General features: G+C 44.3%; 1 protein-coding gene across 1 annotated transcript; it reads right to left on the bottom strand.

Moving 5' to 3' along the window:
* Positions 1-16,102: 16,102 nt before the first annotated feature.
* On the bottom strand, positions 16,103-37,317 carry LOC141073909 (uncharacterized). Its single transcript, XM_073561449.1, has 4 exons — positions 36,922-37,317; positions 36,741-36,838; positions 29,706-29,796; positions 16,103-17,871 (listed from the first exon to the last, which is right to left on the bottom strand). The coding sequence occupies exons 1-4, from the start codon at positions 37,052-37,054 to the stop codon at positions 16,613-16,615; spliced, it is 1,581 nt and encodes a 526-aa protein (XP_073417550.1). The 5' UTR covers positions 37,055-37,317; the 3' UTR covers positions 16,103-16,612.
* Positions 37,318-53,618: the final 16,301 nt, after the last annotated feature.

Here is a 53,618-nt window from a genome sequence, read left to right as displayed (position 1 = left end):
AACGAAAACAGACAATGTGATTTTCTGGATTTTTTTTTCTCAGTTTGTCTCCCATAGTTGAGGTCTATCTATGATGTAAATTACAGACGCCTCTCATCTTTTTAAGTGGTGGAACTTGCACTATTGCTGACTGACTAAATACTTTTTTGCCCCACTGTATATATATATATATACACTCACTGGCCACTTTATTAGGTACACCATGCTAGTAACGGGTTGGACCCCCTTTTGCCTTCAGAACTGCCTCAATTCTTCGTGGCAGAGATTCAACAAGGTGCTGGAAGCATTCCTCAGAGATTTTGGACCATATTGACATGATGGCATCACACAGTTGGCGCAGATTTGTCGGCTGCACATCCCTGATGCGAATCTCCTGTTCCACCACATCCCAAAGATGCTCTATTGGATTGAGATCTGGTGACTGAGGAGGCCATTTGAGTACAGTGAACTCATTGTCATGTTCAAGAAACCAATCTGAGATGATTCGAGCTTTATGACATGGCGCATTATCCTGCTGAAAGTAGCCATCAGATGTTGGGTACATTGTGGTCATAAAGGGATGGACATGGTCAGCAACAATACTCAGGTAGGCTGTGGCGTTGCAACAATGCTCAATTGGTACCAAGGGGCCCAAAGAGTGCCAAGAAAAAATTCCCCACACCATGACACCACCACCACCAGCCTGAACCGTTGATACAATGCAGGATGGATCCATGCTTTCATGTTGTTTACGCCAAATTCTGACCCTACCATCCGAATGTCGCAGCAGAAATCGAGACTCATCAGACCAGGCAACGTTTTTCCAATCTTCTACTGGCCAATTTCGATGAGCTTGTGCAAATTGTAGCCTCAGTTTCCTGTTCTTAGCTGAGAGGAGTGGTACCAAGTGTGGTCTTCTGCTGCTGTAGCCCATCTGCCTCAAAGTTCGACGCACTGTGCGTTCAGAGATGCTCTTCTGCCTACCTTGGTTGTAACGGGTGGCAATTTGAGTCACTGTTGCCTTTCTATCAGCTCGAACCAGTCTGCCCATTCTCCTCTGACCTCTGGCATCAACAAGGCATTTCCGGCCACAGAACTGCCGCTCACTGGATTTTTTTTCTTTTTCGGACCATTCTCTGTAAACCCTAGAGATGGTTGTGCGTGAAAATCCCAGTAGATCAGCAGTTTCTGAAATACTCAGACTAGCCCTTCTGGCACCAACAATCATGCCACATTCAAAGGCACTCAAATCACCTTTCTTCCCCATACTGATGCTCGGTTTGAACTGCAGGAGATTGTCTTGACCATGTCTACATGCCTAAATGCACTGAGTTGCCGCCATGTGATTGGCTGATTGGAAATTAAGTCTTAACACACAGTTGGACAGGTGTACCTAATAAAGTGGCCAGTGAGTGTATATATATATATATATACAATCACTCTCTGAGTCCCTTCTCCCTCTTACAGACATAGCTTTCCTTCATGACACAGATGGTGCTGCCACTTTTTATAACACCACAATAACAGCAACACTCGATTCGGCTGCCCCCCTCACGCAGAGCAAAACTCGAGCAATCAACAGGCAGCCCTGGCTGACCAGCCTGACCAAAGAACTGAGACGGGTTTCCAGGGCCGCTGAGCGGAGATGGAAGAGAACCCATTCTACTGAGCACTTCAACGCATACAAGCAGTCCCTTGTCAGCTTTAAGTCCATGCTCTCTGCCGCAAAACAAACTTACTTCGCATCTCTCATATCCTCCCTGTCTCACAACCCTAAACAGCTCTTCAACACTTTCAATTCTCTACTCCGTCCCCCAACTTTGCCTCCTTCTTTAATCAGAAGATCGACACGATCAGACAAAACTTTGGCCCGCAGCCCCCAATGCCCCTCTTAGCCGCTCAGCCCTGTTCTGCAAAAGCCAGCTTCTCCACCATGACAGAAGATCAGCTCTCCACCCTTCTGTCAAGATCACACCTCACCACTTGTTCCCTCGACCCACTCCCGTCTCACCTCATCCCTACCTTGGCCACAGTCCTCATCCCATCTCTAATACACCTTTTCAACCTTTCACTTACAAATGATGTCTTTCCCTCATCCTTCAAACATGCCTCAATCACACCCATCCTCAAAAAGTCCTCCCTTGACCAATCCTCTGTGTCTAACTATCGCCCAATATCTCTTCTCCCTTACGACTCATAACTACTGGAACAGCATGTATATCTTGAACTGTCCTCCCACCTCTCCTCCTGTTCCCTCTTTGACTGGTTACAATCTGGCTTCCAACCGCATCACTCAACTGAAACTGCCCTAACCAAAATCACTAACGACTTACTAACCGCCAAGAGCAAGCGACACTACTCTGTCCTCCTCCTGGACCTGTCCTCTGCCTTCGACACCGTAGACCATTCCCTCCTGCTACAGACTCTCTCATCTCTTGGCATCACAGACCTGGCCCTATCCTGGATCGCATCATACCTAACAGACCGAACTTTTAGTGTCTCCCTCACACACCACCTCCTCACCTCGCCCCCTGTCTGTCGGTGTTCCCCAAGGCTCTGTCCTAGGACCCCTACTATTCTCCATCTATACCTTCGGCTTGGGACAGCTCATAGAATCCCACGGTTTGCAGTATCACCTCTATGCCGATGACACACAGATCTACCTATCTGGACCCGTCCTTGCCTCCTTACTGACTGAAATCCCACAATGTCTGTCTGCTATCTCAGCCTTCTTCTCTGCTCACTTTCTCAAACTGATCATGGACAAAACAGAATTCATCATCTTTCCCCCTTCTCACTCTACCCCTCCACCAGACCTATCCATCAATGTCAACGGCTGCTCTCTTTCCCCAGTCCCGCACGCTCGGTGCCTTGGGGTGATCCTCGACTCTGCGCTCTCTTTCAAACAACATATCCAAGCCCTCGCCTCCTCCTGCCGCCTCAAGCTCAAAAATATTACCGGATCCGCTCATTCCTCAACCACGAAACCACAAAAAAAGTGCATGCTCTTATCATCTCCCTCCTCGACTACTGCAACCTCCTACTCTCTGGCCTCCCCTCTAGCACTCTTGCTCCGCTCGAGTCCATCCTACACTCTGCTGCCTGACTAATCCACTTGTCTCACCGCTATTCCCCAGCCTCCCCCCTATGCCAGGCCCTTCACTGGCTTCCTATTGCCCAGAGGCTACAATTCAAAATCCTAACCATGACATACAAAGCCATCCACATCCTGTATCCTCCATATATCTGTGACATGGTCTCTAGGTACCTACCCGCACGCAACCTTCGATCATCTCAAGATCTCCTTCTACTCCCCCCTTATCTCTTCTTCCCACCACCGCATACAAGACTTCTCCCGTGCTTCCCCCATACTCTGGAACTCCCTGCCGCAACACATCAGACTCTCACCATCAACGGAAACCTTCAAGAAGAACCTGAAGAACCACCTGTTCCAACAAGCCTACAGCCTGCAATTATCCTCGAACCACAGCAAGACCTGCTCTACCCTCTCCTACTGTATCGTCACCCATCCCTGTAGACTGTGAGCCCTTGTGGGCAGGGTCCCCTCTCCTTATGTACTTGTGTGTCCCTTGTCTTACACATGTTTATTATACTTGTCTATATTTCCCCTTTTCACATGTAAAGCGCCATGGAATAAATGGCGCTATATAAATGCATAATAATAATAATAATAATAATAATATATATAGCAAAAAAAAGAATCACCAACACAAGTTTCACACTTCATATATGACAAAAATATCTAAAATGTTGATGATATAACATGGTTAATGTAACATGTTCGGTAGCATACAAGAAAATTATCAGTTTTAATGAAATTACCGGACAAGAGAAAATTTAAGAGGATAACTGGTACCTAGATTTATGGAGATATGCATGAGCATGGAAAATCCATGAAAGGCAGCCACGAATAAGTAGCAATATTCTCTGCAGAAATGAATAAGAGTATTAATAAAAGAACGATCAGAAAAATGGAAAAAAAATTAAAGAAAAAATGAACGAAAAAAAATGAAAGAAAAAAAAGAAGAAAAAAATGAATTAAAAAAAATGAATAAAAGGAATGGAAAAAATGAAAAAAAAATGAAAAAATAAAGAAAAAAATAAAATACGAGGGAAAAAAAGGAGAAAAAATAAGAGAAAAACAGAAGAAAGGAAAGGAAAAGGGAAAAAAAGGAAACAAGTGAGAAGGAAAAAAATCAAACAAATATGAATTGCTTGCCAATAGCAGTGTGAGATATGCATAGCAATAAGAAGCAATGGATACTGGTGTATAAGCTTACCCTTTTTTAGGGGAATCAACGTCTTGGGGCAAAGGGAGAAAGTCCCTATAGAAAACAAGGTAATACCATCAAGAAATGCTCATTTAAAAAGATGAGTGGATAAGGAAAAAAGCAAAAATGGGGAGGTTGGAATTAGGTAGCTGTGGGTACATAATCAGGCTTGTGCACAGCGCTGGCAAAGGGGTTAGGGCGCCCCGTGGTTAAGCATCCTGTGAGGCATGTTGGCGCTCTAAATACCGGAGGTGGTTGCTACAAGTGACGTCACCCCGGAAATTTAATACTGCAAGTGACGTGACGGTGGAACGCAAATGACGTTCAAATGAACTGCAAGCTGGATTGGGAGCCAGAAGTGATGTCGCTGTATAGCACATCACTAAAGGATAAAATCAACGCCTACTTTTTGTGAGTGACGTGTGACCCAAAAGGGAGAAAACAGTAGAGAGAGGAGGGGAATAAAGGAACAACATGTTGCATTTTGTTGCGGATGTCGCAGCGTCAAAACGACGCATGCAGAGGCATCCACATACATCACCATGGCCTGCATACCCAGTGTTAAAGATATGTACCCAGGACGCATGCCGACGAAGGCGGAGCTGAATGGAAGAGGTGCAGCAGTGGGCAAGGCTTAACGGAGAAACTATGCAGCCCTCCGCAGCTATACCCTACGCAAGTTTGAAACCAGCCTAAGGGGGTGATTAGGTAAGTCACGTGCCTCCCCACCTTTATTGCTGTGTACATGTAATATGACTGTAATGCTAATGTAATGTGTGTTGTATACTGTGATGTCAAAATAACATATTGTTCTCCATTGTTCATATATTGTAATGTGGTTTATTTGATGGGCCTGGATTTAGGAATAGTATAGAATTTTGCATAGAATAATAGTGGGGTGATGTAGTGTTTGGGACACTAGAGGGCACTATAGAACTAGAAAGTAAGATGTTAGATTTAAATCTAGGGAGATGTAGATTGAGATAAGATAGTAATAGTTAAATGTTTAAACCAATAGAATAGTTGGTGGGAGGAGTTACTCAGAGGTAACAGTAGCTTTTCTGGGAAGTTCTACAGAGAGAAGTGTGAGGAGTTACAGTGGCTGGAGACAGAAAGAGTGCTAAGAAGGAAGGTCTGGGGAAGCTTGCTCTTGGAGCAGATGAGAAGCAAGGCAGCTTGAAAGAATTATTGACTAGTCTGAGAGTCACCTTCTGTGACATCCTATGGTCCGAACAGGCATTGCAAAAGGCAACCTGATATTTTCGCCCAGAATGGGGAATGTGGACGGGGAGCACCCAGTAACAGCTAGCTGGAAGATTCGGAGAGCCTCGGACTTGGATACCACAGTGCAGGAAGAAAAGCAGAAAGGCAGACCAGGTAAAGCACAGGAGATGGGATTCTCATGTATTGTGAAAATGGATGGACTGTAACTGTCATAAAGAAGTCTGAGTTCAGTAAAGGAAAAAGAAGGACTGTGAAGTCAGCTCACCACTGTGTAGACTCCTCGTTAGACAGCTGGCACTCAGCACAGTTCCATTGAAGCAAACATATGTAACAACAGGAGGGAAGGATCCAGCGAGAAAATAGCAGTATAAAAAATAACTTTTAATCCATTATTTAAAAACATGGACGGCACAAAGTTGTCAGGCAAAAAAACACATTGTTGTCAGATCAACGCGTTTCGACTTTGCAGTCTCCGGCAAGATCTGTCTACTAGATGAAACATACATAATTATATACAAGGAAGTTGAACATGATTGGTCAGACAATACACATAATTTGAATATCCTATTAAAACATAATACATGCAAAAAAACACAAACCAAAACAATTTTTTTAAAATATAAAAATTATATGATAAAAATCACACAAAAAAAAGAATATGGAGAGCCAAAAAGGTCCAAAAATTTTTTTTAAAATGACAAGAAAAACATAAGATGAACCAAATCAATTATAATATTTAATTAAATTGTCTATTGTTCAAGCCCAGCGGTACCCTTGTATTTAATGTGAAAATCCAAAAAGATTCCCTGCTTAATAACTTGCGTTTATAATTTCCACCTCGGTGTGGCTTGTGGACTTTTTCAATTGCATTGAATCTGAAGGAGTTAACCCTACCTTTATGATGACTAGCAAATTGTTTAGACACTGCAGATGGTGCAATTGCATTAGGGTTAACTGCATCAGCCAAATGTTTTCTGATGCAGACCTTAAGTGGACATGTAGTACATCCGATACATTGTAATTTGCAGGAAATACACTCCATCCGATAGACTACATAAGGTATATTACAATTTATGTAGTCATTAATGTAAAAAACGCTGGAATCTTGAGTTGAAAAAAATGTGTCAGTTTTTCTTGCATAATTGCATGCCTTACATCTGTTGGCTCCACACTTACTCGTATAAAAGCCTTTTAAATTAAGCCAATTTTTTCGGGAGAAAGAAGCATCTGAATCAATAAAAACGCTGGGTGAAAGTATAGAGCCCAAAGTGGGAGCTTTTCTGGGCACAAATCGCACAGGATTTTTTAAAACCTCTTTTAATTTTTTATCCTGATTCAAAAGGGGTAAATATTTCTTTATAATAGTTACTAGAGTTGAGCGAAATGGGTCGGTCATATTCAAAAGTCGGCGACTTTCGCTGAAGTCGGGTTTCATGAAATGAAACCCGACCATAGCGTGAGGTCGGTCACGAGGTTGGTGACCAGAGCGCCAAAGTCGCGTTTCAAATGATGCTTCCAGCGCCCTTTTTCAGCCAATGATGGAGGACGCACACTGTGGGCAATGCGATGACATGGGCATCGGTCACCACCATCTTTGAGAAGGGCATGCAAGTGATTGGCTTGCTTTGTGTGGCGTTACAGGGGCTATAAAAGGGCATGCACACCGACCGCCATCTTAATTCTTCCGATCTTAGCATAGGGAGAGCTGCTGCTGCTGATTCTGTAAGGAAAGCGTCAGGCAGGGAAGAACCGAAAAACTGCTTCTGCTGTTAGCGATTTCCACTTACAACACAACAGTTTGTGTGCAGTGACAGGGGAGGATATATTTTTGTGCATCAGCTCTATTGGTTATTAGGCTGCCTTATAAGGCTCCCTGATAGCTGCATTGCTGTTTGCACACTGCTGTGCAAACTGCTTTTTTAAAAGCAAAAATACTTTTCTTCCTCTTTTCTGCACAGTTACCAAGCGTTCATTTTTCCACCCTTTTGTGTGTGCAGCAGTACTGCTTATTAGGCTGCCTGCGTCCATACTTGGACTGAGAGCATCATTGTCAGCGTCCTCAAATCTCTAGTGAGATCCAAATTCTCACCAATCCTATAGACACCCTCCACCTTGTCATACACCATCCAATTTCAGCCTGTTACATTGAGGTGTAATCTCTACTGGGCCTGAGACAATATTTCAGTGTCCTCAAATCTCTAGTGAGATCCAAATTCTCCTCAATCCTATAGACACCCTCCACCTTGTCATACACCATCCAATTTCAGCCTGTTCAATTGAGGTGTAATCTCTCCTGTGCCTGAGACAATAGTTCAGCATCCTCAATCTCTAGTTAGATCCAAATTCTCACCAATCCTATAGACACCCTCCACCTTGTCATACACCATCCAATTTCAGCCTGTTACTTCGAGGTGTAATCTCTTCTGGGCCTGAGACAATAGTTCAGCGTCCTCAAATCTCTAGTGAGATCAAAATTCTCACCAATCCTATAGACACCCTCCACCTTGTCATACACCATCTAATTTCAGCCTGTTACATTGAGGTGTAATCTCTCCTGTGCCTGAGACAATAGTTCAGCGTCCTCAAATCTCTAGTGAGATCCAAATTCTCACCAATCCTATAGACACCCTCCACCTTGTCATACACCATGCAATTTCAGCTTGTTACATTGAGGTGTAATCTCTTCTGGGCCTGAGACAATAGTTCAGTGTCCTCAAATCTCTAGTGAGATCCAAATTCTCATCAATCCTATAGACACCCTCCACCTTGTCATACACCATCCAATTTCAGCCTGTTACATTGAGGTGTAATCTCTCCTGTGCCTGAGACAATAGTTCAGCGTCCTCAAATCTATAGTGAGATTCAAATTCTCACCAATCCTATAGACACCCTCCACCTTGTCATACACCATCCAATTTCAGCCTGTTACATTGAGGTGTAATCTCTCCTGTGCCTGAGACAATAGTTCAGCGTCCTCAAATCTATAGTGAGATTCAAATTCTCACCAATCCTATAGACACCCTCCACCTTGTCATACACCATCCAATTTCAGCCTGTTACATTGAGGTGTAATCTCTCCTGTGCCTGAGACAATAGTTCAGCATCCTCAGATCTCTAGTGAGATTCAAATTCTCACCAATCCTATAGACACCCTCCACCTTGTCATACACCATCCAATTTCAGCCTGTTACATTGAGGTGTAATCTCTTCTGGGCCTGAGACAATAGTTCAGCGTCCTCAAATCTCTAGTGAGATCAAAATTCTCGCCAATCCTATAGACACCCTGAACCTTGTCATATACCATCCAATTTCAGCCTGTTACATTGAGGTGTAATCTCTCCTGTGTCTGAGACAATAGTTCAGCGTCCTCAAATCTCTAGTGAGATCCAAATTCTCACCAATCCTAAAGACACCCTCCACCTTGTCATACACCATCCAATTTCAGCCTGTTACATTGAGGTGTAATCTCTCCTGGGCCTGAGACAATAGTTAAGCGTCCTCAAATCTCTAGTGAGATCCAAATTCTCACCAATCCTATAGACACCCTCCACCTTGTCATACACCATCCAATTTCAGCCTGTTACATTGAGGTGTAATCTCTCCTGGGCCTGAGACAATAGTTCTGCGTCCTGAAATCTATAGTGAGATTCAAATTCTCACCAATCCTATAGACACCCTCCACCTTGTCATACACCATCCAATTTCAGCCTGTTTCACTGAGGTGTAATCTCTCCTGGGCCTTAGACAATAGTTCAGCGTCCTCAAATCTATAGTGAGATTCAAATTCTCACCAATAGTAGATACATCTTCTACCTAGTTTAACAGTACCATATAGCTGGTGGTATTTTGGGTACATTTTCACAAAAATGAGGAAGTATGGTGGAAGATGCCATGGAAGTGGGCGGGGGTTGCCAGCTGGTCCCGATGGTGGTGGTGTTGCATCTGTTAGTAATGACAAAAGCACAATAGCACCTAAGGCAGGAGGTGTTGAGCCTGCATCATCATCTGGCTCCACAAGGCCTCAAAGGCTCTCTTTTCTGGGAGTAGGTAAACCACTTTTAAAGCCGGAGCTTCAGGAACAAGTTTTGGCTTACACTGCTGACACATCCTCCAGCTCTCTCGCCTCCTCTTCTGAAGTTTCAAAAAATAAAAGCACTGAGTCGTCAGTGGAGGCTCTTGGTCAGGAACAACACCTTTCCTTGTGTCCTTCACCCCTACCAAAAGTGAAGGATGTGGCAGGCCACACTACCGATTACTCCATGGAGCTCTTTTCACATACCATGCCTGGGTTTGCAAGTCAAATCGTGAATTCCCCAGTCCAATATGAATCTGACATGGAGTGCACTGATGCACAGCCACTGCTAGATTTTTCTGCTGATACATTCACTCAGAGCACTACATTGTCCTCTCAGTGTACTGAGGCAGAAGCAGACCCTGATGAAACTCAGGTGACCCTTCCTGCATACTATACCACCTTACACGGTGACACAGAGGAAGGTGCACATGAAATTGAAGAGGTGATGGATGACCCAGTTGTTGACCCAGATTGGCATCCATTGGGGGAAGAGGGTGCCGCTGCCAATAGCTGAGAAGAGGAGGATCTGCATCAGGCAACGACATCGCAACAGCTGTTATCTGGCCTGACCGTAGCAGTCCACGAGACTTCCCTGAGCAGACAATGGCTGACTGTCATCAAGGCTTCCCTCCTCTTCCTCCTCAGCTGCAGACGCCTGCTCCTTAATGTGTGTCAAAGTTTGCATGAGCAGACGCATAAGTGGGATGCTCATGCTTATGATGGCGTCGTCTGCGCTTACCAGCCGTGTGCATTCCTCCAAACACTGAAGGACTTTACAGAGGTCTTTTAGCTTCGACCACTGCACACTAGGGTGACTGCAAAAAATCGATGTCGGAATTTTGTCCGTCTGGACCCCAACAAAACGATTCCCCTTTCCAGATATTGAGAGAGCCAAAATTTGAGCTCGATCAAACGACGTTAACCCATGCCGCTCATAGCTCAAAGTTTGAAAAAATCCAAATTGAGGTATTTTAAGATTTAGGTATTTTGCATAGTCTGTTAGACTATAAAGAATGTGACAACAACATTGCAGAAATAGCCCTGACCAAATTTTCGAACCATTTGTGGTATTTGAATGCAGAGTTGGTGGGATTATCGTTTTTTGATCCCACCATTACAGACAATGAAAAGTTGTTAATGGCTAATAAATTGCTCAGTAGCACAGATGAACCATCAGAGCACGCTAGGGTTGTAAATCCAAAAGTTAGGAAAGAAAAATTAAAAGAGGTAGGAAGTAACCGACTTTAACGACCTTCTGACAAAAGATGAAGAACAAAAGCAATATGTCCTGCAAGTTGTAAGCAAATGCCGAGCATTATAGTCTGACGTTTCAAAAACTACTTTAACAAAAGCTCTAGAATAGATTAGATAACTATGTAAAATTATCAACTCATGTAGGTTAGCGTGCTCTGATGGTTCATCTGTACTACTGAGCAATTTATTAGCCAATAACAACTTTTCATTGTCTGTAATGGTGGGATCAAAAAACGATAATCCCACCAACTCTGCATTCAAATACCACAAATGGTTCGAAAATTTGGTCAGGGCTATTTCTGCAATGTTGTTGTCACATTCTTTATAGTCTAACAGACTATGCAAAATACCTAAATCTTAAAATACCTCAATTTGGATTTTTTCAAACTTTGAGCGACGAGCGGCACGTGTTAACGTCGCTTGATCGAGCTCAAATTTTGGCTCTCTCAATATCTGGAAAGGGGAATCGTTTTGTGGGGTCCAGACGAACAAGATTCTGACATTTTTTCCCCCCCATATGAGATCCGGTCACCCTACTGCACACCAGACAACTCGATGTCTGCCTGCAAACTGCCTGCCCATGAATCCTCCCACAAATGAATTACAGCCTGCCTCTGTTCGTACAGCCTCTGAACCATGTGCAGGGTGGAGTTCCACCTTGTTGCAACGTCGATAATTAGGCGGTGCTTGGGAAGGTGGAGCAATTGAAAGTGACAGGAGACAGCAGTTGTCAACTATGGTAACAAACTACTTCTCCCACATCGATGTTCTCCCTCACCGGTCATTCCCCTTTGACTATCGGGCCAGTAAACTTGACACCTGGCCTGAATTGGCACAATATGCCTTACAGGAGCTCGCTTGCCCTGCTGCTAGTGTGTTATCTGAACGAGTCTTCAGTGCTGCTGGATCAATCCTGACAGAAAAAAGGACCCGTCTGTCGACCTAAAATGTTGATGATCTAACCTTCATTAAAATGAACCATGCATGGGTTTCAATGGATTTTGTCCCACCCTCCCCTGCTGACACGTAGGTTGCCAGTAAAATGGCTTGCTTTTGTCCTCCTCTTCCGCGGACTTCTCCAATTACTCCATTTGCAGCTGCTGAATGTCCAACATCAACATATGCCATTTTTTCCACCTCCCTAACTGGGCTGCCTCCCCCCACAGGGCCGGGGTCACCACCTGGCGCATGCACCCGTGCGAGTGCCGTTGCCCTGGACAGGTGGGTGGGCACACTCGTTGGCAACGGCACTGGCACAAGGTCCCTCATAGTAGAATCAAGTGTCTCTGACGGTGGGGGTGCACACCCGCCGTCAGACACACTGGCGTACTATGAGGGGCCCTGTGCCAGTACCGCCGCCCACGAGTGGGCCCCCCCTGCTTGCTCAGGGCACCAGCACTTGCAATACTTACCTCTCCCTGCGCCACCACTGTGTAGTCTGGCCTGTTAAATACTTCACTGGGACTGCCAATACAAATTTGGTGAAATGATAGATGATGGTTGACATAGCTATGCCTTGTCCTGCTGGGATCTATCTTCAGATGATCAATGGCTTCCATTTGTTATGGACGTCAACTCACAATGAGATGCAGTGGTGGTTTATCATCAGCTTTCATGGTTTTCCAACTCACAGACGTGTGACATTCCTGCCCACATTTTTAAATGTGTCCTCTCATGTCAATCCAATAGAATTGCCTACGGCCTGTGGCTTGTGTCTTTTGCACTCCAAAGTTACCTGACAGATCATGATAGGCAGTGAGGACAATGTCTACATCTGTCCCTGTGATCACAATTTGATGAAGATGAGTAACGGTGATGGGTTCCACGGTACTGCGATACAGCAAACCTTTCTTCACAAGAACTGTTTTCGCTGTCTCCACAGACAAAGTAATTGAGGGTCAGCATCGCCTCTGATAATTCTCCCGGGAGTTTTTACTGTGATTAGTAATTCCAAAATTTCTGCAATCAGTCGACTTTCCGTCTGTACTTGTATCCATCTCGTTTCCTCTTGCGGAGAGTCTGGACTGTCTTACTGAGACTGAAATATATATGAAGATAGAAAAATACTCCAACAGTGTATACTGGTGTACGCTTCGAATACATAACCCTTTTTCTACTTTTTAGATTCTTGTCTAATCCATACTGAGGCTGTGAGTGTTTTTGTCGGACTCAGGAAATATACACGCAGATTTTTAATGTTTAAACTATGCTATATATACGTCCTGTCCAGTGATACTGTACCCTTTCTCAACTTTCTACAATCACTTTGAATCCATACTGGGCCTGAGACCGTCTGAGTCTGCCTCCTGATATATAGACATAGGTTTTTAATGTTTAAACTATGCTATACATACCTGTTATCCGGTGATACTGTACCCTTTCTCAACTTTGTACAATCACGTCAAATCCATACTGGGCCTGAGACAGTCTGAGTCTGCCTCCTGATATATAGACATAGGTTTTTAATGTTTAAACTATGCTATATATACCTGTTATCCGGTGATACTGTACCCTTTCTCAACTTTCTACAATCTTGTCGAATCCATACTGGGCCTGAGAACGTCTGAGTCTGCCTCCTGATTAGAGATGAGCGGTGTTCGAGTCAACCTGTTCGCCAAGTTAAAATTTCAGTTGTTTTGGGCGGTGTTCGAGCCGTTCGTCGAACTCGAACACTTTGTTTAAAATTCGGCTGTTCGAGAACGGTTCGTTCACCAAAAGCTTAACTTCATTTTCACATTAATAATGGTTTTCAATGTTAATAGACTGTTTCATGGCATAGTAGTGGTGTGTGGTAGCAAGCGGTGTAGTACACCTGTCAAGGAGCTACACCGTGTGTGTTTCTAATTATTTTTTATTGCATCTTGTCCAGAAAATCCTTTTGGGCCTTGTAGCACTGTCTGCTATTCAGCAGAGGAGCCCACCAGTGAACCTAGCTATGCCGCCTGTTTATGAAAGAACCAGTTTTTGACTGCATTTAGCACAGTTAATACTTTGGGACTAGTAACTGTCTGCTACTCATCAGAGGAGCCCACTCGTGAACCAAGCTGTGCCGCCTGTTTATGTAAGAACCATTTTTTAACTCCATTTAGCCCAGTGAATACTTTGGGACTAGTACCGGTGTCTACTGCTCAGCAGAGGAAAAACAAGTGAGGGGGCGCAGACATAGGGCTTCACCTGGTATAAATCAATGAAAAAAGTACTCTAAAGTACTCACCCTTTATGGGTTGTGTTCAGACACAACCACTCACAACATTTTTTGCAGTTGTATAGCTGCTGCAGAGCTCGTGCAGGTGGAAATGTCCACTAAGAATCACAAGTTGAGGATCAAAAAAAGCACTTCTGAGCAACCGCGCTGCTACAGTGACACGAATTCTTCAGAAATCCATATAAATCTTTCAAGTTCTTTATTAAATGTACTACATTGTACTGTAGCCTGAAGAGGTGCGGTTTGTCTCCTCGAAACGCGTAGTTTTTGTAGTACATTTAATAAAGAACTTGAAAGATTTATATGGATTTCTGAAGAATTCGTGTCACTGTAGCAGTGCGGTTGCTCAGAAGTGCTTCTTTTGATCATCGACTTGTGGTACTGCTCAGCAGAGGAGCCCACCTGTGAACCTAGCTATGCCGCCTGTTTATGTAAGCACTGTCTGCTACTCAGCAGAGTTGGCCACTCGTGAACCAAGCTATGCCGCCTGTTTATGTAAGAACTGCGTGCTACTCAGCATAGGAGCCCAGCTGTTAAGCAAGCTACAGCACCTGTGGTTTGGTCTCTACACCCCTACATGATTTCCCTGAGTGTAATTTGCAAAATTGAGTCACTTTTTGGAGATTTCTGCTGTTTCAGAAGAATAGGTCATCTGCAAATGGTGCCCACTCCAGGAAACTCTGCTCCCTAAAAGCCAAATGGATCTCTCTCTCATCTGAGCCCTACTGTATGCCTAAACAAAAGTATATGACCACATGTGTCATTGCTGCATTTAGAAGATATTACTTTGTAAATGTTTGTGTCCCCTTCCACTTATTATTTTTTGTGAGAATGAAATGTAATTTTATTAAATAATAAAATGTAATAATATTCTAAAATGGGGAGTTTCCACTGTTTAGGCACATCAGGGGCTCTGGAAATACGACATTGCATCCTGCAAACCATACAAACAAAATCTGATTCTCAAAATGGCACTCCTTTCTATTGAAAACTCTCCTGTGTGCCAGAACAGTTATTTTTCCTAACATATGGGGCATTGGTGTAGTCAGTAGATAGAACGCAACAAATTGGGTGGTCTATTTTCTCTTGTTACTCTTATGTAAATGATAAAACTGGAGCTAAAAGAACATTCTTGGGGAAAAAAGCATAATTTTTAATTTTCAAGGTCCAATGTTTTAAAATTCTGTGAAGCACCTGTGAGTTCAAGATGCTCATCACACCTCTAGATAAATTTCTTGAGTATAGTTTCCAAAGTGGGGTAACTTGTGGGGGTTTTCCAATATTTAAGGCACATCAAAGGCTCTTCAAACGCAAGATAACTCTTCAATTGCAACATGGCATCTATTCCACCAATTTTGTGCTCTAAAAGTGAATTGGTGCTCCTTCCCTTCCAAGCTCTGCCATGAGCCCAAAGTGAGTTTTCCACCACATATGGGGTATTGATGTACTCAGGAGAAATTGCACAAATTGTTTGGTCCATTTTCTCCTGTTACTCTTGTGAAATTAAAAATATGAGCCTAAAGGGTTAATAAATGATGTGGTCCCTAAAAAAATGTTAAATTTAGTTGAAAAAAATGAAAAATTGCTGATACATTTTTAACCCTTCTAGCTCCTTAACAAAAAAAATTATGTTTCAAAAATGATACATAGAAGACGTGTTGAAAATTTCAATTATTAACTATTTTGGGTGGTTTAGCTATCTGATTTAAGGGCATAAAAATTGAAAAATTGGAAATTTGCCAAATTTTAGATATTTTTTATAAATAAACAAATCATATCAACCAAAATTTACCATTAACACGAAGAGCAATATGTCTCGAAAATTAATCTTAGAATTACTGTGATACGCCGAAGCCTTACAGAGTTATTACTGGTCAGAATTGCAAAATTTGGCCTGGTCAGGAAGGTGAAAACAGCCTTTGAGGTGAAGGGGTTAAAAGTGGCTACCTCCTTGTAAAAATTTATTTGATAAGTAAAGATTTGAGTAGCTAATAAAGTGCCCATTCATTTTATAAGTGTGATATTTGGATTCTATTTGCTTTTTGATGATAGCGGTTTATTGTCAATTGCATATTTTTTTAATCATTATTTAGAGCTTTTATTTATTTTACTCGCTTAAAAAGTGCCATTAATTCCATTAAGTCATCAGCACTGTCCCTATTGGGGCTCACAATCTAAATTCCCTATCAGTATGTCTTTGAAGTGTGGGAGGAAACCGGAGAATCCAGAGGAAACCTACACAAACATAGGGAGAACATACAAACTTCTTACAGATGTCCTTGGTGGAATATGAACTCAAGACTCCGGTGCTGCAAAGCTGCACTGAGACAGCGTGCTGCTCAAATTTGTATCCCTTTCTGTTGTATGATGTAACTGCACTTTTACTGCACTGTACCATTTTTTTAATTCAATTGGTCAATTAAATGAACATGAATAATGTGAATTTTCTGATGTTTAGCAAAATCAGGGTTCTTAAAACAGCATTTCATATATTCTAAACATGAAGATTGCATTTCCTCTGTGTGAATTCTCAGATTTGGGGCAAAAAATTATCTGATTAAAATATTTTCCACTTTCTGCACATTAAAATTGATTTTTCTCCATGTGAACCTTCTGATGTCTACAAAGATTTGATTTATCCTTAAAACATTTCCCACATTCTGAACATGAAAATGGTTTCTCCCCTGTGTGAGTTCTCTGATGTGTAGCAAGATTTGATTTATCCTTAAAACATTTCCCACATTCTGAACATGAATATGGTTTATCCCCTGAATGAATTCTTTTATGTGAAACTAAACCTGATTTCTGCTTAAAACATTTCCCACATTCTGAACATGAAAATGGCTCCTCTCCTGTGTGAATTCTATGATGCCTAACAAGATTAGCTTTTAGATTAAAACATTTCCCACATTCTGAACATGAAAAGGACTTCTCTCCTGTGTGAAATCTCTGATGTCTAATAAGATTTGATTTATTGGTATAACATTTCCCACATTTTGAACATGAAAATGGCTTCTCCCCTGTGTGAATTATTTTATGTGTAACCAAGCCTGATTTCTGCTTAAAACATTTTCCACAGTCTGAACATGAAAAAGGCTCCTCTCCTGTGTGAACTCTGTGATGCCTAGCAAGATTTACTTTTAGGTTAAAACATTTCCCACATACTGAACATGAAAATAACTGTTCCCCTGTGTGAAATCGCTGATGCCTAATAAGATATGATCTATCTACATAACATTTCCCACATTCTGAACAAGCAAATGGCTTCTCCCCTGTGTGAAATCGCTGATGTGTAACAAGAAAGTATTTCAGTGTAAAACATTTCCCACATTCTGAACATGAATATGGTTTCTCCTTTCTGTGATTTTGCTTATGTGTAGCTAAAAGGGTCTGCTGCTTAAAATATTTCCCACATTTTGAACATGAAAATGGCTTCTCCCCTTTGTGAGTTCTCTGATGTATGACAAAATGTTTTTTCTGGGTAAAGCACTTCCCATATTCTGAACATGAAAACGATTTTTCCTCTGTGTGACTGCTCACATGTGATACCAGATTTGATTTTTTTGTAAAACATGTCCCGCATTTTGAACATTCATATGACTTCTTTCTTTTGTGAGCTCTTTGATGTTCACCATCCTTTCTGTTATTTTTGTTCTGCTGAACAGTCTGTGATGAAGGTAGGACTTGTTGAAAAGAATCAGATGATAGTCTTTTTCTGTGTATGGTTGTTATGTTATCTGAGATAATTGCATCCTCTTCGTATGAATCTGCTGTGATACCGTAATCATTAGCTCTAAAATCTGAAAGTATCCCATGTTTCTCTGAACTTCTGGTACAGTCATCTACCAAAAATGAAATCAATTTAATTATTTTTAAATAACTTAATAGAATAAATATACTTTCAATTATGTATTTTATAACATTTCTGTATAAAAAAAGCTTTTAACATTTCCAGTAAAATACATTTTTCATCTGATTAGTACACTGTTTGCAACAGATCATCTCATACTACTAATATTGATCATGATTTCCTCCTGACCTGCATTTTGCCTCTTTCCTTACGTAGACATCCAACTGCCTGAGTTTTGTGTATGACATAATTCAATGTTTAGTAATTATCAGGCAGAAAACAATATGTGAATAATAGCACCAGAGGAGCCAATATATACAAGAGATTTTATTGACATATTTCTGGAGCATGCCAATTTTCCTTGAGGTCATAATACAACAGTCATAAAACAGTCAACTGTCTTCTTAAAACACAAAACATACAAAAAAGTGCAAATCCCCAAATGCTAACTCCGCCTAAAACACAAATAAAATTTTATTCTAACATGCTAAAGTAATAATGATTCTGTAATGCATAAGTAATTATAAGCATTAGTCACAAGTCATGTAAACATAAAATAGGATAAAAAAGCAGAAATTCATAAACATATCAAGATATACCTTGATTGAAAAATACATTTTTCAATAGAAAATATTTAATATGTATAACACATACAGTACAGACCAAACGTTTGGACACACCTTCTCATTCAAAGAGTTTTCTTTATTTTCATGACTATGAAAATTGTAGATTCACTCTGAAGGCATCAAAACTATGAATTAATATCAGATCAAATTTACAAACTAGAAAATAAGCATAAACGTGATCTAGACCCCGCTACATTTTTCTATCGCCAGACAAAAAATGTTGGCTTTACTGGACCAGAAATCACGATGCTTTAGGGAACGGCTCAGGAACCGTTTCCATCAACTTGGAAATAAAAGCGGCAAGTTACTGTCCAGAGCTATACACCTGCGTGACTTAATCACTTATATACCCTTTATCAAAACAAGGGTGGGAAGGAAGGTACACAGTACCGGGGATATTCTTGTGGGCTTCAGTGACTATTATAAAACTTTATATAATATAGCTGGTCACTATAGCGATCTACCAGTACAGTCACTTCACAATAAAATTAACATGTACTTACAACAAAATAGTATTCCTCCCATATCGGAGGACAAACTGACAGACTTAGAAAAAGATTTCACATCGGAGATGTCTGAAACAATTAAAGAACTAAAACAGGGAAAGAGTCCTGGCCCGGATGGGTATACAGCTGGTTTTTATAAGTCATTCTCCGACTCGTTGAGCCCAATGCTTCTCACAATGTGTAATTCTATTTCCTCGGGAGGATCCTTTCCTTCCCAGGCTTTGACCGCTCACATCACGGTCTTACCTAAGCCAGTGAAAGACCCTTCTTACTGTAACAATTACGGCCAATATCCTTAATAAATCTAGATATAAAAATTTACGTAAAAATTATCGCAAAAATATTGGGACCCCTTCTTCCAAACATGATAAATCAAGATCAGGTGGGCTTTGCTCCAGGGCGGGAGGCGAGAGACAATACCATCCGGACTAAATCATTGATAGATAGGGCGGAGAGGGAGGGGGACCCCATGTGTATCCTGTCGATTGATGCTGAGAAAGCCTTCGACAGGGTACACTGGGATTTCATGTTTCAAGCTCTACAATGAATTGGCTTGAAAGGAATAATGCTCCAGAGGATCTCAGCTTTGTATACATGTCCTAGCGCACGAGTTAAGGTGAATGGTGCTCTCTCAGACGCATTCCCCATTAGGAACGGTACGAGTCAGGGATGTCCACTCTACCCCTTCTATATATATTAACAATGGAGTACCTTGCCACTGCAATACGAAATAACCCCTCAATTAAAGGAGTTAAATTGAGGTCAGAAGAACACAAATTGGCACTTTTCACAGATGATGTTCTCTTGTATGTCACCTCCCCCACAATTAGCTTACCAAACATTATTTCAGAGCTACATGAATTTGGCCTATTAAGTAATTTTAAAATTAACTCACATAAATCTTGAGATTCTGAATATATCATTACAACCCTCCGTGGTGGAAAAGTTGTGCACCTCCTTCCCCTTTAAATGGCGTTCTGACTCCATCACCTATTTGGGAATCAAAATAACACCTAGGGTGTCCAGGCTATATGACACCAATTTCAAGCCTGCCTTACATAAAGCAGAATCGGACCTAGAAAAATGGCACAAACTCCCGTTATCATGGTTTGGTAGAGCCAATGTAATTAAAATGGACTTATTGCCACGCCTTCTTTATTATTTCCAAACGATCCCCATATATTTACCTGCCTCCTTTTTTTCCTGCCTTAAAAAAGTGATTTCCCGGTTTGTGTGGTCCCATACACGGGCTCGAATATCATACCACCTATTAAGTTGTCCTAAAAGAATGGGTGGAGTTGGCCTACCGGACTTTCTAACTTATAGTCGTGGGTCATTGGGAACTTGTATTCTAGATTTATATCATAGCAGGGATAGTAAGAAATGGGTCAATTTGGAAAGTGATCTTAATGGTAGTGATCCTCAAATTATACTGTGGTCCATGGGGGGTGGGGGGAAGGGGGGAGCCACCTTGCCGTTCCTGACCAGGAACATGATCTTATTTACTAAACAGAGGCACAGGGCTCTTCAGACCTCAACATCTCCTGGGCCACTGACTCCTATTTATGATAACCCTAATTTCCCTGCCGGTTTTAATAGGAAATTTTATCTAGATAAGTGTAGGCGTTCACATCCTATTGTTTATGATTTCGTGGATTGATCTGATATAAGGTCATTAGATGAGATATTTCAGGGCGGAGTACCACCCACAGGTGCCTGGTTCTTTTATGAACAACTAAGAAGTTTTATAACTGCTATATCCAAACAAAATGATATCAGGAGACCTTTAACTCCCTTCGAGGAGCTCTGTGTCACGGGGGACCCTCCGGCCCACACGGTTTCCTTGCTGTACAATATTTTTCAAAAAAATCAGACTCTGACACATGACTTCCCATTATTTTTCACAAAGTGGGAGCATGACTTGGGGAGATCTCTATCTCAAGAGGAGAGCGGCATGGTGCTTCTATTTACATTTAGAACGTCGTTACACTCGGTATCACAGGAGAGGAGCTATAAGATTTTAACAAGGTGGTATCGGTGTCCCTCTATGGTACATTCTATGTTTCCAGTGATTCCAGACACATGTTGGAGATGCTTACAGGATAAAGGAACATATGTTCACATATGGTGGGACTGCCCGCCTATAAAGAAGTTGTGGTTGTCGATTTTTGATCTCTACAACAGGCTATCAATATGTCAAATTCAACCTACAGTGGAACTTGCACTTTTATCTTTATGTGATATGTCGATTTCCAGGTTTAAGAAGAATCTCCTCAGGCACTTTCTCACGGCTACTCGGAATCTGATCCTCCCGGTTTTGGAAGCAAGAGAAATACCCTTCTCACTCTGAATTTGTTGCAGAACTCAATGATATTTATAGAATGGAGTATTTGCTAATTCAAACCACAGGGAACCCTGACAGACTATATAACACTTGGGCCTCCTGGCTAGCATTCAGGGAAACCCCGGAATTAGATAGCTGGCTATCGGGACCTTGATTCATATATAGGATAGCATCAAAAATATTCTGTACACTTTAGATCTTGTTCACTTGGTTTGACCTGTTTGTCTTTGGCTCAAAATGGTCTTAACCAACTTATTATCTCCTCCGTATGAGACAGAGGACACAAAAGTGTTTGAGGGGGGGTCTGGATTACTTGACCCTCTACTTATAACTTTCTCCTTACCTCTACTTCCCCCTATTTTTTTCTCTCCCCCTCTCTTCCTTCCTCTCTTTCCTTTTTCTTTTCTTCCCTCTGACTTCCTTTTAATTTTTTTCCTGTTATTTTAATGTTGTTCATCAAACCTCTATTTTAATTTTCATGAGAATACACAACACAGAGGTTGTTTTGTGTATGACAATTTTCTGGACTGAATGGCATTAATAGTTGTTATTTCAATTAGAACATAATATTGGTGTTAAGTACACAACAATGGAATTAATATGCAATTTGTTTTTCATTTAAAAACCAGACATTATATTGTTGAAAGCAATGTTTTATTTTAATATTGTTAATTCAATGAACATGATTTACACAAAAACTATGAATTAACACATGTGGAATTATATAATTAACAAAAAAGTGTGAAACAACTGAAAATATGTCTTATATTCTAGGTTCTTCAAAGTAGCCACATTTTGCTTTGATTACTGCTTTGCACACTCTTGGCATTTTCTTGATGAGCTTCAAGAGGTAGTCACTGGAAATGGTTTTCACTTCACAGGTGTGCCCTGTCAGGTTTAATAAGTGGGATTTCTTGCCTTATAAATGGGGTTGGGACCATCAGGTGTGTTGTGCAGAAGTCTGGTGGATACACAGCTGATAGACCTACTGAATAAACTGTTAGAATTTGTATTATCGCAAGAAAAAAGCAGCTAAGTAAAGAAAAACGAGTGGCCATCATTAAGAAATGAAGGTCAGTCAGTCCGAAAAATTGGGAAAACTTTGAAAATGTCCCCAAGTGCAGTGGCAAAAACCATCAAGCGCTACAAAGAAACTGGCTTACATGAGGACCGCCCCAGAAAAGGAAGACCAAGAGTCACCTCTGCTGCGGAGGATAAGTTCATCCGAGTCACCAGCCTCAGAAATCGCAGGTTAACAGCAGCTCAGATTACATACCAGGTAAATGCCACACAGAGTTCTAGCAGCAGACACATCTCTACAACTGTTAAGAGGAGACTTTGTGCAGCAGGTCTTCATGGTAAAATAGCTGCTAGGAAACAACTGCTAAGGACAGGCAACAAGCAGAAGAGACTTGTTTGGGCTAAAGAACACAAGGAATGGAAATTAGACCAGTGGATATCTGTGCTTTGGTCTGATGAGTCCAAATTTGAGATTTTGGTTCCAACCACCGTGTCTTTGTGAGACACAGAAAAGGTGAACGGATGGACTCCACATGCCTGGTTCCCACCGTGAAGCATGGAGGAGCAGGTGTGATGGTGGGGGTGCTTTGCTGGTGACACTGTTGGGGATTTATTCAAAATTGAAGGCATACTGAACCAGCATGGCTACCACAGCATCTTGCAGTGGCATGCTATTCCATCCGGTTTGCGTTTAGTTGGACCATCATTTATTTTTCAACAGGACCATGACCCCACACACACCTCCAGGCTGTGTAAGGGCTATTTGACCAAGAAGGAGAGTGATGGGGTGCTACACCAGATGACCTGGCCTCCACAGTCACCAGACCTGAACCCAATCGAGATGGTTTGGGGTGAGCTGGACCGCAGAGTGAAGGCAAAAGGGCCAACAAGTGCTAAGCATCTCTGGGAACTCCTTCAAGACTGTTGGAAGACCATTTCCGGTGACTACCTCTTAAAGCTCATCAAGAGAATGCCAAGAGTGTGCAAAGCAGTAATCCAATCAAAAGGTGGCTACTTTGAAGAACCTAGAATACAACACATACTTTCAGTTGTTTCACACTTTTTTGTTAATTATATAATTCCACATGTGTTAATTCATAGTTTTGATGCCTTCAGAGTGAATCTACAATTTTCATAGTCATGAAAATAAAGAAAACTCTTTGAATGTGGTGTGTCCAAACTTTTGGTCTGTACTGTATAACACATCCAGAGTTAGATGATATATGTACAAAAAACTATACCTTAAAAGTATAAAAATAATATGACTCTGAATTCTATCACAAGGTTCATAAAATACTCCACAGAGTGTCTTTAGCACAAATGTACTAATACATAAGCAAAGTTGCGACAGAAGCCAAGAAGGTTCAGAAATCCTACATCTGTGAATGGTTTGCAAATACAAGATGAAGAATCTTTCCTATTTGTCAGGACAACAGAATATTTTTGATATAGGGGGTCTGACAAAGGTACACACTGAAACGCGTGTTGGGGTGGGTGCCACCCTCTCGGCAGGACCTCTTCCTACCCAGGTATGATTACACTATTCTCTCTAGAAATTATAGATTTATGCATTATATACCAACATTGGTGATGAGCTGTGCAATACTTCATATGGAGATGTGCAATATATAATGAAAAAAAAACATTTCCCAATTATCTACTACACGTTTTTACAGCGAAGATCCTTTGTTCAGAAGATAAGAGACAATATCCTTAGAAAGATGATATCAAACAAAATGGGACAATTAATTTGAGACTAAATGTTTTTCCTGATTATGATCTAAAGGGTAAAGTTTCTCCTTGTGGAGATTGACATGCTTAGCATGCCACTGTACGGAGGCTTACAAGTCATGCAATTCTCCTCTTGCAAATCAAATATGCAAATTGCCTCTTCAGAGAGAAAGATGACTTGAATTCTAGTGCCATCCATTGGGAGTAGCAATCCTACAAGTCAATATTGATCCTTTAACGAGCCTTGCCATATGACATAGGATAAATCCAAAGCAGACATGTCACACTCCACAAGGAAAAATTTTACCCCTTAGATCTGTTACAAGCCTCTTATACAGCCAAATTAGATATCATGCTTTGCACTGACAAGGGGCAACACCCCTCCTGATTAAGAGACACAGTTACGAGAGGGCTAAGTAAAAGCTTAAACAGGCCAGGATACATTTTCTGTACTACAGCATATCTGTCCGAACTGAGATTGATCTGATTTTTTAATTCCCCCTAAAAGATTTGCTCATGTTTAGACTCTAGAGGTTTTAGAAGGCCAATACCTAGAGGTTTTCTTTAATTTTACTCCTATTAGACTTCATCATCTGTATATCAATTATATAAGGTTATATAGGTTACAAACTGGCGAGAGACATTACTGGGTGGGGGAGATGATACTGTTATGGAGGGCTATAACTATGATAGTAGAGAAATGACGAATCAGTGTAGGGAAGGGTGGGTGGTGGAAAGTGACGGATGTGGGTGGACATCCTTCTGTGGGGTTTTATTTTCTCTTTCTCTACATTCTCCCCTCTTTAAGAATAAAATATGGATATAATGTGAAGATACAAAAATCTTGACATGGAATGTTGGGGGATCAAATAGTGCTTGTCATGATCCATGCTGAATTATGACAGATAAAAGCACTAGTAACCTGTCTTTTTCCTTAAGCTGGTGGTTTCAGTTCTAGTTTTGCCCCTGGTGGCCGTTAGGGTCATTGCACTTGATGTTTTCTTTGCTTTGCCTTTTGCCCCCGGTGGTCACTGGGATTATAGCAGCTTGCAGCTATTCAGGAGGAAAGCTGCATTCTGGTGCTGGACTCTGTTGCTGGGAGCAAGAGCAACAGAGCAGAGTTAAGTGCTGTAATCCCTGTTTGTATTTTTCCCTGGTGTGTATTAGTACAGCGGTGGGGCCAGTGCCTGCGTCACCCAGCTCCCTAGCAAGGGATAGGTGTAGGATGTGCTAGGGTGACAGGTTCCGGCTCGGCGACAGGAGAGGAGCCTGTATAGGGAAAGTTAGGAGTATGAGGGACACTGACTCAGGGGAGTGCAGGAGGTCTCCACGTCCCCGTTCTCTATCGCAGGGCCCACCATTGTAACTGTTTCCCCTTCCCCCGTGTCTTGTTTTAGTTACCGGCCTGCGGGTCGTGGCACACAGGACAGTTACACGTGCCAGTTTTGTTGTTTTAGTTACCGACCTGCGGGTCGTGTCACACAAGACGGGTCCACGTGACAGTGCTCTAATGTATTTGATCAGGTGAATAAGCTGGCCAGTGGGCATGGCCTCACTTCCATACACTTGTATAAAGCGAGCCTGTGCCCTCTAGTTGGCCACGCCCATTGCACTGCCACATTACTAGACGGGGTGCGGTCTTGCTCAATATTGGTGTATGCAGCGAGGGCACACCCACTAGAGGTACCTGGCTGGGAGTATGTATAACGCTGGTCCCAGGTCAGAAACACAGTGCGTGTGCCGGGGGAATACATAAGTCTGCAGGCACACAGAGAGACTGCAGACTTATCGATTTGGACCGGACAACCCCTTTAATGCATATCAAATAAAATTTATTTATTTTCAGGGGTTTTCTTTTTGGTAGTTTTTTTCTCATCTTCTATATATCCCTCTGTGGTTTGTTACTCCCAAGAGGCTAAGCTACAGGCTGGGCTTCATTGGAGGTGGCAAGTTACATTATATGCTGAAATCCTCTGGTTTTGCAGAGTATAATAAAAGTGATCAGACAATTGCCGGTTCAAGTATCCTAAGGGGACTGAAATGATGATGTAAAAAAAAAAAATGAATTCCTATTTTTCAAAACATTTAACATGGAAAAAAGGACCATTTCAGTTTTGGCCATCAAAAATTTGCAGCTAAAATGTGTTAATTAAAGCGAACCTGTCACCAGGTTTGGCCCATATGAGATGCGGCCACCACGTTTCAGGGCTGATATGGAGCATTCTAGAATGCTTTATATCTGCCCCCAACCAGACCTAGAAGAACTGAAAAATAACTTTTATTAAACTCACCTGCGGTGCAGTCCGGTCCGAGGGGTGCTGCTCTTCTTGGTCCGGTTCCTTCTTTCTTCTTGTGCTTCATGTGGATGACGCGTACCTGCATCATCCACATTGTTTGCTCAGCATCTCGCTCCTGCACAGGCGTACTTATCTGCCCTGTTGAGGGCAGAGCAAAGTCCTACGGTATGCAGGTGCTGGGCCTCTCTGAGCTTAACCGGCGCCTGCGCACTGCAGTACTTTGATCTGCCCTCAATAGGGCAGATAAGTACGCCTGCGTAGGTGCACAAAGCCAAGCAGACTGTGTTGATGATGCAGGGACGCGTCATCCACAAGGTCCAAGAAGGACGGCGATCGTAAGAAAATGGGAAGCGCCGAACCAAGAAGAGCGACACCCCTTGGACCGGTCCGCCCCACAGGTGAGTATAAAAAAAGTTATTTTTCAGTTCTTCTAGATCTGGTTGGCGTTTATCTACAGCAGTATAGAATACTGTATATCAGCCCTGAAAGGCGGTGGCTGTAACTCGTATTGGTCAAACCTGGTGACTTGTTCCCTGTAAAAAAAAAAGGGATACTTTTTTTCACATCAAATCTTTTTCAACAAATTCCACATCAAAATTCTGTGTAAGGCCTGTTTCACACTTGCTTTTTTTTGCAGCGCGTTTTTCCCGCAAAAAAAGCATTGAAAAACGCATACAAAAGCATACAACTGCTGCGTTTTTTTCAAGCATTTTTATGAGCATGCATGAAAAAAACGCAGCGTTTTTATGCGTTTGTATGCGTTTTTAGTGCGTTTTTACCGCGTTTGCGTTTTTTTCCAACATTAGGTGGCCCCTCACACTAACCCAAACCATGACTTTACTAACCCTAACCCTGACCCTAACCCTGACCCTAACCCTTAACCAAACCATACTTAACCCTAACCCTGACCCTAACCCTTAACCAAACCATACTTAACCCTAACCCAAACCCTAACTAACCTTAACCCTAACCCTAACCCTGACCCTAACCCTTAACCAAACCATACTTAACCCTAACCCTGACCCTAACCCTTAACCAAACCATACATAACCCTAACCCAAACCCTAACTAACCTTAACCCTAACCCTGACCCTAACCCTGACCCTAACCCTTAACCAAACCATACTTAACCCTAACCCTGACCCTAACCCTGACCCTAACCCTTAACCAAACCATACTTAACCCTAACCCTGACCCTAACCCTGACCCTAACCCTTAACCAAACCATACTTAACCCTAACCCTGACCCTAACCCTGACCCTAACCCTAACCCTGACCCTAACCCTTAACCAAACCATACTTAACCCTAACCCTGACCCTAACCAAACCATACTTAACCCTAACCCTGACCCTAACCCTAACCCTAACCCTAACCCTGACCCTAACCCTAAACCCCCTTAACTAACCCTAACTTTACCCAAACCCCTAAATTCCATTGTCTAAACTAATGGTAAAAAAAAAAACGCATGTGCAAAAAAACGCATACATAAGCATGCCAATGCGCACATATGCTCACCATAGACTTATAATGGGTGTCTTGCTGTAATAAAACGCATTGCGCGCGCATGCGTTTTTTTGAGGCAAATCGGACGCACAAAAAATGCAACAAGTTGCATTTTGTGCGCCCGAGCGCATACCGCAAAAAAACGCATGCGCGGTAAAACGCGTACAAACGCATGTGTATGCGCACATAAGCGCATCCCATGCAAAGTATAGGAAAAAAAAATGCATGCGCTATTTAGCGCTAAATTACCGCGAAAAAAAACGCAAATGTGAAACCAGCCTAAGATACCTAAAAAATCAACACATACAAGTGCATCTCACAAAATTAGAATATCATCAAAAAGTTCATTTACTTCAGTTCCTCAATACAAAAAGTGAAACTCATATATTATATAGAGTCATTACAAACAGAGTGATCTATTTCAAGTGTTTATTTCTGTTAATGTTGATGATTATGGCTTACAGCCAAAGAAAACCCAAAAGTCATTGTCTCAGTAAATTAGAATATTTTATAACACCAACTTGAAAACATGATTTTAAAATCCGAAATGTTGGCCTACTGAAATGTATGTTCAGTAAATGCACTCAATACTTGGTCGGGGCTCCTTTAGCATAAATTAATGCGGTGTGGCATGAAGGCGATCAGTCTGTGGCACTGCTGAGGTGTTATGGAAGCCCAGGTTGCTTTGATAGCAGCCTTCAGCTTGTCTGCATTGCTGGGTCTGGTGTCTCATATTCCTCTTGACAATACAACATAGATTTTCTATTGTGTTAAGGTCAGGAGAGTTTGCAGGACAATCAAGCACAGTGACACGGTTGTTTTTAAATCAGGTATTGGTACTTTTGGCAGTGTTGACAGGGGCGAAGTCCTGCTGGAGAATGAAATTTCCATCTCCAAAAAGCTTGTCGGCAGAGGGAAGCATGAAGTGCTCTAAAATTTCCTGGTAGACGGCAGCGCTGACTTTGGCCTTGATAAAACACAGTGGACCTGCACCAGCAGATGACATGGCTCCCCAAACCATCAATGATTGTGGGAACTTCACACTAGACCTCAAGCAGCTTGGATTATGGCCTCTCCACTCTTCCTCTAGACTCTGGGACCTTGATTTCCAACATACATTTCAGTAGGCCAAAATTTCGGATTTTAAAAACATGTTTTCAAGCTTGTGTTATAAAGTATTCTAATTTACTGAGATAATGACTTTTGGGTTTTCATTGGCTGTAAACCATAATCATCAACATTAACAGAAATAAACACGTGAAATAGATCACTCTGTCTGTAATGACTAATATTTGAAAACAACAGAAACAATACAGGGAAAAACGGAATGCCTCACCATGTCAATGTGCCTGGTAGCCTTGAATTTTTCAGCAGCGATCCAAAGAATTCCGTCTGATCGTCGGATCACAATGAGAGGAAGAAAAAAGTTGTCGGATCACACAGCTGAATAATCAAAAACAATTCTTCTTTATTTCACACCATCATAAAAATGTGTAGATATATCCACAAATAGATAAAAGCAGAGTCACATTCTACTCTGTTTTATCTATTTGTGGATATATCTACACATTTTTATGATGGTGTGAAATAAAGAAGAATTGCTTTTGATTATTCAGCTGTGTGATCCGACAACTTTTTTTCTTCCTATCTAATATTTGAGTTTCACTTATTATATTGAAGAACTTAAATAAATTAACTTTTTGATGATATTCTAATTTTGTGAGAAGCACCTGTAATTGCACCAGCCAGTGACTGAGTATAATCTATGACGTCTCTGCATTTAGTGGTCACTACTCACCTGTGCGGTTATCTGTAGGAATCTCCTCTTTACACCGCTCATCACCCCTCATATATGTCTCTGTAGCATCAATATGGGGCAGATCTTTACTCTGAAAGAAAGATTGGAAAAGTCACAGACAGATGGGAAAATGATTTTGAAGAATACAAAAGATTATAAATTAACATGAAAACCAAAAATGACAGCAGTAGTCATCACATAGCTGCAGGTCTCCTGTATAAATCCAACTTACCATATTTTTCAGATTATAAGACGCACCTTTTGTTCCCCCAGATTTCGGGGGAAAGTGGGGGGTGCGTCTTATAATCCGAATCTGTGTGCTGCTGTGCTATAGAGTGGGGGGGGGGCCTCTGGCATGGTGTCAGGGGGCTGGGGTGGGCTGGCTGCAGACACAGCGTGTGGTCAGTGCTCCCGCTCATTAGGCTCATGTAATATTCACTGCACCCGCTTTCCATCACCTCAGTGCTGAAGCCTCGCCAACAGGGGAGCGGCGCATATTGCATGTGCCTGCACTCTCCTCTACCCGCCCCGTCACTATATTCACCTTTCAATGATGGCTCCTGCTCCCAGCATCCCCTTTGCTCTTCCTGTGTCTGTGCTGACAGACCAATAGGACCTGCGGTCACGTGACTCCCAGCGCAGGTCCTATTGGTCACATGACGGAAGGTCCTGAAGCTACAAAGAAGTGCCTGAATGAGCAGCTGCTGCCGCGCGCCCTCGCAGGAGGATGTCAGCACAGACACAGGAAGAGCCACTGGGGAGCTGGGAGCAGGAGCCATCATCGGAAGGTGAGTTAAGTGTTTGTTATTTTATCATGTGCTTGCCAGCAGGGGGAGAATATAGGGGCGGGGGGGGCGTGTGCATGCCAGAAGGGGGAAATATAGGGACGGGGGCCCATGTGCATGCCAGCATGGGGGGGGAATATAGGGACGGGGGGCCGTGTGCATGACAGAAGGGGGGAATATAGGGACAGGGGGAGAAGTGTGCATGCCAGCAGGGGGGAATATAGGGACGGGGGGCCGTGTGCATGCCAGCAGGGGGAATATAGAGACGGGGGGCCCATGTGCATGCCAGCAGGGGGGAATATAGGGACGGGGGGGACCATGTGCATGACAGCAGGGGGGCATATAGAGAGAGGGGGCCATGTGAGTGCCAGCAGGGGGGCATATAGTGACCAGGCTATGTGCCAGCACAAGGGGGCAGTGTGCCAGGATGGGAGTTATACAGATACCAGGATGAGGGACATATATATGATTTGAAAGACGGACACTGGCATTCTAAGACAGACCCCCATTTAACATTAAAAAAAAGTTTTTCTCTTTTTCTTCACCAAATTTGGGGGTGCATCTTATAATCAGGTGCATCTTATAAAGCGAAAAATACGGTAATTATAACCATCAGTTACCATAAGAAGAAACTATGAGAAGATCCAGAAAACATCTAATTTATCTTGTCATCTCTACCAGGTATACAGTCGCATGTAAAAGTTTGGGCATCCCTGGTCAAAATTACTGTTATTGGCAACAGATAAGCAAGTTGAAGATTAAATGATCTTTAAAGGGCCTGAAGTGAAATATAACACATTTCCTTTGTATTTTAGGCAAAAATAAATATATTGTAATTTTTAAACATTTTACATAAAAACTACAAAATGGAAAATAGGCAGAAAAGCTTGGGGACCCCACATGGTTAGTACTTAGTAGCACCCCCTTTTGAAAGTATCACCGCTTGTAAACACTTTTTGTAACCAGCCAAGAGTCTTTCAATTCTTGTTTGAGGGTTTTTCATCCATTCTTCCTTGGAAAATTCTTCCAGTTCTGTGAGATTCCTGGGTCGTCTGGCATGCACTGCTATTTTGAGGTCTAGCCACAGATTTTCAATGATGTTCAGACAAGGGGACTGTGAGGGCCATTGTAAAACCTTCAGCTTGCTTCTTTTGAAGTAGTCTATTGTGGATTTTGACGTGTGTTTAGGATCATTATACATTTGTAGAAGCCATCCTCTTTTCAATTTCACCTTTTTAACAGATAGTGATGTGTTTGCATCAAGAATTTGTTGAAATTTCATTGAAACCTTTCTTCTCTCTACCCGTGAAATGTTCCCCGTGCCATTGGCTGCAACACAACCCAAAGCATGATGGATCCACCCCCATGATTAATGTTTGGCCAGATGTTCTTTTCCCGAAATTCTGTGCCCTTTTTTCTCCACACATACCTTAGATCATTGTGGCCAAAGAGTTCTACTTTAACCTCATCAGTCAACAGGACTTGTTTACGAAATTCATCAAGCTTATTTAGATGTTTATTTGCATACTTCTGACGCTGAATTTTATGGTGAGGACTCAGGAGAGATTTTCTTCTGATGATTGTTCCATGAAGGCCATATTTGTGCAGGTGTCTCTGAACAGTAGAACAATGTACCACAACTCCAAAGTCTGATAAATCTTTTTGAAGGTCTTTTGCAGTTAAGCAGAAGTTCTGCTTTGCATCTCTAGCAATCCTACGAGCAGCTCTCATGAAAATTTTGCTTGGTCTTCCAGACCTTATCTTGACCTCCACTGTTCCTGTTAGGCTGGTTTCAGACTAGCGCATTTTACATGCAGCGCACGGCGCCGCTAAGCCCCGCCCCGTCCGGTCATTTCCTCCTACTATCGCACACGGCTGCATGCGATCTGCGCACCCTATTTTTAGCATAGGGTGCGCAGACCGTGTGCTAGTTGGATTTTTGCGTGCGTTGCGCACTTTTGAAGGTGCGCCGGTGTGCGCCAAATGCACCATGTTGCATTTTGATGCACTCGGCGCACCATCAAAAGTGCGCAGCGCACTCAAAAATCCTACTAGCGCACGGCCAGCGCACGGTCTGCGCACCCTATGCTAAAGATAGGGTGCGCAGATCGCTTGCAGCCGTGTGCGATAGTAGGAGGAAATGACCGGACGGGGCAGGCAGTGGGCGGGGCTTAGCGGCTCCGTGCACTGCACGTAAAATGCGCTAGTCTGAAACAAGCCTTAACTACAATTTCCTAATTATATTTCGACCTTGAGAAAAGAGCAACTTGAAAACGCTTTGTTATCTTCTTATAGCCTTCTCTTGCTTTGTGGGCCTCCACCATTTTCAGAGTGCTAGGCAGCTGCTTAGAACAACCCAAGATTGCTGTTTTTTGGCAGAAAGTTAAAGGAGGCTGGGTTTTTATAAAGCTGGGAAGATTGCATAACCTGGCCTTTCCTAACGATGATAGTGAACAAGCCCTAATTCCAACAGGCTAAATAAGGTCTGTCACCTTGGTCAAAGTTATTTCAACACACAAATCGCCAAGAGTGCCCAAACTTTTGCATCGGCCCACTTTCCTCTTTGTAATTTCTAAAATGTAAAAAATTACTATATTATATATATATATACAGTGGGGCAAAAAAGTATTTAGTCAGTCAGCAATAGTGCAAGTTCCACCACTTAAAAAGATGAGAGGCGTCTGTAATTTACATCATAGGTAGACCTCAACTATGAGAGACAAACTGAGAAAATAAAATCCAGAAAATCACATTGTCTGTTTTTTTTTTCATTTTATTTGCATATTATGGTGGAAAATAAGTATTTGGTCAGAAACAAAATTTCATCTCAATACTTTGTGATATATCCTTTCTTGGCAATGACAGAGGTCAAACATTTTCTGTAAGTCTTCACAAGGTTGCCACACACTGTTGTTGGTATGTTGGCCCATTCCTCCATGCAGATCTCCTCTAGAGCAGTGATGTTTTTGGCTTTTCGCTTGGCAACACGGACTTTCAACTCCCTCCAAAGGTTTTCTATAGGGTTGAGATCTGGAGACTGGCTAGGCCACTCCAGGACCTTGAAATGCTTCTTACGAAGCCACTCCTTCGTTGCCCTGGCGGTGTGCTTTGGATCATTGTCATGTTGAAAGACCCAGCCACATTTCATCTTCAATGCCCTTGCTGATGGAAGGAGGTTTGCACTCAAAATCTCACGATACATGGCCCCATTCATTCTTTCATGTACCCGGATCAGTCGTCCTGGCCCCTTTGCAGAGAAACAGCCCCAAAGCATGATGTTTCCACCACCATGCTTTACAGTAGGTATGGTGTTTGATGGATGCAACTCAGTATTCTTTTTCCTCCAAACACGACAAGTTGTGTTTCTACCAAACAGTTCCAGTTTGGTTTCATCAGACCATAGGACATTCTCCCAAAACTCCTCTGGATCATCCAAATGCTCTCTAGCAAACTTCAGACGGGCCCGGACATGTACAGGCTTAAGCAGTGGGACACGTCTGGCACTGCAGGATCTGAGTCCATGGTGGCGTAGTGTGTTACTTATGGTAGGCCTTGTTACATTGGTCCCAGCTCTCTGCAGTTCATTCACTAGGTCCCCCCACGTGGTTCTGGGATTTTTGCTCACCGTTCTTGTGATCATTCTGACCCCACGGGGTGGGATTTTGCGTGGAGCACCAGATCGAGGGAGATTATCAGTGGTCTTGTATGTCTTCCATTTTCTAATTATTGCTCCCACAGTTGATTTCTTCACTCCAAGCTGGTTGGCTATTGCAGATTCAGTCTTCCCAGCCTGGTGCAGGGCTACAATTTTGTTTCTGGTGTCCTTTGACAGCTCTTTGGTCTTCACCATAGTGGAGTTTGGAGTCAGACGGTTTGAGGGTGTGCACAGGTGTCTTTTTATACTGATAACAAGTTTAAACAGGTGCCATTACTACAGGTAATGAGTGGAGGAAAGAGGAGACTCTTAAAGAAGAAGTTACAGGTCTGTGAGAGCCAGAAATCTTGATTGCTTGTTTCTGACCAAATACTTATTTTCCACCATAACATGCAAATAAAATGAAAAAAAAAACAGACAATGTGATTTTCTGGATTTTTTTTTCTCAGTTTGTCTCCCATAGTTGAGGTCTACCTATGATGTAAATTACAGACGCCTCTCATCTTTTTAAGTGGTGGAACTTGCACTATTGCTGACTGACTAAATACTTTTTTCCCCACTGTATATATATATATACACACACATATATATACATATATATATATAGCCTAAAATATAAAGGAAATGTGTCTTCTTTAGCTTTGAGTCTTTTAGAGATCATTTCATGTTCAACCTGCTGAACTGTTCACAATACCAGGGGTGCCCAAACTTTTACATGCCACTGTAAAACATACACCGAATGACCACTTTATCCATTCAGTGATGTGTTGGACTACGCCCTATAGGACCTCAGAAATTCATTATGCCATAGACTCCACTAGGTACTGATTGTTATGCAGTAATATTGACCCATGAAGACAAGAAAGCTAATTGCAGTTGCCACAAATTGGATGGAGGTCCGGGTAAGCTCTGAACAACCCAGAGATGCTTTATAGGACAAAGATCTTGGTAAGGTGAGGACTGAGATAGCAAGAAAAACCTCACTGCAATGTTTCTGGAAGCAATCCATGATTATACAACTATTGTGCCCTAGGCATTGTCTTTCTACTATAAACAGGTGTCATGGAGAGATTATCTTGGTTGACCACAAAACTTAGGTAAATCGCAGTGTCCAAACCTCAATCCACAGATATCAGAGGACCTAGGATGTGCCAAGAATACATTCCCCCCGCATTGTTACTCTACCTCTACCAGTCTGAAAGGAAAATTTGTTGACTCATGATACTGGTGCCAAATTTGGACACTCCTATCATGATGGTGCCACAGAAATCTGTATTCATCTGTCCATATAACATTTCTCCTCCAATCAGTGATACTATTGTTCTCTTTCATCCTTTGGATATGCTTTTATTTTTTCCCTTTAATAGCGATAGCACTGGAATTGGTCGTCATCTAGTATAGCCTATATGTGCTAATGACAATCAAGTTGTGCATTTGGGCTAGAGGTGAGCAACATTAGTAGGCTTCTCCATTATGCCAATCATGTGGGACTATGGACACTGGGTATGACCTATGGTCAGTAGGTATGAGGTCATTGGTGGTTCACAGTCACCATAAAAAGATGCTGCCATTTTACGAGAGAAGAGGACAGAACAGAGACATAGTGCACATTGTGAGGTGGATTACCTTCACAGACTTCTATCATCAATTAGTTGTAGAAGTGAGTGAATTCGATTCAAGGAGTATCAAAATCATCTTGAATTTTAAAAAAAACACCAAAATCCCAATTTTTATTCAATTTGATTCGGAAGAATACAGAATAAAAGACGCCAGTCCTCATTATTCTGGATTATACATGGCTAAAAATATGTTTTAAAAAATTATTATACTCACCTCTCCACATACCTGTCCCTGCACCTGATGTCCACTGATCAGCTCTTCTATCTTCCCTTCTGGCTGTGTAGTCCATTCACTAAACCCATGCCCATTATATAAAATGCGTCACATGACAATTACATGCATTTTTCACCATTTGATGACATGGGGCCTAGCGAATGGAAGATAGAAGAGGTGATCAGAGGTCCAGAGACTGCAAAATAGGTATGTGGAAGGCCGAGGAGAGGTGAGGAGAAGATTATATTTTTACCCCATCTTAACTGATTCAATTTCTTTACATATACAGTATATGATGCAAAACATCTTTTCGCCTGAATTAAACAAATCTACTGAGTATCGTAAGATTCACTTAACTCTAATGAAATGGCTTACATTCACAAAATTCCCTTTTATTGGATGTTTTTCCTAGATCACAACATTCCCAGTATACTTTTGATGTAATTGATTGAAAAAATTGATGAGGTTGGTATTTTTAAAAAATATTGGCCGCAACTAATATACACTGGGTCTTGATAGATGTCTTTCAGATTGTCTGATATTTTTATTTTAATTCAGATTTACTGAAACTGGACCATTTTACGCTGCACTGAGTGGTTAAAGGTTATATACATTGAAGCTCCAGTCAAGAAAGTGCCGCTGTCTCTAACAAATTGGCTATTTAGGGTATAATACTGGTGTTTTAAATTAGACTGAGCACAAGACCTTCGCAGCCGTCTACACATCACAGGGGAGATTTCATGACACCGTCTCTCCATCTACCTGATGATCCTGAGGAACATTGGGATCTTCTTGTTTACAGTCCTGTTGAAGAAGAGGACGGGGACATCTCTCTGGTGTTGTCCTCTCACTGGATAGATCTGGAGGAAACACATACAGGGACTGAATTCATTCCTTACATACAGATAATTATAGGCCGTGTGTATTTAGTCCTGTCTATTACCTGGTGATGTGAGGGGCTGGGGAACCTCCATCATGACGTCCTTGTACAGATCTTTGTGTCCTTCTAAATACTCCCACTCCTCCATGGAGAAATAGACGGTGACATCCTGACACCTTATAGGAACCTGACACATACAATGATACCGTCATCCCCCCGATCCCTCCATAGTGTTACTGTATAATGTCCCAGCAGTGTCACCTCTCCAGTCAGAAGCTCAGTCATCTTGTAGGTGAGTTCTAGGATCTTCTGGTCATTGATGTCCTCATGTATCAGGGGGTGAGGTGGAGGCCCCGTGATTGGGCTCAGGGATCTTCCCCATCCCTCAGACACAGGGTTCTGACAGCGCTCCCTAGAGGTCTTCACTACTGTGTAATCCTGGTTTTGGAGAGACACATTAATAAACCTCACTACAGACATTTCCAGAGTCCTCACCTCTCCAGTTCTGTCCATCTGTTATTCCCATAGATAAGAATGATGGAATGTGACGTCATCAGAATCTCTCACCTCTCCAGTAAGCCGGAAGAGGATCTCTAGGGTGAGGTGTAATATCCTCTCCGCCATCTTGTCCCTGTCCCTATCCATCCTTGTAGGGTCACTAAGGAGAATTCTCTTATACAGAAGATCTCCACTGAGAGGATCCGATATTGTAGGGACCTGAATGGGGAGAAGATGACGATGTAACATCATAAAGATCCCGTGTAAGAAATCTCCGGAGCTGATACCGGCTTCACATGATCACTACATCCAGTCCTTCCCCGTCCTGCCCCCGGTGTAACACACAGTCCCATTATAGTCACATACAGGCTCAGCACTGAGGGGGTTAATGTCCCTTGCGCCCAGTAATGGGGAATCTCCAGCACCTACCTCCACCTGCAGAGCCGCACACCACATATATGGCTGTTCTGTGCGCACAGGACCTGGGATGAGGTCACAGGAGGGGAGGAGTCAGCGGTCACATGATCAGGGGCCTCAGTGTGCAGGACTCTGCTGTTGGGTGTCATGGTGCTGGATGAGGGGAAGTTTGTGTGGGGTCAAGAGGGGTTTACAGTGTGGATATAGCAAATCCACAAGTGTGAGTGGTGTGTGTGTATGATGTGTACAGAGCCAGGCGTGTATGACGTTTACGGAGCGGAGCCGTGAGTGTGTACGAGGTGTATGGAGTGGAGCCGTGTGTTTACGAGATGTATGGAGAGGAGCCGTGTGTGTCTGACGTGTATGGAGAGGAGCCGTGTGTATACAGTGTACATGTAGCGGAGCGTGTGCGTACGGAGAGGAGCCATGTGTGTACTATGTGTCCTGAGGGGAGCCGTATGTATGATAAGTACGGAATATGGATGGCGTATGCACTGTTTATTTTCATTTGAGCCGGACAGGCAGTTTTTCTGTTACCATTTTGTTTTTTTGTTTATGAGGCAATAAACTACCGAGACTTTAACCACCTGTGTGCCTGAGTCTACCTCGAGGAGCAGCTAAGCCTGTCAACCCCTCACACGTGGTGTTTCGGATGAGGGCAACGCTCCAAGAACACGTGTAGCAGTGGTGTATAAGCCGTATGTCCTGGGTGAAGGCGGCTACAGGGATGGAACAGTGTTCAGACAAAATGGAGGAGCTACTCAAGCACCTGATCCTGAGCCAGCAGTAACAGCACCAAGTACAGCAGGAGACTAATAAGCTCCTAATACAGCTGCTGCAACAACAGCAAAGGCAGATGGAACTCCTGGCGGGAGATGTTTGAGGAAGAGAAACCACCCCTCCCTTACCTCAAGGTGATGACTCGTGCTTCCGGAAAGTGGCAAGACGAGCCATGCAAAAGATGACCCCAGAGGATGATATAGAGGCGATTTTTACTGTTTTTGAACAGGTTGCAGAGCGGGAGAGGCTGCCCCTGAGCAGTGTGCAGAGGTGTTGAGCCCCTATCTGACAGGTGAACCCCAGAAAGCTTATTTTGACTTGACGACCTTGCAGGATGCCTAGGAATATACCAAGTTAAAAACGGAGATATTGGCACACTCAGGGGTCACTATGTCTGTCAGAGCCCAAAGAGTTTATCACTGGGCGTATCGTGGTGACAAACCTCCCCACTCACAAATGTTTGACTTTTTGCATTTGGTCCAGAAATGGTTGCAAACGGAGACCTCCACTCCAGCCCAGATGATTGAGCAGGTTATCATGGACAGATTTGTTCACTCGCTCCCCAGGTTGGTGCAGACCTGGGTTGCAAAAGGAGACCCCCGGAATGCAGATGACCTGGTGGGCCTCGTAGAATGGCACCAGGTGGTCGTGAGGTCCCTGAGGAAGACAGAGGGTGGTACATCTCCATACTCCATCCAAAAGTAAAAAAACAAATTTAAATAATTGTAAAAATATATATAAACAAATCAATATATATTCATCTCTAAATAAATGCTTGAGAATGGTCCGTACCCCTTTTGGACCGAAACGTCGCACTGTATGGGCACATAGCCGGATGAGCTAATAAACATCAATCAATTTGAAGACTCCATGGGGTGCTGCTTTAATTTCTGATCGATAAATAAATATTTGAATGAAAAAAATATAAACAATAAAGGTACACATTTTTGGTATCTCGGACCCGACCTATAAAACTGTCCCACTAGTTAACTCCTTTAGTGAGCACCTTAAAAAAAATTAAGAAAACAATGCTTTCTCATCATACAGTTCAACAAAAAGTGGAATTTCATGCGATCAAAAAGACATATAAAATAGTTTTTATTGTATAAAAGCGCCAAAACATAAAAAAAGACATAAATGAGGTATCGCTGTAATTGTACTGACCTGAAGAATAAAACTGCCTTATCAATTTAACCTCCCCCCAAAAAAAATAAATCCAAGAATTGCTGGTTTTTGTTCATTCTGCCTCCTGAAAACCAGTATAGAAAGCAATCAAAAAATGTCATGTGCTCGAAAATGGTACCAATAAAATGTCAGTTTGTCCCGCAAAAAGCAAGACCTCACATGATTCTGTGGGCCAAAATATGGAAAAATTATAGCTCTCAAAATGTGGTGATGCAAAAACTATTTTTTGCAATAAAAAGCGTCTTCTAGTGTGTGACAGCTGCCAAACATAAAAACCAGCTATAAGGCCTCTTTCACACTTCCTGATATTTCCAGTACAGGAGATGTCAGTGTCCGTCTCTGTAATACTTGCAGCGCATCAATACCACACGGATGGGCACCAGGGAAGAAAAGTTACAGTAAGCGCTGTTCCCCGGCATCGGGTGCTGAATACGGCCCTCATCATTCTCTCCTGCTCTGCCAGCCATCAGCGCGAGCAGGGGAGAATGATTTAAGTAATAAAAGAGACAGCAGCTGGTGGCTGATGGGACTATTACTCCCAGTATTCATCAGCTGCCTGCGCTGTAAATAAATAAAAAAATCGGCATGGGTTCCCCTGTATTTTCTAGAACCAGCCAAGCAAAACTCACATTTGGGGGCTGCAATCCTCAGCTGTCTTTAGCAAGGCTGGTTATCAAGAATTGAGGGGTCCCCACGCTGTTTTTTTTAAAATTATTAAAGTTTAAAAAAAACGTTGTGGAGTCCCTCCATTTTTGACAACCAGCCTTGCTAAAGCTCACAGAAGGGGGCTGGTATTCTCAGGCTTGTGGGGCCATGGATATTGACCCCCCCAGCCTAAAAATAGCAGCCCTCAGCTACCCAGAAAAGGCACATCTATAAGATGTGCCAATTCATGCACTTTGCCCGGCTCTTCCCACTTGCCCTGTAGCGCTGTCAAGTGGGGTTCATATTTGTAGGGTTGATGTCACCTTTGTATTATCAGGTGACATCAATCCCCGAGGTTAGTAATGTAGAGGAGTCAATAAGACACTCCCATTACTATCCCCATAGTCACATTGTATAAAAACACACACACCAAGAATAAAGTCCTTTAACTGAAAAAATTACACAGACTTCTTTGTTAATCTTAATTAAACCATACTTACAACCTCGCCTAATTCTACCGAAGCCCTCGTTCTCCTGTAATAAAACTAAAGTAAAAAAAATATACCATACCTGTCTGTCGTTCTGTCCCATGCCGTAATCTACATCTGGGGTATTAATAGTTTTCAACATGGACGATGCAAAGATGCGACCATCCAGGCTGAGAACCACTGGTGAATGAGCTGCTGAGAATGCAGCGTAAGTGACCGAGGGAATGTCACTGACGCTGCATTCCCAGCCGGGCTAAACTGCGGTGACTTCGGTAAGATCCACGCTAGCACCAAGAACCGTGAGTGCTCACAGTGCTAGCGGGGATCTCACTGCAGCTCAGTCTGGCTGGAAACGGAGCCAGTGACCAGAGGTAACCTCTATGATGTCACCTCCAGTCACTGATTCCGCGCTCCCAGCAGTTCATTCACCAGTGGTTCCTAGCTTGCATGGTCGTATCTTGGCACCAGGGCTGCCATTAGAAATTTCAGTACCCCATACTGACAAAATTATCAGGGCCCTCTTTCTTGGAAAAACTCCACTTCTGCACCACATTCTCACCAATCACACATTTACAGTTCCCATCACCACATACATAACCAGCAGCTTATGTTTTGGCCAAAAGATTTTTTAATCCGCCACTATGACAATATAGACTCTTTTGGCCGGGCTCTGCTCTACTGCAACATACAAAACAATGGCTAAAATAACAAATACAATTCAGGTAGATTGTTATTTATTTTTCAATTTTTAAAATGACCAATAATATCACAAAGAACAAATACCACCACATCATGACCAGACCACATATTTCCACCATCTAGTGATCAATACCACATACAAGTAACAAAAACCGCCACACCATGACCAGGTGCGTCTTATAGTGGGAATGTACAGTACTTACACTTAGCGTGGTGACAGCAGGAGTCGGGCAGTTCTTCCAGTGGTCCTGGTCTGATGCTGCAGGGCAATGAAGGTGCGGCGGTGCTCCGTAGTGTCGGGGGCTCTGGCGACATTTTCTGCCGGAGGTGGTGCATGCGCACATTGAGATCTTGACTCCGATAACTCATCGCCCGAGATCTCGGGACAAGATCTCGTTGCCAAGATCTCAATCTGCGCATGCGCCGCCTACAGCGGCCATTTTCTCAGAGGCCACAGCATTGAGGCAATAGAAGTGTGGGGGCTCCAGGCTTTCAGAAAATTTCGCCGGAGCCCCCCACACCACCAAGCACTGCAGATCCTGCCACACCAGGCTGGGATGGGAGCGAGATCATCACTCTGCAATGTCGGCCCACCGGAAGAATCGCCCGACACCTGCTGCCACCAGTGCTGTCAATCCCCCCCGGGTAAACTGAATTGAGGACTGTAAGATGGACCCCCTTTTGACATATTCATTTTTTTCCCCATTTTCCTTCTGAAAATTTGGAGTGCGTCTTATGGTCCGGTGCGTCTTATAGTCCAAAAAGTACGGTACCGCCACACAATGACCAGATCACATATTACCACAACATAGTGACCGAATACTACAATACTGATCATTAATAAAAAACACAATACTATTATCACCATAAGTGCCATTATACACAGGAGTTCTGTACTTCGTATACAGTGTCCGTGTACACGTAATACAGTGATTGCCGGTGACATTATACATAGGAGCTCTGTATATAGTGTCAGTGTACAAGTAATACAGTGATCACCAGTGTCATACTGTCATGCCGCTCTCACCGCATTACCCCGTCCTTGGGCACAGCGCCCGACGTCCTCACTTCCGGTGTCTCGACCGCTCCGGTGATTCCATCAGGTGCGCACAGGCACCTCTCATGCTTGACTCTATGGCTGCATGGCTTCGCCGAGCGACCATGCGCTCACCCCATAGCGTGACCACAGCCGTGCCATCTCTGACGTCTTTATGGTCCTGGAGGACCTGACCCGGAAGTCCCTATATCAGGCTGCCTCTTCCTGTAGGCGGCACTGGACTATCATTTGGCTTCCTTGTTAGGCCTGCTTGGTCCCTGCTTGTCCACTCTCTGTACTCAGGTCCCTTACCCTGTACCCCTCTGTGCTTCCCAGCACGTGCTCTGCTTTGCCTTGTACCCGGGCATGCTTCCCAGCACGCGCTATGCTTTGCCTTGCACCCAGGCATGTCTTCCAGCGCGAGCTCTACTTTGCCTTGTACCCAGGCGTGCTTCCTGCATGCGCTGTTTTGCCTCGTACCCGGGCGTGCTTGTCAGTGCACGCTATACGCACTCCTGTACCCAGCGTGCCCCCGTGTACACGCCCTTCACTACTCTGTATCCTGTACCCAGTGTGCCCCCGTGTACACGCCCTTCACTACTCTGTACCCTGCGTATCCCCATGTGTATGCTTAGCACCATCCCATACACTGCGTGCACCCGTGTACACGCTGTGCACCATCCTGCACCCTGCGTGCCCCGTGTTCAAGCTTTACACACTTCTGTATCCTGCGTGTTCCCATCTTTACATTGCTGACACGGTCTCTCGCGTCTTCTGTGAGCCGTCCACCTGGTTCCAGCAGTCGTGGTACTTTACCCCCTTGGGTCTGCCCCAGACGCTCCCTGTATAGGGGGTGGTCCTCACTAGGTCAGCTCGCCCAGGGTGGGTTGGTGTCAAGACCCAGAGGGTCTACTCCAGGAGTCGTCACACATACACAGGATCTCTGAATATAGTGTCAGTGTACAAGTAATATAGTGATCACTAGTGTCATTATACACAGGATCTCTTTATATAGTGTCAGTCTACAATTAACACACTGACTTACCGGTGAAGTCACTAGTTGAAGTCCTTCATCTTTGCTTTTCATCTTTATCCAGCTCACACTGCCATTACTTTTTCCAGCCAGGAGTCATCTCTGCAGAATTTAACACATTTATCCAGAGCACATTCCCCAATTTTTCCCCAACCTCTACACTACGCCAGATGAAGAAAAAAAGCGACCGTGTCACCCTGCACATTAACAGGACATCTCCTCTCCCACACTGGAAACAGTATCCTCAAAAATAATATCCTTTAATTAGCCCCTACAGTAATAATATCCCACATTTTGGACCCCCCCACGTGTCCTCCCATTCTGCCTCATGTCTCTTCATTAGAGTTGAGCGAAACGGGTCGAAAAAATTCAAAAGTCGCCGACTTTCGCCAAAGTCGGGTTTCATGAAACGAAACCCGACCTTAGCGTGAGGTCGGCCACGAGGTCGGTGACTTTAGCGCCAAAGTCGCGTTTCAAAAGATGCTTTAGCGCCCTTTTTCAGCCAATCAGGAAGAACGGACACTGTGGGCAACGTGATGACATAGGCAGCGGTCACCACCATCTTGGAGAAGGGCATGCAAGTGATTGGCTTGCTTTGTGTGGAGTCACAGTGGGTATAAAAGGGCAGGGACGCTGACCGCCATGTTACTCATGCTGATCTCAGAATAAGGAGAGCTGCTGCAGCTGCTGATTCGGTAGGGAGAGCGTTAGGAAGGCAAAAAGAAAAAAAATGCTTCTGCTGCTAGCGCTTTTCACTGTAGTTACTGTGCAGTGAAAGGTGAAGATTTTTGCTTTTGTGCAGCAGCGCTGGTGGTGATTAGCCTGCCTTTTAAGGCTAGCTGCATTGCTGTGTGCACACTGGTGTTCAAACTGCTTTTTTAAAAGCAATCCAAATTGTATTGTTTTGTCCTGGTGAGGTAGTGAGCGTTCATTTTTTCAAACACCGCACAGTGGTGTACGCTCCTCACACAGTACCGTGTAATGGCTGTTATCACGGCCAAATTGAAGCTAAGTGTGTGACTCTGTAAGGAAAAGCCGAGGAGTTTGTCCGTTCTTACAGACCTACACCTTATAGTTTTGTCCGTTTTTCAAACAGTTTAGTATATTTGCTGTTTGATTACATTCAAAACTAAAGAGAGACAGCGTGTGTCAGTCCGTATACAAAAACACGGAGCTTGACAATTTTACATACACGGTACAGCGGTGTACGTGCACGCTCCTTTCTCAGTACCGTGTAACGGCTGTTATCACGGCCAAAATGAAGCTAAGTGTGTGACTGTGTAAGGAAAAGCAGAGGAGTTTGTCCGTTCTTACAGACCTACACTCTAGGGAGATTCCAATTCTATATACACCTTGTAGTTTGTCATACACTAGGCAATTTATGCCGGTCACATTGCGGTGTTATAGACACAGGGCCTGACAGAATCCAACTGTGTCCTGAAGTGTAGAGAGATTCCAATTCTCCACAGTCCTCTATCCACCTTTCTTACAACATCCAGAATCTGCCTGTCACATTGCGGTGTAAGATAAACAGGGCCTGACAGAATCCAACTGTGTCCTGAAGTCTACAGAGATTCCAATGCTCCACAGTCCTCTATCCACCTTTATTACACCATCTAGAATCTGCCTGTCACATTGCGGTGTAAAATAAACAGGGCCTGACAGAATCCAACTGTGTCCTGAAGTCTACAGAGATTCCAATTCTCCCCACTACTATATACACCTTGTACCTTGTTTTACAGTACCATATAGTTGGTGGTTTTTTGGGTACATTTTCCCCAAAAATGAGGAAGTGTGGTGGAAGAGTCCGTGGAAGTGGGCGGGGGGTTGGCAGCTGGTAATGATGGTGTTGGTGTTGGATCTGCTGGTAGTGGCAAAAGCAAAATAGCACATAATGCAGGAGATGTTGAGCCTGCATCATCGTCTGGCTCCACAAGGCCTCGAAGGCTCCCTTTTCAGGGAGTACGTATACCGCTTTTAAAGTCGGAGCTTCAAGAACAAGTTTTGGCTTACATTGTTGACTCAGCCTCCAGCTCTATTGCCTCCTCTTCTGAAGTTTTAAAAAATAAAAGCACTGAGTCATCATTGGAGGCTCATGTTCATGAACCACACCTTTCCTTGTGTTCTTCACCCCAACCAAAATTGAAGGATGCGGCAGGCCACACTACAGATTACTCCATGGAGCTGTTTTCACATACCATGCCTGGGTTATCAAGTCAAATCGTGAATTACCCAGGCAAAGATGAATCTGACATGGAGTGTACTGATGCACAGCCACTGATAGATGATTCTGCTGGTACATTCACTCAGAGCACTACATTGTCCCTGCAGTGTACTGAGCCAGAATCTGACCCAGATGAAAATCAGGTGCCCCTTCCCGCATACTATACCACCATACACGGTGACACAGAGGAAGGTGCACATGACATTGAAGCGGAGGTGATGGATGACCCAGTTGTTGACCCAGATTGGCATCTATTGGGGGTAGAGGGTGCCGCTACCAATAGCTCAGAAGAGGAGGAGGAGCATCCGCAGCAGGCATCAACATCACAACAGCTGTTATCTGGCAGGTCCGGAGCAGTCCAAAAATGGGTTACAAAAACCAAAAAGAGTTGCAGGACAGCTTGGCCAGACGGTCAAAATAGCACAGCGTGCAAGGCCTCAAAATGTCTTCCATAGTAGGAAGAGTGCAGTGTGGCACGTTTTTGAACAAAATCCTAATGATCAGGCAAAGGTTATCTGTAAGAAGTGCGCAAAGACCTTTAGCCGAGGGAAAAATCTGAGAAATTTGAATACCAGTTGCAAGCTAAGACATTTAACCACCATGCACTTGCAAGCGTGGATGGACTACCAAAACTCACGTACCACATGTGCTACTGCTCCCAAAGAAGGTAGTCAACAACGCTACATTGTTTCCCCCACTGTAAGTCCACCGGTTAGCACACCACCAGCAGCAAATGTTGAGTTGTCGTCGCAAGGGCAAATCAGTCAGGGAATCACACTGTTATTGCAACAAAAGACTGAATCTAGGCCATCAGAAAGAACACCAACTCCATCACCATCATCAACCTTCTCTCAGTCCGCCATGTCCACCGCTAGTTCCACCATATGCAGCTCTCAAGTCCAGTTCACCCTACTAGAGACTGTGAGTAGGACAAGAAAGTACTCATCCTCTCATCAGCGTACACTGTGTTTGAATGCCCACATTGCCAAACTAATCTCGTTAGAGATGATGCCCTATCGGTTGGCTGAAAGCGCAGCTTTCCACGAACTCATGGCCTACGCAGTACCACGCTATGACCTACCCAGTCGCGACTTCTTTTCTCGCAAAGCCATCCCAGCCCTCCACCTTCATGTGAAAGACCGCATTGTCCACGCACTCAAGCAATCAGTGAGTGGAAAGGTGCACCTCACAACTGATGCATGGTCCAGAAGGCATGGCCAGGGCCGTTACGTGTCCATCACTGCGCACTGGGTTAATGTGGTGGATGCAGGGTCCACAGGGGACAGCTGTGATGGCACAGTGCTGCCTAGCCCACGGTATAGGAAACAGTTGGCTGTAGGCGTTCGACCCTCCTCCTCCTCCAGAAGCGAAAGCTCGTCCACAGAGCGCAGTCGCATGAGCACTGCATCCGCAGCTGACAGTGGTGCACACGATGTGTCCCACTATCGATCAGCTAGTGGAAAGCGTCAGCAGGCTGTGTTGCAGATGATGTGTTTCGGCGACAGACACACGGCGGAGGTACTGGCCGACTACTTTCAGCGACAAACTGAGTCATGGCTGAGCAGTCTACATCTTGAGGCAGGCAAGGTAGTTAGTGATAACGGCCGGAATTTTGTGGCAGCCATAGCCCTTTCAAAACTCAGACACATACCTTGCTTGGCTCACACCTTGAACCTGGTGGTGCAGTGCTTCCTCACTAATTATCCGGAGTTAACAGGCCTGCTCCATAAGGTTCGAAGACTGTGCTCGCACATCCGCCGGTCGCCGGTCGCCGGTACACTCCAGTCGTATGCAGAAGCTGCAGCAATTGCTCCACCTTCCCAAGCACCGCCTAATTATCGATGTTGCAACAAGGTGAAACTCCACCCTGCACATGGTTGAGCGGCTGTGCGAACAGAGGCAGGCCATAATGCATTTGCGGGAGGATACACGGGCAGGCACTTTGAGGGCAGACATGGAGTTGACAAGTGTGCAGTAGTCGAAGCTGGAAGACCTCTGTAAAGTCGTTCAATGTTTTGAGGAATGAACACGGCTGGTAAGCGCATACGATGCCATCATAAGCATGAGCATCCCACTTATGCGTCTGCTCATGCAAACTTTGACGCACATCAAGGAGCAGGCGTCTGCAGCCGAGGATGATGAGGAAGAGGAGGAGGGAAGCCTTGATGACAGTCAGCCATTGTCTGTTCAGGGAACTGTCATGGACGAGGTGGAGAAAGAAGAGGAGGAGGAGGATGATGATGGGGATGATTATTTAGGGGAGGAGGATGCTTCTCGTGGGGCAAGAGAAAATGTTGGCGTGGCAAGGTCTGGTACTGGGTTTGTGCGTGACTGGAGGGATGTGGATTTGCCTGAAAGTGCTCCTCCACCCAGCACTCGCAGTGCATCATTGACACCGGGAACATTGGCCCAAATGTCAGATTATGCCTTGCAGATCCTAAAAAGGGACCCCCGCATTGCCAAAATGATGAACGATGATGACTACTGGTTGGCCAGCATCCTGGATCCACGCTATAAAGGCAAATTCTAAAACATCATGCCACAGGAGAACCTTGACCTAATATTGGCTAACAAACAAGCAACTCTGGTAAACCGATTGGTTGAGGCATTCCCAGCACACAGCAGCGGTGATGGTTGTCACACGAGCCGTAGGGGCCGGGGGCAACTTGGAAGAGGTGTTGGTGGTGCACACATCAGAAGTGGCGTTGGAGACAGGGGTTTCATAACCATGTTGTGGACTGATTTTTCAAGTCCCGCTCACACGACTGGTAATACTGCATCAATTGAAAGTGACAGGAGACAGCACTAGTCAACTATGGTTACAAACTACTTTTCCTCCCATATCGATGTTCTCCCTCACAGGTCATTCCCATTTGACTATTGGGCAGCTAAACTGGACACCTGGCCTGAATTGGCACAATATGCCTTACAGGAGCTCGCTTGCCCAGCTGCAAGTGTGCTATCGGAAAGAGTCTTCAGTGCTGCTGGATCAATCCTGACAGAAAAAAGGACCCGTCTGTCGACCCAAAATGTGGATGATCTAACCTTCATTAAAATGAACCATGCATGGGTTTCCAAGGATTTTGTCACACCTTACCCTGATGACACATAGGGTGACAGAAAAATGGCTTGCTTTGGTCCGCCTCTTCCTGGGACTTTACCAATTTCGCCTTTAGCAGCAGGTGAATGTCCCACATCAACATATGCCATTTTGTAAACCTCCCTAACTGGGCTGCCTCCTCCCCCCATGGCCGGGGTCACAACCTAGTGCACGCAACCGTGCGAGTGCCGTTGCCCTGGACAGGTGGGTGGGCCGACTCTTGGGCGCGGGCACTGGCACAGGGTCCCTCATAGTGCAATCAAGTGTTTCTGATGGTGGGGGTGACCTGCATCGTCATACCTGAACCAGAGGTGGCAGCAGCAACCGATCCCACACTGCTGGTCTGGGCAGAGCGCCGGGACCGACGAGTCTGCTGAGCAGGCTCCACTGCGGCCGAAGGAGAATAGGGGACCGCCGAGTGCAAGGCTCTGGATTCCTGCTGTGCAGTGGCAGGAACCCGACGCCTAACAATGGAGGTGTGGTACAATTTGAAGCAGCCCTTCATACACAGGCCAGTTTTCTCGGGGCAGGTGTCGCATTGATAAATGGTGTCCCTGCGTATTCCTTTTTTGTAACACACGCAACAACTTTTTTGCGGCTTACCTTTTCTTTGGGTTGGCGGGACCACCCCTGGAAAATGCTGACCTGGTACAATACGAGCACCTTCAGTTCCAGAAGTACTGGGGCCCGCTCCTTCCTGAGTGCCAAACATCAGGGCCTTAACCACTACCTCCTGGAACTGAAGGTACGACGTATCGGTGTGGCGTGCACATTGTGACAGCAGGAATGCGTTGAGCATTGCCATTTGGACGATGTGCACGGCCAGCTTTTTATACCACACCTTGGCCTTCCTCAAAGCATTGTAAGTTTGAAGGAGTTGATCAGAGAGATCACCGCCCCCCATGTTTTTATTGTACCCCAGTACACAGTCAGGTTTGCTGGCCTGTGTAGAGGTACCCCGTACAGTGCAGAGGGCACTGCCATCACCGTGTATGGTGGTCAAGAGAAGGACATCCCTCTTGTCCTTGTACTTGACCATCAGCAGTTGGTCGCTACATTGGGCTCTGCTCTCACCTTTTCGGAGCATCTACCCAAGTAGCGTCTTCATGAGACCTCTCTGATTTTTGCAGCCGATTTGTAGAGTGGGACGCTGGTATAAAAGTTATCAGTGTAGAGGTGATAACCTTTATCCAGCAGTGGGTGCACCAAATCCCACACAGTTTTCCCACTCACTCCCAGGAAAGGAGGACACTCAGGGGGTTCAATCCTGGTGTCCTTCCCTTCGTACACTGTAAACCTGTGGGTGTACCCTGAGGTACTCTCACACAGCTTATAGAGTTTGATTCCGTACCTCGCCCTCTTACTGGGCAGGTATTGACGGAACTGCAGCCCTTGAAATGAACCAAGGACTCATCCACGCAGATATCCCTTTTGGTTTGGGCACGTACACTTCAGCAAACTTTTTGTTGAAGTGTTCGATGACTGGCCGAACTTTGAAAATGCGGTCAAAGTTGGGGGTCATCTCGTGCGGGACACTGTGCATTATCAATATAATGCAGAAATTTGTGGATGGCCTCAAAACACATCCAGTCCATGACCATTCGGAACACTGGAGTGTTATATAAAATATCAACACTCCAATATTGACGAAGTTTGGGCTTCTTCAGGATCCTCATATGGAGGACCAGGCCCCAAAACTGCGTCATTTCAACTGCGTCTACAGGAGACCGGTTTGAAAATGAGGACCGCGGGTTTTGTTCCAAAAATTTACGAGTATACAAATTAGTTTGCTCCATCATGAGGTTAATAAAATCCTCAGAGAAAAAGAGTTTGAAAAAGTAAATTTCTGTGAGGCCGGTGGTGTCAAACTTGATTCTTGATCCTGCCACAAAATCAGGAATCAGTGGCTCGTAATTTTCGGGGGGCGAGGTCCATACAGGGAGCGCTGGGTCAGCTGCGGGCATGGAGGGCGCTGCCTCATCTTCTGTCCTGGAGCGTCTGTGTGGCAGTTCCGCAGGACCCGAGGAGGAAGAGGAAGAGGATGAAGAATCAGAAATATAAAGAAAAGTGGGATCCTCTCCGTCGCTATCAGTGTTGGAGGCAAGGAAAGAATATGCCTCCTCCATTGAATAGCGCTGTTGGGACGAATTTGATGACATTTTTGTGTGAATATGGTGCTTGGGCGTACTTTATTGAAACCTGTATGTGTATGTGTGTGGGGGGGTAGTGATTGGTGTAAACTATTCTGTAAAGAAAAAAACTGGAAAAAAAGTCTAAAACAGCAGGTACTAGCTCTGATAAGTGAACTGTGTGTCACTTATAAAAATTAGGCTGCTGGATTTGCGCACGGGGGTGGCAAAAATAAAAGTGTCTAAAATAGCCGGCACGAGCTCTGATAAGTGAACTGTTTTACTTATCAAAGTTCGGCAGCAGCTGTATGTGCGCACCAGGGTGGCGCAAGGGGGGGGGTGGAAAAAAAAAAAAGGAAAACGGCAGGCACAAACTCTGGTAAGTCAACTGTATCACTTATCAAAGTTTGGCCGCTGGGGGATGTGTGTGCGGAGTTGGCACTAAGGGGGCTGAGAAAAAAGGGAGCGCGAGTGTTGGTTGATGAACTTTGTCACAAATCAATGCTCGGCGGCTGCGCAAAGATGGGTGGAGGGGGGTAAAAAAAGGGGGATGGGGTGGATGAAGAGAGATTGGGCAGGGATCAACAGTTAGGGTTGTAGTTAGGTGGCACAAAGGGGGGTGAAAAAAATGAAAAACGTCAGGCACAAGCTTTGATAGGTGACGTGCGTCACTTATCAAAGTTTTGCGGCTGGGGGATGTGTGTACGGAGGTGGCGCAAAGGGGGCTAAGGAAAAAAGCGAGCACGAGTGTTGATTGGTGAACTGCGTCACGGGGTCATCAACGCTCGGGGGCTGTGCACGGAGGTGGCGCAAAAGGGGGGATGGAGGGGGGTAAAAAGAAGGGGAAGGGGGATGGGGGGGATGAAGATAGATTGGAGGGTGAAGATAGATTGGGCAGGGGATCAGGTAACACAGTTGTCGTTTTTTTCTTTCTTCTCTCTTCTTTTTTCTGCAGGGATTATGATGCTACAGGTTGCTATGGCACCACAATACCCAGCCCATTAGCTCTTGTTGTGTCTGAACTCTCTGCAGGAATCTTCAGCTAGACTGGGGACACCTGCAGAGACAACAGACAGGAAACTTGCAGAGCAGGGACAGGTTACAGAGTGGTCACATCGCTGCTGTGACCTGTCATTGGTGGGAATGATAACATCGATCCACCAATCCCTGCTCTGCCTGGTGACCATGGCAACTGCCTAGGATCGGAGTTCACAGCTCCGATTCCTAGGCAGGTCATGGCCAGGTCACCAGCAGGGCACAGAGTGGTCACAGCGTGACAGCAGCTGTGCCCTGTGGTTGGCGAGATTGCTGATCTAATCGATTGCGCCAACCAGCTCCTGCAGGCTAATACAGCACCGATCCAGGCCGGTACTGGCAGGGCACAGCGGCGGCAGCTGTGCCCTGTGGTTGGCGAGATCGCTGATCTAATCGATCGCTCCAACCAACTCCTGCAGGCTAATACAGCACCGATCCGGGCCGGTACTGGCAGGACACAGCGGCGATATACTGCCGCTGTGCCCTGTGATTGGCGAGATCGATTAGATCGGCGATTGTGCCAATCCGGGGGCATTTTGCCGGTGCCCGGCGTTGCTCCGATCTTAGCCTAAGATCTCATTGTTTTAGCCAAGGTGATTGGATGAAATAATGAGAAACGCTGCGATTGGCAGTTCAGAATTGAACAGCCAATCACATCGCTCTGGAGGCAGGGGGGCAGGATCGCAGCCCGGGAGGCCGACGCCATCTTCCCTAAGGTGAGATGGCATCGGAATTTTTATGCGATCACCGCGACTTAAGTTGCGGTATCGCATCAAAGGGCTCAACGTACTATCTCGTCCACGGTCATACGGGCCTGGGTACCGTGGATGGGATCAGGCCCGGATTGGCAATATAACCAACCTGGCATTTTCCCGCTGGGCCGCTGTCATGTGGGCCGGCCGCTTGCCAGCTGCTGCGGCCACTGTTGCTCCTGCTGCCGGCCCTCTGCGGGCACGGCGGTGATAGTTTCCAAGTTCCTCCCGCACTGCAGGGAGATAAGCCGCCACGCCCCCCCACGTACCCCATCCTCGCCTGAGACACCCCCCGCAGCCACTCACAGTGTCGCTTGCCTTCTCTGTTCGCAGGACTTGTGATGAGGACATAGGAGGGGAGGAGTCAGGGGTCACATGATCAGGAGCCTTTGTCCAGACCCCTGATCATGTGAACCCTGACTCCGCCCCTCCTGTGACCTCATCACAGGTCCTGTGCGCTCAGCCTTGCCACTTGGTGTCTGCAAGACTCTGCTGTGCTGTTGTCATGGTGCTGGATGAGATAAGTATGTGTGGGGTCAGGAGGGGTTTACAGGGTAGATGTAGCAGAGCTGTGTGTGTATGGAGTGTACTGAGCGGAGCCGTGTGTGCACGAGGTGTACGGAACGGAGCCGCGTGCACGAGGTGTACGGAACGGAGCAGCGTGCACGAGGTGTACGGAACGGAGCCGCGTGCACGAGGTGTACGGAACGGAGCAGCGTGCACGAGGTGTACGGAACGA

Source organism: Dendrobates tinctorius, unplaced genomic scaffold (genome assembly GCF_039654945.1).
Source record: "Dendrobates tinctorius isolate UK_male_01 unplaced genomic scaffold, ASM3965494v1 ptg000014l, whole genome shotgun sequence".
Taxonomy (NCBI): domain Eukaryota; kingdom Metazoa; phylum Chordata; class Amphibia; order Anura; family Dendrobatidae; genus Dendrobates; species Dendrobates tinctorius.
This window is presented reverse-complemented; position numbering and strand designations above follow the sequence as displayed.

Bases quoted from the DNA above. Each gene is read 5' to 3' on its own strand.
- LOC141073909 (XM_073561449.1), bottom strand. From the start codon at position 37,054: ATGTGTCAGGTTCCTATAAGGTGTCAGGATGTCACCGTCTATTTCTCC. The intron at 29,797-36,740 runs GTAGATGGAGAG...TCTTTCTTTCAG, and splicing joins ATGTTCCTCAGGATCATCAG to AGTAAAGATCTGCCCCATAT. The intron at 17,872-29,705 runs GTGAGTAGTGAC...CATTTTTGGTAG, and splicing joins TCCTACAGATAACCGCACAG to ATGACTGTACCAGAAGTTCA.